Source organism: Schistocerca nitens, chromosome 8, assembly GCF_023898315.1.
Source record: "Schistocerca nitens isolate TAMUIC-IGC-003100 chromosome 8, iqSchNite1.1, whole genome shotgun sequence".
NCBI classification, from domain to species: Eukaryota; Metazoa; Arthropoda; class Insecta; order Orthoptera; family Acrididae; genus Schistocerca; species Schistocerca nitens.
Window position 1 is genome coordinate 458,051,976 of NC_064621.1, and position 72,089 is coordinate 458,124,064.

The following is a 72,089-nucleotide window of genomic DNA, read 5'->3' on the forward strand; positions in this document are numbered from 1 at the left end:
ACGTTCACGTAACGAATTCACCCAAATTACGGGCTCATGAAGCTGATGACCTCCACCGATTTGTTGTAGGGGATATGAGTTTGCTATTAAGATCCTCGAAATCACTGTAGCACGATTCTGCTCTTGTGACACAGGGAGTTATTCTGCTGGAAGATGCCATAGCCTTCGGAGAAGAAATTAAGCATGAAGAGATACATGCGGAGCGGAGTAATGTTAATGTACTCCACAGCTGAAATTGTGCCTACCATACTGCCACAGGCCCCAAGGAAGTCCCACATAGCATAACAGTGATCCCACATACCTGCACTCCTAGTGCAGTGCATGTTTCGAGCGGCCGTTCGTGTGAAAGATGGCGTATCCGGTCAAGAACATCGAAGTTGTTTACCAAGAAACGTGAGTCATCCGACCAGATGACACTTGTACCGGCAACAGAATTGTACTCTGTCGTCATATCTTCCACAGGTCGCGTCTTCCTGATTCAACCCTTAGAGCCCCAACAATATGAAGAAGTATGTTACTTTAAAACTTTTCACAAAATTAATCTACAGTATCGTAGTAAGCAACGAATGCAAGTAGAAATTGGCAAAAAGCAAATAGTCAATTGTTTCAAGAAGGCGGTTTCATTTTGAAACATAATTTTAAAATTTTTCACAAAAATTAATCTTTACTTTATTAGTAAGCAAGCAATTCAAGAAGAAATCGGCACAAAGTTAACCATCAAATGTTATAAGGAGGTGATTTTACTTTGGAAACAATGGGACATACAGTTTACAGCAACCCATCATTTCATGTGATATATTTGACAGTAAAAACGCATTTTTCTGTGATATAGTTTCACATCTCGAAACTATTGTGAGCTCATAATTCGTAAAACAAATTATAATCCTAAATAACAAGTAAAAATTGGCCTAAAATTTAATTAATTTACATCAAAAGTTCGTATTACCTCAGTGGTTTCATTTCGAAGTAACTCATAAAACCAAAAGTACAAACTCAAAATGGTTCAAATGGCTCTGAGCACTATGGGACTCAACTGCTGTGGTCATAAGTCCCCTAGAACTTAGAACTACTTAAACCTAACTAACCTAAGGACAGCACACAACACCCAGCCATCACGAGGCAGAGAAAATCCCTGACCCCGCCGGGAATCGAACCCGGGAACCCGGGCGTACAAACTCAAATTTACTTAACAATAACATTAGATAGACTTACATTCACTGTCAGTGATCTCCAAAATATCATCGCCCCAAAAATATACACATTTCACAATCTCCTTCAATCGCGTACCGCACTCTCAGCGTCGATTCTAGCTTTGAACGCTGTACATTCGTAGAAGTACGTCAGTGTACAGTTAGATGTCTTTGTCTTGAAAGAGCATCATCAGTTTGATGGGAAAGGCAATGGTACTTAAAAAAAGAGGAGGATTGAGGCAGAAACCACTGGTATTAGAAGGGTTAAAGACCAGACAAGGCTGTCTCGCCAACGTGCTGCACTGACGCGTCCCCACCTTGCGGTTTCACCGTTCATCAACCACATCTCACAGATGCTCAAGAAAAAACCTCGAAAAGAGCCTACCGGCTCCGCCGGCTTCGTGAAGCTCGTTGCTAGGCGGTGGACCATAACAGTACGCCGTTTGTCAAAATCATGTAAGTCAGCGGAACTCCCAGTGACTCATGATTAGTCTCTATTCTACTTACACACCTTCTCTACCGCATCACTTTGTCAGCTACGCCGCCAGGGAAGCTTTCCAATTTGCGGTGGAAAGTGGTAGCAGTGTTGTGGCTTATCGGTGTAGTTCCTAGACTGATAATATTTTATAAAGAATAAGACTATAAATGGGACGGTGGGAAAAATAGCAGAAGGTCTGTATATTAACGCCTTAAACGATAGCCCTTGCAAAAAATGTAGGTCAGCGGTGGTAACCGTGATTCAAACTGTGCAACGACCTGAGGACATAAATGATAATGAACATAGATTTGGAAGACAATGGAATAGTAAATTTCCTGGAATGAAGTGATTAGTTTGTGAAATAGCCAACCTTGCAGTAGTATAGTGGCCACTGTCAAGTTACACCCAAAGGCCGGAATTATATGTCACTGTGGCAACAGTTCATTGTATCGAAAACTCCTATCCAAAAAGGAAAAGGAAGCATTCCGTCGACGACAAGGTCAGGGAAGGAGTACAAACTCTGATTCCGGAGGGCTGGGAAAGAAATGGGCCACTTCGAAGAAATCATCCTGCAATTTGCCTTCTGTGATTTAGGCAAACCACAGGAAACCTATGTCTTAATGGTTTCACGTCCTCTAAAATACGAATACAGTGTATTTTTATCCCGCCACCTCTCTCGCTAGCTTCTCACGAGAGTTCGTCAGTGCTAACGTCTCTCCTGGTGATACGGGCATAATAATGGAATTAAAGAAAAAACTCGTTGAATTCACCTATCAAATGATTCACACTATTTTTTGGAGGACTGCGTGACTGTTTCATGTGAAACGCTAGAAGATATTGAAGCATTCAAAATACACAGGGGTTGGATCAAAATATGGAAACACGGCGAGAAATGCATACTTGTTCATAAATGCCGATGCTAGCCACGCCTGCAGCATGCGCTGTTGTAATCGAGCACGGAAGGAACCTGTGCAATGTCGTCAATACGGTACAAGTTTCAGTCGTGTTCAAAACAGTGTCTGAGTAGCTGTGGGTGCATTGTGTCTGAGATCGGTTAAATCGAACGCGGGCTAATAGTTCGTTCTCTTACGGTGGATGCTTCCACAGCCAGTTTTCGGTACTTCAAGAGGCACTGTATCTAATATTTACACCCCATACAGGGAACGAGGAAAAGCATCATCCGCTAAGTCACAACACGAAGAAAAGTCTGTGTTGAGCGATGGTGACAGGCGACATTCAAGACGACTGGATGAAGAATACTAGGACATGTGTAGAAGTCACTTCACAAGTGAACGTTGCACTCGCCAGCTTATTCAACACCAAAACATTACTAAAGCATCTCTTTAAGCTGGGAATCGCATGGCGAGCTGAAATTCCAAAACAACGTATCAGTAATACGAATGCCTGTAACAGGAAAACGAGAAGCCGCAGCCATAAAACCTAGACTATGGGACAATGGAAGAACGTCATTTAGTTGAACTTTTTAGCTGAGGTTACATCCCAAAAGTGAAACAGGGACGGGGTTCGGTAATATTTTGGGTAGGCATATCGTGGTATTCGATGGACCACGTGGTTAGTCTGAAGGTCACATTACTACGAAGGATTATTTGGGTATTTAGGCTGATCAGGTCAAACCCATGGTACAATGTTGGTTCCCCAATGGTGTCGCAGCATTTGAAGATGACAGCGGCCTTCTTTACACACCCCACATCATCAACGACTAGATTCTTGAGCATTGTGATGAATTTTCGCATCTACCTTGGTCACCACAGTGACTAGATCTCAAAGTTATTGAGCCTTTGTCGTCTACTTTTGAAAGAAGTCTGCTTGATTCCTATCGATCTCAATTATCGTTACCTGAACTTGCCACTACTTGGAGAAAGAATGGTGTAAAATTTCCCTGAAAACCATACAGGACGTGTACTTACCCAATCCGCTGCGACAACACTAGTGTTAACCTTGAACTGTTAGCGTTCTCCTCGCGGTCGTTCAGCAGTTGAACGTTTCTTCTGGTTAGGAGTACGTCGTGTTTAAAATGGCTGCGCCGATTCAGATTCCCGCCCAATGCGAAGTGCGCTCCGTCATACGTTTTCTTCACGCAAAAGATCATCGACCAGCAGATATTCACAAAGAAATTGTTTCTGTTAATGGGAACATCATGAATCTACAAAATGTAACGAAATAGTGTCGTCATTTCTCTGAAGGTAGGACCGATGTTCATGACGAACAAAGAACAGGTCGGCCATCTGTGATCTCTGATGCTATTCTTCGGAGAACGAAGGAAGCAATTCGTGCGAATAGACCGAATTGCATCAGATCATATCGGACGTGTCGATGATTACTCCTTATGACGTTGTGACTGTCATGTTAGGGTACAGGAAATCGTGTGCGCGCTGGGTTCCAAAACTGTTAACGGGAGAACACAAAAAGAAAAGGATGGGCTTTGCACTCAACATCCTCACACGATATGCTGAAGCAGGTGATGGGTTCCTTGATCACATTGTGACAGGTGATGAGACGTGGGTTTATCACCAAACACCTGAATCCAAGAACAATCAATGCAATGGCGCCATTAGAATTCACCAAAAGTCAAGAAATTCAAAACGCCGACTTCAGCGAACAAAATCATGACTTCAGTTTTTTGGGACAGACAAGGCATTCTTCTGTTGGAATGTATGCCTCCAGGAACGATAATTAATGCTGCTGCATATTGCCAGACTTTGAAATGTCTTCGAAGGGCAATTAAAAACAAACGCAGGGGAATGCTGACAAGTGGAGTCCGCTTGCTTCATGACAACGCTCGGCCTCACACAGAGCTCGTAACCAAAGCACAATTCAAATGGGAGGTACTGGACCATCCACCATAGAGCCCGGAACTTGCGCCCACCGACTTCCATGTCTTCCGTTACCTGGAAAAGCATTCCACGACGGTGAAGAGATCAAAGATCAAGCTGAAATGTGGTTCCCACAACAGGCGGCAACCTTCTATGACTGTGGGATACAAAAGCTTGTGCACCGACTTAACAAATGTTTGGATAACGGTGGTGATCATTTCGAAAAATAACAAATAATCCAATTAATAAGATGTAACTAAAGTTTTCTAAATAAATGTTCTATTTAAGGACTACGAGCCATTGTATCTTTACTTTTCGAAATGCCCTCGTATATATAGGGTGTTACAAAAAGGTGCGGCCGAACTTTCAGGAAATATTCCTCACACACAAAGAAAGAAAATATGTTATGTAGACATGTGTCCCGAAACGCTTACTTTCCATGTTAGAGCTCATTTTATTACTTCTCTTCAACTCACATTAATCATGGAATGGAAACACACAGCAACAGAACGTACCAGCGTGACTTTAAACACTGCGTTACAGGAAATGTTCAAAATATCGTCCGTTAGCGAGGATACATGCATCCACCCTCCGTCGCATGGAATCCCTGATGCGCTGATGCAGCCCGGGAGAATGGCATATTGTATCACAGCCGTCCACAATACGAGCACGGAGAGTCTCTATATTTGGTACTGGGGTTGCGTAGACAAGAGCTTTCAAATGCCCCCATAAATGAAAGTCAAGAGGGTTCAGGTTAGGAGAGCGTGGAGGCCATGGAATTGGTCCGCCTCTACCAATCCATCGGTCACCGAATCTGTTGTTGAGAAGCGTACGAACACTTTGACTGAAATGTGCAGGAGCTCCATCGCGCATGAGCCACATGTTGTGTCGTACTTGTAGAGGCACATGTTCTAGCAGCACAGGTAGAGTATCCCGTATGAAATCATGATAACGTGCTCCATTGAGCGTAGGTGGACGAAACTAAAATGAGCTCTAACATGGAAATTAAGCGTTTCCGGACACATGTCCACGTAACATCTTTTCTTTATTTGTGTGTGAGGAATGTTTCCTGAAAGTTTGGCCGTACCCTTTGGTAACACCCTGTATATATAAGCATGTGGCAAACACATATTTGAATCTGGTAGCGTTCGTAGCGGTATTGGTCAACTACAGCTGCTGAAGTTTTACTACAAACTAATCATACAGTTTAACGGCGATGCAGGGAGTGAAGCAGGTACTTGGCAGTAAATTGAAGATATAGAATAAAATCATACTAAGTGGTCTGTCTGAAGAACAGCTGGAGAAATGTCCACATTTCATGAAGTATGTTCAGAGTTTCGCTTCTTGTATTACAGTGTGATATGACGATAATAAATTTCTTGTATTTCCATTTGTCATACAAAAAGTACTATATACAAGCGAAATAGCAACATTACTTTGTATTACAGCCATTTTTTATTTCCAGAATATTCAAAGTTAATATGTATGTTCTAGAAGACAAGTTCCACGTTACACATTTTCTATTCCGAGCACAGACATGCATTTTCCAAGTAGAAATATAACGATGATTCTGGTTTATCATACGAAATATGTGCGTAATATTAGTACAAGAAACGTACCTCAGGTACAAATATCAATGCGCGTTAAACTTTGGCTACAGTCGAGAGTGGAAGTCTATACCGTCTGCAAAGAGTGCTAGAGCTGCGATTCGAGAGGTGACCGCTGGGGTTCCGCAGGGTTTCGATTTGGCTGCCAGTAGCGGTTGCCAAGCTCAGACATCGACATTAAAAGTTCATCAGGGCCGATGCAGCCACTGTGGAGTGAACCCACCAGCGACTGACACCGAAAGGCGGAGAATGCTACTTGGCTGATGCTTCGGGCATGTCGCAGTCACTGGAGCTAGCTGCCAGTCTCTCCGCGCCCCACTCTCCGCCGCTCGTTTCGAGAGCGCGCGCGTACACACACACACACACACACACACATATATAAACACGCCTCAGACTGTCTCTCACTTATCTCAACGGGTACAAATAACATCTTCTCCAGAATCATTATAAAATTATATCACGGTAAAGGCTGTTTAGCCACCAGTGGGACATAACCAGCATTATTGTCCTTGTTGCAGCTTCGTTCGTTATGCGAATATGAACAGCAGGATATAGTTTTTAAATAGTGCTCTACAGATTCTATTCGGTAATTGTCTTCTCCTCCTTTACATGTGTTCACTAATGTGGCGTAGAGCACCAGTCACATAATAATGGCTTTATTAGAAACTTACCACAAAACTTAAGAGACTCTACGAGGTGGTGCAGCGGTTAAAACACTAGACTCGCATTCGCAAGGATGACTCTTCAAACCCGCGTCCAACCATCCAGATATAGGTTTTTCGTGTTTTCCCTCAATCGCTTCAGGCAAATTAGACTAGATTAGATTTACTTTCATTCTAATTGATCAGTAGTGAGAAGGTCCTCCAGGATGTAGAACATGTCAGAAAAACAACAATACATGACAAATATTTACAACTAAATCAAATAAGCTAATGTACCATTCCACAGGTCCCAAGTGGAATGATCGTCATTTTTTAATGAACGCTATATGAAGGAGTCATTTTACGAATACTAATGCACTGAATTTAAAATAAAAAAAGTTTTTATATTTATTTATAAGGTAATAAACGTGTAATACAACTACTATAATACTTATTTACAATGAACAAATTACTGCACTGCAATGGTGCAGAAGTTAAATAGTACTTCTATATACACAAACCAGTGGTTCCTGTGAAAGGGCCCGGCCGATTTCCTTCCACGTCCTTGTTACAGTCTGAGCTTCTGCTCCGTCTCTAATGACCTTGAAGTCGACAGGAAATTAGAAACAATCTTCCTTCTTTCTTGTTGCTTCTATACAAGCATGTAGCGCAGGTACCCAGAGTAACGTAGCTCATCCACTAACTTGACTTGACAGCAAACAAATGCAAAGACATTAATAGTGGCCATTGAGTCCACCGTCTTCAGTTCATTTTTTGTGTGACTACAATATGTATAAGAGTGTATAACATTGTGATGACATGGTATTAGTGGTAGAAAGGGAGCGGACACTGACTAACATGCTGAAAGACGTGCTTGTATGAAATATGGCTTGCAAACAAACCCAAAAAAAAACAACGAGTATGGTCATCAATACAAGACGCAGACTGTCCAATATTAAAATAGGACAAGCTCAATTAGCCAAGTAATTGTATTTCAGTATCTTGGAAGCACAATAACTGAAGGCCTGAGATGTCACCATGACGTCAAAACTCGAATTGCCATAGCGAAGGAGACATTCAATGGTAAGAGGAGACTGTTACGTGGTCAATTAGATAGAGGTCTAAGCAAAAGGCTTCGCAAATGTTTTGTATGGAGTGTGGCACTATATGGGACGGAAACATTGACGATGAGACGAGAGGATGAAAAAAGGTTAGAAGCATTTGAGATGTGGATGTGGAGGAGAATGGAGAGAATATACTGGATGGGAAGAGTGAGTAATGAAAGAGTATTGGACATGGTTGGTGAGAGTAGATGTCTGCTGAAGGTTATAAGAGAAAGGAAAAAGAGCTAGTTTGGACATTAATTGAGAAGGGAGTTCTTACTCGCAGATGCTTTGGAAGGACTGGTTTGTCGGAGACGACTGAGAGGAAGAAGAAGATACACAATGGTAGACGACACAAAGGGGAGAGGAAATTACGCGGACCTGAAGAGGATGGCAGAAGACCGGACAGCCTGGAGAACTACCATGTAAAAACCTGACTCTTGGCAGAACACTAAAGATGATGAGTACAACACACACCAACGATGAGCACGTAGAAATGCTACTCATGTGTGGATAATGTACGTTAGCAGAACAGTAGTGGCTGGTAGGCGTTTCCTTTGCGTTTCCGTACATTTACTGCCATTTCTAGCAAGTGAACGAATTACGTTTCCTTATATACTTGCACAGTATGTCAGCACAGGAGAGACAGGTCAGGTACGTGTCACGTTTTTAATAGTCATATTTATGTAAATGGTGCAATATGATACGTTCCTGAATAGGTCTTGCGGAGAAGAAGTGGACTGCCGAATGAAAAATGTGGTGCGCTATTTACAAACGACGTCTTGCCACTCATAATTTCGTAACGAACAAAGTTAGAAAAAGTGCAGTCATTCTGGTTCACATTCCCAGGTAGATGAACGACATTTGATTAATACGTTCATTTATTTTGTTTATGGATAAAAAGCTATTTGTGGCGATAAAGACAAATGGGGCACCCGATATACTCTGAAGAGCCAAAGAAACTGGTACACCTGTCTAATATGGTGCAAAAGCCCCCGTGAGCACGCAGAAGTGCCGCAAGACGAAGGACATGGACTCGACTAATATCTGAAGTAGTGCTGGAGAGAACTGAGACCAAGAATACTGCAGGGCTGCCCATAAATCCGCAAGAGTACGAGGGATGGAGATCTCCTCTGAACTTCACGTTGCAAGGCATCTCAGATATACTCAATAATATTCATGACTGGGGAGTTTGGTGGCGTGCGGAAGTGTTTAAACTCAGAAGAGTTTTCCTGGAGCTACTCTGTAGCAATTCTGGATGTGTGGGGTATCGCATTATCCTGCTGGAATTGCCGAAGTCCGTCGGAATACACAAAGGACATGAATGGATGCAGGTGATCATACAGGATGCTTACGTACCTGTCACCTGTCAGAGTCGTATCTAGACGTATCAGAGGTCCCATATCTCTCCTACTGCGCACGCCCAAAACCATTACTGAGACTCATCCATTTTGAACAGTCCCCTGCTGACATGCAGAGTCCTTAGATTCATGAGCTTGTCTACATACCCGTACACGACCATCCTCTCGATACAATTTGAAACGAGACTCGTCCGACCAGTCAACATGTTTCCAGTCATCAGCAGTTCAATATCAGTGTTGACTGGCCTAGGCAAGACGTAAAGCCTTGTGTCGTGCAGTCCGCAAGTGTACACGAGTGGGCCTTCGGCTTCGAAAGCCCATGTCGGTGATGTATCGTTGAATGATTCGCACGCTGATGCTTCTTGATGGCCCTGCATTGAAATCTGCAGCAATTTGCGAGAAGGTTTTACTCCTTTCACGTTGAACGATTCTCCTCAGTCGTTGTTGGTCTCGTTCTTCCAGGATCTTTTTCCGGCTCCAGCGATGCCGAGAAAATCATTTCATCCCTACCTCGGAGATTCTGCGTTCCATCGCTCATGCGCCGACTATAACACCACGTTCAAACTCACTTAAATCTTGACAAATTGCAATTGTAGCAGCAGTAACCGACATAACATCTGCACCAGTCACTTGTTGTCTTATATAGGTGTTGCCGACCGCAGTTATGTCCCGAAATCGCCTATAGGCCAATGCCGGGACTGTTCTCTGTAAGGGCACAGCATATTTTCTTCTCCATCCTGCTGCAATCCCAACTTTTCTTCGTTTCCAATGACGACGATGTCGACACCACGTTAAAGTATAACCCTCTCACCCTTATTCAACAGTGAGTAGCAACCTTAATAGGAAAGTTACCACAGAACGAAAGCAAGGTATAACCCCCTTGTCAAGCAAAGCAGCTTAAATCACTTAATAAACGGAATGCCACCGTTCAGATTGTATACCAGTACGATTCATTTCAAAGTATGCTGATATAAAAGCTCCTTACTTAACAGTCATATTCATCCATTAACTCGACCTGAACAATGGAGAGCTGCACATATCACATCAATGCTCAAGAAAGGAAGTCGGAGCAATTCGATGATTTGTAGACCCATATTGCTGACGCTACAATAGGATTTTGGAACATATACTGCTTTCGAATATTACTCACTACTTCGAAGAAAACAGCATGTTGACACACAGTCACTCACTGAGAAAATATCGTCCTGGTAGCTCTTTGTTCTCTGGAAGTAATTGGTGCAGTTTACGGAGGAGGTCAAACTGATTCCGTATTTCTAGATTTCCAAAAGGCTTTTGATACAGCTCCTCACAAGCGACCTATAAGCAAGTATAGTCTCAGCTGTGCTATTGGATTAGAGATTTCCTGTAGGAAAGATCGCAGTTCTTAGTCACTGAGGAAAGTCATCGAGTAAAAATATGGTTCAAATGGCTCTGAGCACTATGGGGCTCAACTGCTGAGGTCATAAGTACCCTAGAACTCAGAACTACTTAAACCTAACTAACCTAAGGACATCACACACATCCATGCCCGAGGCAGGATTCGAAACTGCGACCGTAGCAGTCGCGCATCGAGTAAAACAGATGTGATGTCTGGCATTCTCCAAGGAAGCGTTACAGGCCCTCTGCTGCTCCTAATCTACATAAACAACTTTGGTGACAGTCTAAGCAGCGATCTTTGATTGTTTGCAGATGATGCTGACAGTTCAATGAAGTTCAGTGGCAGGAGAAACAAGAATTAAGGTCAGCTGAATACAGGGTTGTTATTAAAAAATTAAATATGGGTACTTCAGCAGTAGGTTTAATAATGAATAAAAAAATAGGAAAGAGGATAAGCAACTACGAACAGCATAGTGAACGCATTATAGTAGCTGAGGCAGATATCAAGCCCACGCCTACCATGGCAAAACAAGTTTTTACGCCAACAACCTCCGCAGATGATGAAGAGATTGAAGAAATGTGTGATGCGATAAAAGAAGTTATTCAGATAGTTAAGGGAGACGAAAATTCAATGCTCATAGGGACTGGAATTCGATAGTAGGCAAAGGAAGAGAAGGAAAAGTAGTAGGTGAATATAGACTGAAGGTATGGACTGAAAGAGGAAGCCGCCTGGTAGAATTTTGCGCAGAGCAAAACTTAATCATAGCTAACATTTGGTTTAAGAATCACGAAAGAAATCTGTACACGTGCAAGAGGCCTGAAGACACTAGAAGATTTCTGATAGCTTATATAATGGTAAGACAAATATTTAGGAACCAGGTTTTAAATTGTGAGAAATTTCCAGGGCAGACGTGGATTCTGACCACAATTTATCGGTTATGAAGTCTAGATTGAAACTGAAGAAACTGAAAAAAGGTAGGATTGTAAGGAAATGGTACCTGGATAAAGTGACAGAACCAGAGGTTGTAGGGAGTTTCAGAGAGAGCATTAAGGAATAGTTGGCAAATACTGGGGAAAGAAATACCCTAGAAGAAGAATGGGCAGCTCTGAGAGATGAAATAGGGAAGGCAGCAGAGGATCAAGGAAGTAAACAGATGAGGGGTAGTACAAACCTAGGGGAACACATGACATTTTGAATTTAATCGATGAAAGGAGAAAATATAAAACTACAGTAAATGAAGAAGGCGAAAAGGAATACAAACGTCTCAAAAATGGGATCACCAGGAAGTTCAAAATGGCTAAGCAAGGGTGGCTAGAGAACAAATTTAATGATGTAGCGGCATATATCACTAGGGGTAAGATGGATACTGCCTACAGGAAAATTAAAGAGACCTTTAGAGAAAATAGAACCGCCTGCGTGAATATCAGGAGCTCAGATAGCAAACCAGTCCTGAGCAAAGAATGGGAAGCAAAAAAGTGGAAAGAGAATACAGAGGCTCTAAGCAAGGGCGATGTACTTGAGGACAGTACTATGGAAATGAAAGAGGACATAGATGATGATGAAATGGGAGATATGATATTGCGTGAAGAATTTGACAGAGCACTGGAAGATCTAGGTCAAAATAGGCCCCGGCAGTAGACAACATTCCATTAGAACTTCTGATAGCCGAAGGAGAGCCAGCCATGACAAAACTCTACCATCTGGTGAGCAAGCTGTATGAGACACCCTCAGTCTTCAAGAAGAATATAGGTATTCCAACCCCAAACAAAGTAGTTGTCGACCGGTGCGAAAATTACCGACCTATCAGTTTAATAAGCCACGGCTGCAAAATACTAACACGAATTCCTTTCAGACGAATGGAAATGCTGGTAGAAGCCGAACCCGGGGAAGATCAGTTTTGATTACGTATAAATATTGGAACACATGAGGCAATACTGGCCCTGCGTCTTAAAGGAAATGCATACTTACGTTTCTAGCACTTGTAGACTTAGAGAAAGCTTTTGACAATGTTGACTGGAATATTCTCTTTCAGATTCTGAAGGTGGCAAGGGTAAAACACAGGGAGCGAAAGGCTATTTACAAATTGTACAGAAACCAGAAGGCAGCTGTAAGAGTCGAGAGGCATGAAACGGAAGCAATGGTTGAGAAGGGAGTAAGCCAGGGTTGTAGTCTGTCACCAATGTTATTCAATCTGTATATTCAGCAAACAGTAAAGCAAACAAAAGGAAAATTTGAGTAGGAAATAAATCTATGTAGAGTAAATAAAAACTTTGACGTTTTCCGATGGCATGGTAATTCTCTAAGAGACAGCAAATGACCTGAGAGAGCAGTTGAACGGAACGGACAGTGCCTTAAAAGCCTAATATAAGATGAACATCAACAATAGTAAAACGAGGATAATGGAATATAGTCGTGTTAAAAGAAATGATGCTGGGGGAGTTAGATTAGGAAATGAGAGACTTAAAATAGTAGATGGGTTTTGCTATCTGGGGAGCAAAATAAATGATGAGGGCCGAAGTAGAGAGGATATAAAATGTAGAATGGCCCTATACAGGAAAGCTTTTATGAAGAATAGAAATTTGTTAACATCGAGTATAGCTTTAAGTGTCAGGAAGCCTTTCCTGAAAGTATTTATGTGGATATTAGCCATGTATAGAAGTCGAACATGGACGATCAATAGTTTGGACAAGAAGAGAATAGAAGCTTTCGAAATATGGTGCTACAGAAGAATGCTGAAGATTAGATGGGTAGATCACGTAACTAATGAGGAGGTACAGAATACAATTGTGTAGCAGAGGAGTTCGTGGCACAACCTGACTAAAAGAAAGGATCGTATGGTAGGAGACGTTCTGAGGTATCAAGGGATCACCAGTTTAGTACTTGAGGGAAGCATGGAAGGTAAAAATCGTAGAGGGAGACCAACAGATGAATACTCTAAACACACTCAGAAGGATGTAGTTTGCAGTAGTTACTTGGAGATGAAGAAGATGGCACTGGATACAGTAGCATGGAGAGCTGCACCAAGCCAGTCTCTGGACTAAATACCACAGAAACAACAACAACCAGAAGAAAGACCGTTGTGTAATATCAATTTATGTAATTTTAGAATCCTTGTCAATGAAATAGTTGGAGAATAAAAAATTCGCTTCAGTTGTCATTATTTTCTTAATTTATTGCATAAAGATTCATCTTCAGGTGCCACCAAATAATTTTGGAAATATAAATGTGTGGCAGACAGGCCAGTTATTCTGGGGAGGGGGCGAGGGCGTGGAGTCATACCGATGTTAAACGAACACATGAGAATGTATTATCAGCAACCACAGCGTCCACATGGACAGCAGGCCTTGCAAGTGATTTCATTTATTGTATTATTACGTGTTATATATCTTGTTAATTATGTAAATGTACTAGATAACTGAATTCTTGACACAAAGAACCTGAATTGCGCATGCCGTCCTTTGTACCTTCCCTATGTGCCCATACATCATATGAATAGATCTTTACGTGATTTTTTGGTTTATTTAACTAAGCATTTAATTTGGACCTTGTTAAAGGCTCTCTTAACTTGAAAGAGGTGAGGAGAGTGTAATTTTTGATACCACCCATGAACATAGGTCAAAGTAACGGTTCTGCTGAACAGGCCAACTTCACTTTTACTATGTCTTAACAATAGTTTCTTAGTAATTTAAAATAAGTGTTTTAAAATGTGTTCTGTTCAACTGACCACAAATTATTAGACACAGGGTAATGTATACCATCTCAGGAACACAGGGACAGAGAGACCTCTGATTTGACTTTCTGTTTTATTTTTTAATTACGTATATAATAAATGGTTATCTATCTTCTTTATTATCGTTGTGACTTTTATGGAGGAAACTAAAGGCTTATAATGGCGCACAAATGGCCGGGTGGTCACACTGTGCTGGTCTATATTTGAGTTTACGTGTATGCTGGGGTACAGACTACGTGATTTATGAATTGTGAAGTGATATCTTTAGGCCATGAGGCCACTCGGATACTTGAACATTTGTTCATATTTGGAAAATTTTCCAGTCATATAGGCGAATCAGTATGCAAGCTGCAACATAAAGTGTTCACGAATTATAGGCCACCTGCAGAGATGAATGTTGATTATTATTGGCTAAAAATGTCGAAATATTGTTGAATAGACTGCGGGAACCTTTTTGTGGTAAATCGAGTATTAATATGTTAGTCTCCGTAGACAACGTTATTTATGAGCTACGTAATAATGATACTCCGAAGACAATAGTATAATTTCATGTGTTGCACGTATCTGATCGAAAGTATGGCCACCTTTTAGAGGACATTAATATGGGGTTTGTCCACGCTTCGCCTTCATGAAGACTTGAACTCTACTCGGGACACATTCCACAAGGTGTCCGAATGTCTCTGAAACAGTAAGAGCCAAATGTTTCTCAAGAGCCAAAACCAGGGAAGACAGCGATGTGGATGCTGGGGCCTAGAGTGAAGTTGACATTCTAACTCATCCCAAAAGTGTGCCATTGATTCCAGATGGGGACTCTGGGTAGGTCAGTCCTTTTCAGTAATGTTATCGTGCACCACTGTCTTGTGGCACGGTGCACAATTGTGCTGATATGTATAACAACAGTCTGCGAACTGTGCCTCTACTGAACGCCATACATCACTCCGTCTACAGGCCACAAGTGGCCCATCGGGACCATCCGACTGCCGTGTCATCCTCAGAGGAGGATGCGGATAGGAGGGGCGTGAGATCAGCACACCGCTCTCTCGGTTTTTACGATGGCATTCTTGACCGAAGCCGCTACTATTTTGTCGAGTAGCTCCTCAGTTGGCATCACGAGATTGAGCGCACCCCTAAGAACGCCATACACAATACTGTGAATTGTGTTAATGCAATTTCTTATTTGACGTTTTCCCACGACGCGAAACCACCTTCTCTGTACTTCATGTTTTACATTACACGTGATGGTAGCTAATGTCGTTCAGGCATTCGACAAACTGAGGTTTTTCACTCGTTTTATGACCAGAAATAGCATGAATCGTCACTCCAAATAAGACTTTTCCAGTCTTTCAGTCTCCAGCGGCGCCGCTGATTACATCACCTCAGTTGTCTCTTAGCAGTGGCTATAGAAATGTGTGACTTATGGGGAGCTGCTCGACCACTGTACTAAATTCTCGTTATGTTTATACGTCCAGTCATTGTGCTAGTTGGAATGCTTGCAGAACTTTGAACCTAACGAGAGACTGAGAGATTCCTTCCGCTGATGTCATACGATCTTGTACAACTTCGCTCCGTCCATCAGTTCATGCAGTCTGCCTAGTCCTGATTTGGCTACGGTTGTTCGTTTTTGCTCTTGACAATTACATCACCAATGGTCGACGGGGAACCTTCGCTGAAGGATCTGTTAGGTATGATCCAATGACTGGTCCTCGTTCGAAATTACTCAGCTATCCACACCGGCCCAATCTACTATTGTCACTGCTTCTCTACTACAACCTGCCCTCATTTACATTGGTGATTCCGCCTCTCGTGACATTTAATGGTCAATTCCGCTTTACAAAGGGGTTTCAGGGTATTTTTGATCAGATAGTGTAGATCATTGGCATAAGGGTAAGTAAGAGATATGCAGTAATGAGTGATCATTATCTTACGTCCTTAACATACCTCACAGTGATGAGTGTACTGAGAGGGTGTTCAGGTGAGAGCTCTTGTCTTGCACCGTTCTGAATGCTACGCACCGGGGCAGTGGAGTAGGCGCACGGCACATTCCAACAGTACACCGGAATGCAGATAGCAGCTTATCGCGTGCATACGCCGCTGGCCGTATCGCCCCGGTGCCTGGGGCACTGGCTGCCACTGTATTATGCCCACCACTGGAGCCTCCAGTCAATAATCGTACCCCAGGGACGCCGCACACAGCCCTACATTCCGGGACACGGCGCCCTCTGTCCGTCTGCACCCGAGCGTGCCATCTGGACCAGATTGTCCGTCGTCAGCTAATTATGAACAACGCTATCACAAACATTTGCTCCTTGTCTTTGTTCATCACGTGGATGTCAGTTACCTTTTACAAACTGGTAGAAAAAGAACGAAAATGGATTCAGATCGACAGGTAGTACTAGGATTAATTACAATGGTGCTTTAAACGGTGTGGGTGAAATTGGATTTCTATAAGCATTTGTTCCTTACCCCTATGAGATTCCATTGGATCTAGATCACAAGTTATCAGGTTGAAATATCTACGAATCAAAATAAGTGGGGGACAATGGGAAAGGTTTACGCATATGGCACGTTTACGCAGACCACTTCTCTCACAACGTGTTGTCGACAATGGCAGATTAGTACTGGCATCTACTGAGGATTCTCACAAACGCCCCGCCATCTGCTGAGAAAACGTCTTAGCGCAAAGAACAAAAAAAATGGTTCCAATGGCTCTGAGCACTATGGGACTCAACATCTTAGGTCATAAGTCCCCTAGAACTTAGAACTACTTAAACCTAACTAACCTAAGGACATCACACACACCCATGCCCGAGGCAGGATTCGAACCTGCGACCGTAGCAGTCCCGCGGTTCCGGAATGCAGCGCCAGAACCGCTAGACCACCGCGGCCGGCTGCAAAGAACAGATTTGTGTGTCGGGGTGAGTATATTTTGTTACTCAAATATCGAAGGTCCCAGAGAGCATCCATTTTAGAACTGAGGACAGATAAATATATCTTCGTTTACAGTTGACTATTCTGATTTACTAGACATACTTGTAAGATCTGAAAGCCTGAAAGCTACTACTGTAGTTTCGAAACTAATTCTAATGTGGTAACAGCACACGTTTACTATTTTATGTTGTGGTATGTTTACGCACTGCTTTGCATTTCTCATGCCAACCGATACTCCAGTCAAGGAAACTTAAGGACAACAGTTGTTGGAAAAGCAATCTAAAATAGTGGAAGGCACAGGAGAATAAAATGTAAATACATCTAAAAATTTGAGCCTAATCTATCTTAAGCAGAAAAAATTAATTCTGTGTGCGCTAGGACCGAGAAGGGCAAGAAATTGCTAAAAGCAAGGACAAGGATATATGTGGATATACCTACGTGTGAGAACATTAGTTTTCAGCCCCAAAGGCAATTTTTCACATGGTAGCTCTCCATGGCCTCCAGTCTTCTGCAATCCTCTTCAAGTCTGGTAATATCTCTGTTCGTTTATGATGTCTCTCTAACTCATCCCACAAACTAGCCCTTCCAAAGCGTCTGTTAACAATCATTCCCATTTAAACCACTGACCCATACATTTCTTCTTTCTTCCTCTAATGAACCGGATGAAAATTTCCTCTATTTTTACTTTGAAACGGTCACTCATAAAGAAATCAAGAATGTGACCACAGCCTTAGATGTAGAAGATGGGCTCATGACAATTGTGCACAGGAAAGACTTTATTTTTTGTGTCGATAAATTGAAACACGGACAATGAGGAAGAACAGCCCTTCAGTCAACATTCAAAATTCTAAATTGGCCATATTATGTTTATAGGTGGAAGTTCGTCAGCAAATTTGTTTACTAACACTAACATTTTTGTATTTTACGAAAAATGTATTTTGAAAAGTTTTGTAATGTGCTTTGTTTACTCATTGTTGTGTTTCACGATATGCGTAAACGTACCCCCATAGGTGTGTGAACCTTGCCCAATACCTGTAGCACATTTGCGAATTCGACCTGAGCAGACATAAATTTATTTTACACTTTTAAATGTAATGCTGAGTTAGAAGTACACATACCAAGCTATACTTTAATAATCATGTTATAAGACTAAACAATTTTAAACACCATAAATGTAACAAAGACAATTAAAACAAATCGAAAATGAACCGCATTAGGGTAGGTGATCACTAAAGATCTTATGTCCTGCCATGTGATTTAACCTGGACTCGCACAAGCTGAAACAACATTCAAAAGAAAGAAAAAATAAGATCGAACGATGTCAGTTTAAATACCAGGAAAAAGTAAGTAAAACGTTTTTCCTGAAGCACCCTCATCTATGAAATATAGGCAGGAACTACATAGGATCCAGGCCTTTGAGGCATAGACCTGTAGAAGAGTTGTAGAAATGTCGTTCACATGCGCCTACACCTGAGTTTGGCAGCAACCATACGGTGTGTGGTGGTGAGTACTTCCGGTACCCCTATTGTTTCCCCCTTTCTGTATTCCATTCACAAATGGTACATTGGTGCAACGACTGTTGGTAACCGTCTCCTAATGATAATTACGTGAGACTTGTGTGGGAGAAAGTGATATGTTGCTCGACTCTTTTTGTGATGTATGCTATCGGAATTCCAACAGCAAATTTCACACAAGGTATATTCACGAAGTATCTCATCGATACTGAAATAAAATTAATTACAATGGACAGGTCAGTTGTAACCAATACATATTGCATCAGTTTTAGCTGACCATAGGGGTAATTGTGTATGTAGGTTAGAGTCATAGTTAGTGGTGTAATAATGGATAGGATGAAAAACACAGGTATAATGTGATGAATATTATTATTTCTTTATTTGTGTATTCCTTTTAGCTGTATGTACTGTTTTGGTATCAGACGCCAAATGTAGCGTATTCACACCAAATGTAGTGGGTGGGATGCCAGGAGGTGCCGTATTAAAACTCGGCGAGAACTTTCCATATGATTTATTTGCTTCCACTGCAGTGCTCTGTTCACCTCAGTCTACGTCACAGGGCCCAGCAATGCTGAGGAATCAGCCCAGCAGCCTGTGCAATGCAACGCTGTGTCGTGCCGGCCTTGCACGCCAGCGGAGTGCGTCGTCGTCAGGTTGCCGCGGTTGACTCGGTGGTGTGCATCCCTGCTGACTCATTGCTGTTCAGTGTGAGCCATGGGTGGCCAACCGTGTCCTTCTCCTCGTCGGCGTGGCTGAGATCGCAGCGACTGACAAGCGACTGCTATCCGGCGTCCATATCTGCGGCCCTCGCCTCAGGAAGTCTCCGGCGTGTGTCGGGAGCCGAGACGACTGCCCGACGTAGCGAGCCGAAGAGAGGCCCGCCACTGGCTGGCTGCAGACCCCGCATCACCCTGAGAGGGTCGAAGCAGCGACCCGCCGTGGACTGGGACGCTATCGTCCCATCTGCTGCTGCGTGTAGCCCGGCAATGTGACACGCCTTACCATCCAGAAGAGCTGCCACACTTGAATGAATCTCGGTAAAAAACGGCACATATTTGTACTCGGCTGTGCGCCTCTGTTTCGCTAAAGCGCCACTTCGCATCGCGTATGCACCGCACCCCGGTCACGTCAGTGGGCCCCTTCTGCCTGTAGCTTGCGCTATGGAAACTGATGTGCACGCCCTCTCTAGCAGTTCTACGCCCCTGTAGCCTCTATTGGCCTTCGCAATTGCTGGTATGCGTAACTTACTGCAATCTGGCCTGCATCTGGCTGTAACTCGTGCTCCGAATATCGCACAAAACTAACTTTCCCTATCCTAAACGATGGTACCGCTACAGTACCTATAATTAAGCTTGTTTGTGGGTCTTGATGTAGATATCTGTTAAACACATATGCAAAAAACAGTATGGGCAATAGATATGGGATACAGTTGTGCAGTTGGATGTTAAGCAACTTGAATCTTCCGCATGGCATGTAAAATTGTCAGTAGCATGAAAAGCTTCACATTCAGCTGGAAATGTAGCTTTCTTCGCGGAATTCTTGATCATATGGTTGGATATGGGAGCACTCCACTAAATGTGGATATGTACATGTAGTTGATGATAGTGTTACGACTGTGCAGTTCAGTATAAGTGTTACTGAGTAAACATTTAGCAAACTTCTTCCCAGCCGAAAGAAACATGTATTCAAAGGTAGAACAAGGGCATTACGCCAGGTGGAAATGTTGTCACCTGTATGTGTTTATCAGGAATTACGAACAGGTCCTCTTGCTGGAGTGAAAATGAATCCAGACCTGGACAATATCTTGTTCCAACACTAGGAGAGAGACTTTTATCGCGCCATTGTTCAGGAATACGCATCTCCACTTCTCCTGATCTTGGATGGCGTTATGTATGTGCTCGGATTTAGGTTCATTTTCTTTTGCACAAGGGAGCAAATGTATCACTTGGTTCATTGAAGACAATGAATACTGAAGAAAGAAGTTAACCCTCCATAGAAGTAACTAGCTCGACTATATACAAATATGATATTCCAGACGCTGGTTGCACCCAGAGAGTCGTGTATCGTTCACCAGTGCTAGAAGCTGTGACGTCTCTGTGAATGTCGTAACTAAATCAAGATAGATCGGTATTTAGAATATCAGGTGCTGAATAATTAGGAGCAACAGTGTCCGTGAATTAAATACTAAATGCAATCGCTGAATTCTTTATCTCTTCCAGCGTTTGGGCGTGTTTGTATGTTACTAACTGTGAAACTTCGCGACTCACAAACTTGTGAACTGCCCTAAAATTCCACACCCAGTTAGAACCAGGATCCAGTTTTGAAATCCGTCAGTTGAAGTACTCCATCTTTTGTGCACGCCCACCGCCTTCAATCAATATGAACCACAGCCATGGAATTGCCTATTGCCTTTTGAAAAGGAGACCAAACGTACTCCTATATAGCCATGATCCGCTCCTGTTTTGTTCCTTGTTGTTCATAATATCTCTGATAACGAGATAAATGGTTCTTGACTTTGTACCTCCTGAAGTGATGCTAAACTTTTTTCGATGACCAGCCTTTATTTTTTGATTCAGCTAACTCCTTGACTTAATGGAAAGGAACACAGTCATTAGCAACACCATCAGTAAAACGCTCATAACTTGGTTCGACATCAGTAATGTTCTCAGACGGCATTTGCACCATTTCATCACTCTCCAGGAGTTCAGTTATAGTGGCACCTTCAAATTTCTTGAGCAAACCGAAGGTAGTGCTTGCAACCTCTCTTTCCTCTTCATGTATTTCACGTGATGAAGAAGTCAGTTAAATACAGTGCAAGTGTCTAACACTCTATTCGCGTCAGTCCTCATTATGCATAATACAAATATAAAATAGAATGTTCCACTGCAGTTCACTATATCTCTCACACACAAATACTACAGAATCAGATCATACTTTTCTTGTACGGTGAAGGCTCTATAATGCTGCGTGCATGGATTACCTGGGACTGACGTTCTGTTTTGAGCCATTTAGAATGAGTGCTAAAATGTGTGTTACTGACATCTAGTGAATCGGTTATGCCTAAACACAAAACATAAGTTCAATGTTCGCGAGACACTTCGCTAATGTGCTCAATGACTGTCTTGTAGCGTCTACCAATGGAGTATTGAACGATCCTGTGACGAAGTTGCATCTTCCGTATCTTTGCCATTAATCTAATTTTATAAGCGTCCCAGATAAATGAGCGATACAGATACGTCTAAGAAGTTTCCAGGATGAAATTTTCAATCTGCAGCGGAGTGTGCTCTGATATGAAAAGTCATGGCAGATTAAAACTGTGGGACGGACCGATACTAGAACTTAGAATCTTGGCCTTTTGCGGGCGATTGCTATACCGACTGAGTCACCCATCTACGACTGACGACACGCCAATGTCCTACCATCCAGATTTCACAGAAATTCTCGTGCGAATCTTGCAGGTCTCTCGTCGCTGAAAGAAAGGATGTCACGAAGACCTCGTTCAGTCAGAACCTGTGGAATGTTTCGAGAATGAAATTTTCTCCAAGTTCTAGTCCATGTCCGGCCCACAATTTTAACCTGCCAGGAAGTTTCACATCAGCTAACACTCCGATGCAGAGTGAAACTTTTGTTCTGGAAACACCCCAGGCTGCGGCTAAGTCGTAATTCCGCTATATCCTTTCTTGCAGGAGTGCTAGTCATGCAAGTTTCACAGGAGAACTTGTGCAAATGTTTCAACGTAGGTTCTGCTGGAAATAAGACTGTGAAGACAAGTCCTGCGTAATGCTTCTCTAGTTCAGTCAGTAGAGTATTTGACCACAAAAAGTAAAACTCGCGAGTTCGAGTCTCGTTGCAGTATAAAGTTTTAATCTGCCAAAACGTTTCGGGTCATGAACGAGTTTTGTAAGCCTTTTCTTTCATTTCCTTACGACTTTTACCATGAATGTAAGGGTGGTTTGTGTTTCGTCTCCAGTTGCTTTTATGTGCTCCTTGTTCTTTATGTCTTAGAACGACAACAGACAAGTCTTCAATAACGACTTCAAAAACGTAGGCTGGAGGACACCGTAAAAGTGCGGAAGGAATTACTGGAGGCATATATAGATAGTACATATCACATATGACATTATGTCAGGAAATAATTTCAAGGCTTCGGCACATCAAGTGTAACATTTGGCATGTCTTTACCTCAGATCTTTGTTTAGAAGCCCGCAAAGAATTAAAAAAAAACATTTTACATTATTCTGTGTTCCTGAACTAAACGGGAGACGGCAGCTACCTCATTTCGTTATACAAAATTAAAGTCGATAGTCGGGGACAGCTTTCCATTAATCAAAGGAACCACAGAAAGATGAGATTGTAAAATGTCTGTCGACAACGCTAAGGCCAGCCTTCGTCCTAACTGTTGTATATTGGCTTCTCCGAACTCACTTCGTTCCCTACATACCCCCCCCCCCTTTTTTGGACATGTATTCTCGCCCATTAATGACGCATTTCACAGGGTGTAAATTCAATGGAACTGTTGAACCCCTTTACAATGTTGAAAATTGTCGAATAAGATATATAGGCTTTCCCGCTGTCTGGTTACTTGTACATTTCGAAGTCAAATTCAAAACTGTTCATTGGGTCGTCATAGGTCTTGGACCGTCTTATTTTTTATGTGCCTACTAACGGCCTTGCCGCAGTGGTAACAGCGGTTCCCGATAGATCAACGAACGTAAGCGCTGTCGGGGAGGACTAGAACTCGGATGGGTGACCTTCCGGTCTACCGAGCGCTGTTTGCAAGCGAGGTGCACTCAGCCCTTGTGAAGCAAACTGAGGAGTTTCTTGAGTGAGAAGTAGCGGCTCCGGTCTCGTAAGCTAACTTACGGCCGGGATAGCGGTAAGCTGACCACATGCCTCTCCATATCCGCAACCAGTGACGCCTGCGGGATGAGGATGACACAGCGGCCGGTCGGTACCGTTAGGCTTTCACGGCCTGCTCGGACGGAGTTTAATCATCCTGAGAGCTACCTTCATATTTCAACAAACAATTCTCCTAAATGAGTTCTATTAATATATAGAATTCATCGTCTTCATTGGTGAGAAATTTTATCTATCTTCTCTAGTCATTGGTGTTATATCCTCTTGGATTTTTATTTGAGCAGAAACATAGACAAAAGTCCCGAATTACATGTTGTCATAATTAGCAACAAGTTTCGAGAACTTGATCCCTGATTGAACTTTTTGTTAAAGAGCTGGAAATAGCATTGAAAATTAATGTCATTACAATATTAATGTACTGTGATGATGTTAGTGTGCGAAATAAACTGAACCGTCTCTTGCAGTTGCTCTTGAATTCATTCATCAAATAATTCATAACACAGGACTACTCGAAAAGGAGGAAAAGATTTCAAACGTTTCTTGATTGCAAACTGCGAAAGACAGAAACACAATTCCAACGTTCCTGAAAAGAGAGATATTCAAACTTTTGTGCGTTCACTATGAGCAACTTGTGTTACCCAAAAAATATCAGATTGGTGGCCCATTTCCTGACACACATGAAGCAGCTAGTCTCTCGTTATCGAATTCACAGCTTCAATAGTGCGATGTTGCAGACTTCTAAGAGTGACTGTTATATGGTGGGTAAAAAGGAGATATTTAGGTAGCCCCCTCCTCAAAAAAAGTCATAATGTGTGTAGTCTGGAGAATGGGGGTGGGGGTGTGTGGTGGGGGGCATCGACGATGTTCATCTTCTGCTCCTCCTCTTCCAATTCAGTGTCCCGCGATGGTGTCGTTCACGTAACGTGGGACGTGCTTAGAGAAATTGTCATACCCCCCAAATGCCCCTCACACAAAGACATGAAAGGACTGGGACACAGCAGGAACCAATTCCTTGGGAGGGCACAACTTGTCTTTGCCATCGTAACGAGTTCGAAAGCATAGAACCCTTTTGTTAAGAGAGTATTCCGCGACCTCTCGACATCAACGCAACTGCTGCTTTATCGGAGCTACTATTCCGATGCTCCCCCAGGTCACCAAACAATCCAGGAATTTCAAAAATGGTTCAAATGGCTCTGAGCACTATGGGACTTAACATCTGTGGTCATCAGTCCCCAAGAACTTAGAACTACTTAAACCTAACTAACCTAAGGACATCACACACATCCATGCCCGAGGCAGGATTCGAACCTGCGACCGTAGCAGTCGCGCGGTTTCGGACTGAGCGCCTAGAACCGCTAGACCACCGCGGCCGGCCCAGGAATTTCGCCTAAAACGTTTCCCACGTAAACATTCTTTAGATTCTCCGTACTACTTTTCTTCAAGAAACATCTGACCTCAGACATCAGCCACTTGATTATGCGTCCCCTTAATGTGACGCAGCCGAAAACGAAACGCTGAATTTCATACCGTCCACCTGGCTACAGGCCCCGTCTTGCGAGGTCGGGAAAAACCCACGCAACGTGGTCGTCAGTCTCCAGACAGAACAACTTAAGCTCAAGATAAAACACGAAACACTTCTCCTCAGAGAAGGTGGGGGGGGGGGGGGGCTCGCGACAAAGCTCTAGCCAATTGGACCTCTTTCGCCTTCGTTTTCCTGGAGGAGAACCATGTCCATTTCACACTTGGAAGCGTCCGTTTGGAGAATGAAGCCTCTCTTAAAATTCGGTACCTCCAACACCGACGCATTAGCTAACACCACCTTAAGAGCGTCAAAGGATACTTGCTGAGTTTCGTTCCATACCAACTTCTCTCCCTTCTGCCTCAGTTGGCTGAGGGGAGGTGGGCGCCAGCTGTGCGGAATTCTATACGCATTTACGGAAAAAGTTGGTTATCCCGATGAATATAACTATACCCTTCTTATTTTTGGCCACTGGAAACTGATAGACGGTTTTCGTGTGCTGTGGGTCTATCTTTACACCATTAGCATATATTATGTAACTCAGTAGTGAGAGTTCCTTCTTTGTCAGCTTAACCTTTGAAGCTTTAACTGTTAATCCCGTCTCCCATAATCGCCGCGAGACCTGAATTAAGCTACGTAACTGGACTTCAAAGGTCTTAGTATAACTAACACTACAGAGATAATTCTACACGCTCTTAAACTTTAAGTCACCAAAAATAGAATCCAAAGTACGGGACTGTACCGCGGCACCTGTAGGCAAACCAAAAGCGTCAACGTTATATCCAAACAAATTCCATTCCATTCATAATGCCGTAAAGGGCTTTGACTCTTCAGCTAATGGTATTTAATTAAAAACCTGATTCAGATATAGCATTAAAAAAATAACTGACCATCCGAAGAACCACGAGCAAAACTCATGTAAATCAAAAAGGTAGCTGATTCTAAGACCACCTTCTGATCCAGCTGACGGCAGTAAACCACCGGACGTTACTCCTAATCACTGCCCCTAGCCAATAAAAACACAGGATTAGCATAGAGAGATACAGATGGTCAGATTACAGCGGAAACGAATTGCTGATCGATTATCTTGCGAAGTTCTTTCATTTTAGAAGGGGATAACCGCTAAGCCACGAATAAGAACCTCTCGGTAAACTGACTCGCAACACCGACTTATCTGTGGCATCCAGTCTACCAGTTAACACCTCCGGATATTGACCTAAAACTTGTAAAAAATCACTAGCCTGCCCTGGCTCCAAATGCGAGATTTCAAACAGAGCCCCCTTTTCTTCGACACGTCACATCCCTTAGTGACATATATGACCCCACAAAGAATACTTCTCCCAGGATAGGAGTTGAAAGTAATTTTGTTGTCAACATAATCCAATAAACACACAGGGCGCTTCAAAAATTATATCCTAACAATACATCGATACTCAAACGCTGTAAAACAATAAACTCAAACGGCCACTACCACTGTTGGATCTTTAAATATAGTACCACATGCCCTACCGTCGGAATGATGGTCCCATTATCCTTCCCGGACTTAACTTGAGATTTATGAAGTTTAGGAAATATGCCAATTCGATCAAACCTATGATACCAGAACTGATTGATCATCGGCACGCTGCTTCAATAATCTAACAGAGCCCGAATGGATTCATGGCCCACTGTGGCGAAGATGAAAGGTAAATTAACTTGAGTAACTGCTCTAATTTTCTAGTCATTTTAATTAATCCGTGGAGACCTCCACAATAATCTGCGTGCTTCTGACGTCAAACCTGCTTTTCTTACCCGCGTGCCAATGGACAATCACATACAAAATGACCCATCTTGTTACAACGAAAATATACTCCTCTCTTACGTGGTCTACATTCGGACAGTTTCTGGGTATCTGCAGTTCATTCAGTAACTAAGGTAGAGTTACTACCATCGAGCAAGGTGGCGCAGTTGTTAGCACATTGGACTTGCATTCGGGAGGACAATGGTTCAAACCCGCATGTGGCCATCCTGATTTAGGTTTCCCGTAATTTCCCTAAATCACTTCGGGTTCCTCTGAAAGTGCACGGCCGATTTCTTTCCCCATTCTTCTCTAATCCGATGGGACTGATGACCTCGCTGTTTGGTCCCCTCCCCAAATCCAACCAACCAACGAGTTACTACTGGCAGAATCACATCTGTCTTCGCTAAAGTAAAACTTCTGAGTTAATCCATCTAGCTCCTAAAAGCTCTGTAGTCTATAAACAAAGACCACTCGTGAACTGTCCTCTGGACGCATCTCCTCAATAATGTGGTTGACAATTCCCACTTGAGTCTCATTAAGATACAACGCTATAACTGTCCTTCTAATATTCTCAATGTATCGGGCCAAACTCTCCCCACGTCCCTGGACATGTTAGGCGCAACAGTTTACATGCTTATAGCGAAACCGACTCGACAAATTACTTTCTATCAGTCTTTGGCGGAAAGTTGTCAGTGACATTTCTTCCGCAAAAGCGTCCTCAGTTACTCTACCAAGTTTTCCCTCAGCCAAAGGCTATATAACTTGAAAAATTACGGTATCTCGAAGTTCAAAGACTGATGCTTGATTCTGCGAGCGGACTGTTAACCAAACCAAACCAAAAATTTGTTCATTCGTATTCTCAGCCACATTAGAAATCCACTGAAGTGCACTCAGAAGAGGATTGAGAAATTTAATAAACAAATCCCACATACGCAGCTAATTCCACTACCTTGAATCAACCACCTGGGATCATGAATTTCATGGGATCAGATCCCATTTCACGACGCACATTTACTTGCCAAACTTAATTACTGTATCTGTTAACATTTCAATAACCAGTCTCTGTTTATGATAGCAATTAATGTTTTTTCTCTCTGGTAGGGGAAAAATCATTCAGACTCTACCACCGTCAGTGATACTGCAAAGCAGAGGGATCTATCGATACTGAAATGCTCCATGATTTACCCGTTACACAGTTCTCACTTCGCCCCTTAAGTCTGAACACACAGGGTTATGATGAATGAAGAGGCAGACTGTGCCCCAGCGTCCTGGTTAAGCATGGTCCCCTTACGTTGATTTAAATGGCCCCTAATAGTTATTGTGAAGATGGATTCTGAATCAAGAAACAGACTGCGGACATGGCTCTAACGATCTTATTAAGCCCCTGCAAACCTTCGGAGAATTGTCGCATTATACACCATGCAACCCATGGGGAACAAGTGAGGACGCGTTTTCTGACCATAGCGACCGGCCTCCTTCCTATGTGCCAACCATATGTTCTGCTTGGCTTCCTCCCAATTTTTCCTTTTTACGTCAGGATTACCGTCTTCTGGGAGCAAGTTATTGATCCCCCATAAGTCAGAGAAAGACGAATTTACTGTATAAGTAAACATCAGCCTGGCAGCAGTCTTCCAGAAGGCCTTTTGAAAAGCTGTGTTCAATGCAAAATTTATCCATCCAGTTGAGTGATCCCACTTCGTGTGTAATTGCGAGTAAATGATGCTAAGAGACGACTTCAGGTTTAGAATCTCTCGTTCAGCAAAGGATGGGTGAGGGTAGTAGGGTAGGTGGTGACGTGCATATCCCACTATTAAAACAAAACCTCTTAAATTCTTTTGAATTTTTTAGAATTTGAATTGTGAATTCCTTAGAATACCGGCACAGTATCACTCACCACCATCTTGGTGGCGCAGACATACAGCTAGTCCCGACGGAGGTTCGAGTCCTCCCTCGGGCATCGCTGTGTGGTTTGTCATTAGGATAATTTACGTTAGGTAGTGTATAAGCTTAGGGACTGATGACCTTAGCAGTTAAGTCCCATAAGATTTCACACACATTTGAACATTTTTTGGCCCAGACATAGCAAATATCCTAGTATGAATTTCAATCGTAGATTTCTAGGTACCTGACGTGCTCGCCATTAGCCACGCAAACTTAGAAAAGACGTCAACCACCACGAAGAAATATCAATGCTCGCGCCAGGTGAGTAGTAAGGGGTCTATATAATGGATATTGATTTTATATGTAGGGTTTTCAACTCCAGTTGAAGCTAGTTTCTCTTTACTTGTGCTCTGATTGGGAATACCTTTAAAAATTCTTGACACTGAACTACAAACTTTCGAACATCTCCATTTAGCATAGAGCAAGTTAGACTTTGTTTTATCCTCATGATAGTCGTATACACCCCCAAATAAGCCTGCTCTGGCTAAAAATACGAGAGTTCAAACAGGAACCCGCTTTTCTTTAACCCTTTCGTGGGCAAAATTACTGAGCAGTTTTTTTTTTAATGAATGGAGAGCAGATAGCAGTTAACAGATAGGTATATTTATCATACAGAATATCAAATTTGCTCCAATTGTGAAAGTGAGGTCGTACAACAAGGTGGGAAGTATTTTTTCCACTGCCCTTCCTTGGAGTTGAATGACAAAAACAACGTTTTCAATATATGTCATATTTATTTGATAAATCTACTTCTCTTGATACAATGATTGTTCACAATTACTTGCCACGAAATTTTCTGAAACATGGGTCTATGCAAAGTGGTATTTGACAATATGTACAAACACAGCGAGCGCTCTTTTCCACAGCTTTGGTACTACAATGACGGCACGTCCAGTAGGTTTCTCCTAAAACTGGTTGATGCTCCCCTACCGCCACATGACGGAAATCTTCAGGTACTTTAACCCTTTTTGCCAGAAAGACAGGTTTTTGTCCACGCCTTTTTTGGGATGAGAAGCCAGCGAACAATTGTTTGGCTAGATTGATCCTGTATGTGAGCTGATCATGCTGTCCACTTTCTCTTTTACTTATTTTCCACAGGATAAAACTGTTCACTGCAGCAACGTCCACCAGGAAATAAAATATTCTGTGCCACCATTTTAATGAACGTCTGCCAATAGCATACCTTTCTTGTAATTGATCAAACTTTTCGAAACCACCCATTATTTTGTTGTATTCTGCCACAACTTCAGGACAAGAAATCTCTGTACTAGTACCATCCTTGTTTTTCCTTTTCACTTTGGCTGTTTTTCATGGGTCATGAATTGAGGACAGGAAAGTGACTGGACGGTTATCCATCCATTTTACTGCAGAAATGGCTCCTTTTGTTTCAAACTGGGATTCTCCTCGTTCCTGTTTTACGTTTACCTTCATAGGTTTGGGTAAATCAAAAGTATTTAACTTATACTATAGCTTTGAGGAATAAATCACAAAATCTCATGCAAACAGCACTGAAAGGCTCCTCTACAGAGCAACATTCAGCTATACAATGCCTCTGTGCGAAGGTACAGCAAAAACGTCGGGAACGTCCGATTGGAAGTAGTACCCTATACTGTTCACTAGGTAGTTGCATCGTACTGAGGTGGGAACTGTGAATCCCACGGGACTAGGAGCGAGTTCATTGTAGTGGGAAGCATGTTTCCCACGGCTCACCAAAGGATTAACAGATCACATGCCCAAGTAAAATTTATGACCACACTAAGGAAACTTCTTCCCAGGCTAAGACTTGAACATAATTTTCTTGTCAACATAATCCAGAAGACACACACGGTGCATAAGAAAATCACCCCCTAACAGTACGTCAGTGCTCACACCCTGAATCGCAGTAACTCAAACGGCCACTACCACCGCTGGATTTTGAAATTTAGCACCACTTGTCCTAGCATGGTGGCGTCTGTACTCTAATGGAGCGGCCTACCAAAGGCGTCTGTACCCCATGTCAGGGGCGGCCTGGAAATTATATCGCCAATCGGTTCTGGAGCAAGCGTGGCGATTATGCTTCTCACCTTCGAGTTATGTTGTGTGACATTAATGGTAAATTTTCCGGAGTAATAGCCCCACAGTCGGATCTCCGGGTGGGAGCAACTTTGATGTCCCAAACACCCAGAGGTGCCGAGAAGGAGATACAGACTCTTCAAGTCTGTACATATAACTGTCGCTCTCTAATAGGCAACGACAGACTAGAAGAGATCGAGAAAGAGCTTACAAAAATCAACTGGAGTATTGTTGGTTTAAGTGAAGTACGCCGAAAAGGGGAAGACTGTCTCCGTTTGCACTCTGGAAACTTGTTTTACTTTTGTGGCGACCCAGAAGGAAAACTCAATGGAGTTGGGTTCTTAATCAACAAGAATATTGCTGATAGAGTATCTGTCTTAGAAGGAACTTCCCGCAGGACAGCTCGAGTGGTCCTGAAGGAGTCGAATAGGTATAAAATACAGATTGTTCAGGCGTACGCTCCCACCTCAAGACACCCTGATGAAGAAATTGAATCCTTTTATGAAAGTCTGGATAGCACCTGTAAAAAAGGTAGCGATTGTCACTTCCAGATGGTCATTGGCGATTTCAATGCAAAAGTTGGCACCAAGAAACAAGGCGACACAGTGATGGGCAACTATGTGATTGACGACCGAAACGATAGAGGTGAGAGATTAGTCCAGTTCGCTGAGTACACCAACATGTCCATCATGAATACGTTCTTTAGGAAGCACTCTGATCTAAAATGGACTTGGAGGAGCCCAAATTTCAGTGACAAAAATGAGACAGACTTTGTTCTGTCAAACATTCCGCAGATTGTAAAAGACGTATCAGTGCTAAATCAATTCAACACTGGCAGTGATCACCGTCTTGTGAGAGCAAGGGTCGAACTCAATGTAAGAAATGAAAGGAATAAACTTATGAAAGGGAAGAGAAGGGGAATCAACCTCAAAAACCTGGAAGCACATTCCTCGAAATTCCAAGAAGTCCTCCAAAGCAAGTTCCACGTAACTAAAGATGGTGATTTAGCGGAAATTATTGTTTCAAGTGCACAAGAAGTCGGTGGCCTATGCCAAAAAAATAAACAACCAAAGAAATTCAGTTCCAAAACTGAAACCCTTTTACAACAGAGGAGAAAAATGAAAATCCAAACCGATCGTGACATGGTAGCGTATTCCGAACTATGTAAGGCAGTGCGAAGAGAAATGAAAACTGACATACAGAAATTCACTGAAGACGCCTTACGAGCAAGCTTGGAGAACAAGACAAGTTTAAAATCAGCCAAACGCAAACTCACAATCGGCAAAAAGCAGATTATCGCACTCGATGGAAATGACAGTCGAATCAGTGAAAAGGAGGAGGTTTTGAAGTTCATCAGAGGCTTTTATAGCAATTTGTGTAGCAATCTAAGGGAAAATTTGAGTGTATCTAAATTAAACGATGTACCTAGTGTTCCAGATATACTCCCACCGGAAGTCAAGTGTAATCTAGACAGCATGAAGAAAGGAACAGTACCGGGTGATGATGAGCTCAGTGTTGACATCCTCAAACAGGCAGGAGAGGTAACAATAAATCACTTAGCAAAAGTATTTACTTCCTGCCTGCACTATGCTTCAATCCTACTATCGTGGAACAAGGCTAAGATTATTTTGATACTCAAGAAGGAAGTATTCACAATATTAAAAACTACCGTCCTATCAGCTTGCTCTCAATTTTGTATAAATTTTCACAAAGATCTTGTTAAACCGAACTAGTTCCACCCTAGACTCAGCCCAACCTATAGAACAAGCAGGATTCCGAAGCAATTTTAACACTATTGACCACATTCTGACCGTTAGTGAAGTGATAAGCAGAGCGAATGAATACCAACTGCCTCTCTGCATTGCCTTTGCTAACTTTGAAAAGGCATTTGACTCCGTTAGCCATGTAGCTGTCCTCCAAGCTTTGAGTGAGCAAAGAGTGGGAGCAGCATACATTGCAGTGCTCAGGAAAATCTACGAGAATTCTTCAGCTTATCGGCGAATCAACTCAAGAATTCCGCATCATGAGGGGTGTCAAGCAAGGTGATCCCATCGCCCCAAAACTGTTCTCTCCTGTACTGGAAATGGCTATGTCAAAGCTGAACTGAGAAGGTAAGGGAATTAGAATTAATTGAAGAAGGCTTACCAACTTGCTGATGATATTGCCTTACTGGCCAAAGACTTCGCTGAGCTCCAAAACTTAGTTACAGATCTTGCGTCGGAATGTCAGCTGGTTGGCTTGAACATGAACCTTTCCAATACAAAAGTAATGTCCAACAAATGGGTTCCAGCTGGAGATGTGGAAGTCAAGGACAGTCTATTAGAAGAGATCAGTGAATATGTCTACCTTGGCCAGATTATAAATATGAAGGGAGACATAAGGCCAGAAATCTATCGATGCACCAAGCTTGGCTGGCAAGCATTTGGGAAGAATTCAACAGTATTCAGATCAAAATGCCAGTAAATCTGAAGAAAGCAGTATTTGATCAATGCATTCTTCCTGTGATGACGTATGACTGCGAGACATGGACACTGAACTCATTTACAAAAGGGAAACTTAGGACAGCACAGAGCGCCATGGAGAGATCAATGCTGGGCTATACAAGAAAGGATAGGAAAAGGGCAGATGACATCCGGTCTGTGACGAAGGTTAATGACATCTTAGAGACAGTAGATTCCATGAAATGGCAGTGGGCTGGCCACGTCGCAAGAAGAAAAGACAACATATGGACGAAGCTAATACTGGAGTGGAGTCCGAGAGAGCACCAGAGGCCTAGAGGAAGACCACCAGACAGATGGGACAAAGACATCAAGAAGATCGCTGGTAACAGCTGGCAGAGAACTGCCCAAGACCGTCCCACTTGGAGAGGACTGCTGAAAGCCTACCTGAATCCACAACTCGAAGAGGCCACATCATTTAATGATTTAATTGGCTGATGATGATGATGATGATGATGTCCTAGCATTAAGATTTCTGAAGTTTAGGAAATTTGCAAATTTGAGAAAACCTACGATACCAGGATTGGCTAACCAGTGTTAGGCTACTTCCAGAACCTAACAGTCCACAAATGGGTTCATGCGCAATTTGGGACACAAAAAAGGCAAAATAACTTGAGTGAATTATCTAAGTTTCGAGGCATTTTAATTAAACAGGGCACTGGACAATCACACACGAAATGTACCATCTTGTTACAACGAAACTGTGCCCCTCCCTTAATTGGTCTTCATTCTGACAGTTTCTTGCTACCTACAGTTCTTTCAGTCACTAAGCTACAGTTACTACTAGTAGCACTACGCGTGGCCCCGCTAAAACAAAACTTATGAATATTGGCGGCTAATCCATCTAGCTACTAAAAGCTTTTTGGTGTATAAACAAAGAGCACTCGTGAACGGTTCCCTGGACGCATCTCCTCAGTAATGTTGTTCACAATTTCCAGTTCATTACCATTAAGACACACGCGATAACTGTCGTTCTAATATTCTCAATGTATCAGGCCAAACTCTCCCCATGTCCCTGGATACGTTAGACGTAACAGTTGAGAAACTCATAACAAAAGCTGCTGGACTAATTGCTTCCAAACAGTCTTTCTCTAACAAAGTCCTCAGTGACATTTCTTCCGCAGAAGTGTCCGCAGTTTACTGAGGTAGCCCTGAGGTAGCTTGATTAATCATGGTATCTGTAAGTTCAAAGACGGCTGCCTCATTCTGCGAGCGGACTGTCAACCATAGCAGACCAACAGCTTGCTCACTCGTGTCCATAGCCAGATTAAAAAGTCACTGAAGTGCGTTGAGAAAAGTATTAGGATATTTAATAAATAAATATTACATATGCAACTTATTCCCCTCCCCTTAGTTAACTACCAGGAAATCATGACTTTCCCGGCATCAGAACCCTTTTGAAGACTCGCATTCACTTGCCAGTAGAAGAGACTCCCGACAAGCTGAAGCCTAAATACTGTATCCACTATCACATCATTTCAATAAACGGTTTGCGTTCAGGGTCGAAATTAATGACACTAAGATCTCTCATACGGTTAACCAGACGATTTAAACGTGCCTGATGTAGAAATACTTGAGATCTTATGGGAACTCTGCCCTGCAATAATTGATTCTTGGGTTTTATGCTACACACTAAGATCTCTCACACGGTTAACCAGACGATTTAAACGTGACTGATGTAGAAATACTTGAGCTCTTGTGGGAACTCTGCCCTGCAATAATTGAATGTTAGGTTTTATGCTACCCAGAAGGCCACCGGAAACAGAGAAAACACTGGGACCTCGCCTATGTCGTCTGCAACAAGCTCATGCCCCAGCTTGCTGCACAACCGCTGTGACAAGAACGCGGCTGTGCCTTCCACTTTTTCCTTGTTGGTGGCTAGCTCATACCTAAGTTGCTCCTCAGTTAAGTGAGGCATACCAGCTTTCTGTCTCGGATCCACGATTGACCTTCGATTAGCTAAAATTGTCTAACACAGCAGACTGCACCACACAATCTTAAAAGTTGTCTGTCGGTATCACTAAAGTGGATCGTAATACGCTACCATTAGAATGCAGTAGGGAGTTGGTGTTGAGTGGAAGGATACAGGGCCATAAATTTATTGACTGATTTAATAGAAAAGAAACCCCTTTATCGCCACGCCATAGGACCTAGAATTCTAACCAACTATAACCAGAATGTAATATACTGTGTCTGTTTCTTGTGGAAGCAAGGAAACTGGTGGTATAATTCTAAAAATCGCTAAAATAGTGTCTAATAACAAAATTTAATAAAAGAATATTAAGAAAATTTTTCTGAAATCTTGACATTCAACATAGGTGGGTAATAAGATCAACAATGTGGCGAATACATTCCAAATTTATGATTTAAAAACCAACAGTCGATTAACCTTCGACAACGACACCCCAGTAAGAGAGATCGTATCTGGTTAGGACAATCAAAGAATGAAAATAAATTGTCTGATGACAAGTTTACATAAAAACAATCTGTCGGTTGAGTAAACTTGGTGTCCGTTTAGACCCAAAATAATTTTTTCATTTTGGTTATGGACAACACGCAACCTGATTGGTTTGGTTAGTTAGTAGGGTATCGCTTTAGTACTGTTAAGAGCGACAGCAACCACTTTCGTACTATCCATTTCTCTTACTCAAGACCCTTTTAGCGGAACTCACAATATAAACCACACGTGTACTCAGGCTATCAAATATTATACAAATTACGGGTTAATGATTTTAAAAAAAAATTGCCACATCACAAGACACTGGACAAAATTTTGGGAAACAGAGTCGTGCGCAGAAAACATTTTATGTACTGCTTCATCTACATAACTGCAATTAGCGCGGCCAGACCCTAGCAAGAGACTTCCACAGCCCTAGTTTAATAGTTAAAACTACACGGCACAGACGTAATCACTTGAAATGTTCAACAAAACAGCTTTACAGACGACAATGGATAATCTGGATGCCTGGCTAGACAATGGACCTTTAAATCGTAAGCTATAACGGATACGAATGTAATCGAATGCTTACCATAATTTCTAAGAAGTAGGAACATAAATCAACAACCTCCCGATCACTGGTTGCAATTGGTGGAGCATGTCCACCAGTCGCTCTCGTGTTCGTTCCTCTGGAACCGGCTGACAGGGAACCAACCCAGCGCCAGAGTGGATACTGGCTGCTTCCGAATGATGCAAGTCCAAGGACAAGTACGTGCACAGGCAACGAACCAGAACTGCTACGTAGGTCAATCTCCACTGATCCGGCCGACAGTTGATACCAGGTAACCCGCTCTGACTAGAAATCCAAATGCGTCTGCGAGCCTAGGTTCTTATCGGCCACGTCGTCGGGCGCTTATTACCCGCCATCGCCACATAAACAAGTTGCCACCCGATCACCGAGGGAGCAACCGTCCTCTTAGTCGCGCTTAAATCGACCTAATGATCACTGCGCCCTTCTCTGAAGGCAGGAAGTCGCTCTGACTCCACTGCCAGAGGGATCTATCGATACTGAATCGCCAAACATCGTACTCCTACGGTATTAACACTTTTGAATAACAACGAAAATACTAGATATCACTATTAAACGAAGGAGGTCTCCGCAACAAGCGGACAATTCATGCCGGATCTACAGGATGTTCACGACTAAGGTGAGCAGTCACCTCGGACTGCCGCATCACTGCAGCCAAGACTCGTCCCGAGGAGTTCAGTAGATGTTTCCGTCCGCTCTGCACCAGGCTATAGAACCTTCTCGTTGTGACGTGCTTCAGTACACCACGGTTACACAGGCGTCCTCCATCCGTTCGCCACTCAAGTACGTAGGAAGTGCAGAACTACATCTAGGAGCGCAACAAGGCTCACGCCGTCATAACGAACACAATTATACATTGTTTTTTTCTCCCTCGCTCACCATGCGAGCACTACTAAGCATTCGCTCCCCTCCATCATACCCTCCGGTTGACCACTATCGATACACAAGGCAAAGAGGATGTTCGCGCAGAAGTAAAACGATATGTGCGCCACTGCTCAATCGTAAGCCTCGTGCACATTGTACACAAGAATTCCCCAGACTGCTTGCAGTAGCCTACTATTCTGGGAGTAGCGCGTCGCCTGCCTGCAGAGATTGTGCGACAGGACAGTAAGTGACACAACAAGTTAGTGACATGGAATGCTGATGTATATGAAACTACTGTAAGTAATACGCCATTTGCCTTTTTATGGTGACAGTCCACATTTTCGTAAATTTTAGGGCCGCTGCATACAGTAACTACAAATGTTAAGTCTACAAGAGAATTTTTTGTGTTATAATAGGTAAACATCGTCTTAAAGGTCATTAAAGAATATTTTCGAGTTACTGAGAAAATGTAATAACTGTATTACACAACGTAAAGAACCTAAATAAATATGGTAAATTAAATTTTTAGTTTTTCCATCGTTCCTTTGTAACTTCTAGAAGATGTGGTCGGTCTGTTACTACTCGCAATAATTAGGCCCAGTCTTGTAGAAAGTTGGCATTGTGAGAAACTTGAGTGCAGTACAATTATAAGGTTTAAAATTTGAAACAGCAAACAGCCACGTACTGTTTAAAACGTCACTTAAAACGTACCGTTACTGGATGCCAATTCATTTGCAAACCCATGTTACAGATGTCACTTTCAGATGATATTGCTTTATTGTTGGGGGTTCGTTTGGTAGTCTTCACTTGTTTTGCGCAGTGGCCTTTGTTTCTGTGTGACGGATTCGTCGTGTATTTGTTTTATACATTTCAAGGTTAACACATTGCGACACGTGCGCTCTGTGAGTGTTGTTAAATTCTCTGGAAACAGCTTCGAGACACTAAATTCTATGTTTTGAGGCAGCACATTAGCTCATCATTTACTAAATATGGCCCTGCTTCACCTAATTACCGAAAATTGTTCCTGTATATTACTTTGGCCATAGGTCAAGAACAATCGCAATAGTCATCTCCTAAAAACGTGGAGAAATTTTCACATACAAAGAGAGGCCGGCCGCGGTGGTCTAGCGGTTCTAGGCGCTCAGTCCGGAACCGCGCGACTGCTGCGGCCGCTGGTTCGAATCCTGCCTCGGGCATGGATGTGTGTGATGTCCTTAGGTTAGTTAGGTTTAAGTAGTTCTAAGTTCTAGGGGACTGATGACCACAGATATTAAGTCCCATAGTGCTCAGAGCCATTTTTGAACATACAAAGAGCCCTTGCAGTGAACATGAAAGTAAAAATAACCAAAATTAATGTAACAACTCACTGATCGCATTAAAAACCAAACAATAATGTAGGCTAAAAAAATACTTATTCCGTCTCTCCAGCACTGATACTTACATAACAAACATACATAACAAATAAGCGAATATCAAAGATTCATATAGATACCACAATACAGCCAAAAAACGACTGAAAAACGTGCAATAGCTGCTGACAACACTATATACAGTAAACACACACACACACACAAACAAACAAAGTTTAAAAGGAACTGGTTGAAAGTGATGTTTTTAAGACGAATTTGGTCTCAGAGAGCAATAATTGGACATCCTGGCATACGCCACACTACTAGGTACTGTTACAGGGCGGTCTACTTTAAAACGAAGCGTCAGCCGTGAACAGCACACCTCCACTAAAGTGAGGATTGACATACCGTTCAACGAAACATGCGCAGATGGGTACACGTGCAGGAAAATCAGATGGTGATGGACTCTGTACACGCTCCGCACGGTACGAATACAGCAGGTTCTCATGTAGTACTCTTCAGCCAGGCATGTGTTCAACGTTACTGGTTGCACCTGTTTGTCTTACGCTGCCACTAGAGTTATCGTCAGCTGCACGAAGTAGTACCTCCTGCAGTTTGAGGTGTCCTCGGATTTCTACGCTTCCTCCAGTCGTGAGTAGTAGGCTTAAAAGTCCCGTGCTCCTTAAGAGAAGGATCAATTGCTTCAGACGTCTTTCTGTCGGGGAATTGTTGTTCTGGAACTCTCTCTTGATGAAAACATTGAGGGCCACGGCATTTACCGTCTTCTAACGCCTATTTAGGCATCGGCCAACTCCGTATTTGAATATACTTCCACTGCACCGTACCAGAAACCAAGTCCTTGACGAACACTGAACAGCTGATGCTACGTGCTTGGTGCTAGTAGAGCAACACAGGCAATGAAATGAGTCACATCACAACATTCCCTTCGTTTAATTGGAACAAGAAACACTGGCGATGAACTTAAGCATTACAACCTACTGCACATACTAAGAATGTCGAACATTTGAAGTTGCTGGTAGATTCTGTTTCTGTGCGTTCCCTGAGATTAATGTTATTATAAAGAGAAGTAGGAAATCAGTTTTAAAATGGAAATGAATCGTTTCTGGAATAATGCCCATATAACAAATTTAATATCTATATGTATGTTGAATGTTCCCTACACGTTTGCCATACGTCTTAGTTACACCCTGCATTATATAGTAAGCTCTAAAGAATCGTAAGTGTCGTCAAACAATAATTAATCCTTATGAAGTTTGCGCTCCAGAAAGTTTCTTACCTGACAATGAGAATGTAACGAGAAAATTGTAATAGCGTAACAAATGTGGAAACATTATGTAACACGTTTCTCGTATAAGTACGAAAAAGTGAATTACATATCACTCAGGATGCTTATTAAAAAAGAAAGCGAAACGCTTATAGCATAAAAACAAACAGTCTTTGATTTAGTTGCATAGACGTACAAACTCACCATGAAGATAGCAATAATAATTATTATTTAGAAATGTCAGCATCATTTTACAGTGAGAAGATAATAAAACTATAAAAAAAAATTAAAATTGTAACTACGATCTTTTAGATACAACAAATATTACTTTTACTTGGCTTCAATTAACTGAGCAGCATTTTTGTTGTCTGTGAGCAATATTTAGTGAATCATAAATACAGAATCTTCCATATTCACTGGGAAATACGACTCTATCTCAAATAAATTGACGTTCTTGCACAGGACCGAAAGGGAAAGCCATAGGCCATTAAATGAAGAACTAAATGTATGAAGAACTAAATGTATTTCATAACAATGAGTCAGGATCTCTCCAAGCTACAGAGATGCGTAGTCTACAGTCAGCCTTTGGCAGCGGCGCAGCTCCGACCTGTTTATGACGTGGCTGGGAAGCACTCGAGGAGGAGGCAGTGTTTACACCACCCGTACTCTCGTATGTTACTTGCTGAAACAATAACATTCACAATGGCACATACATTTGGAAAAACCATGATACAGATTACGTTCACTTATGAGATCGAAAACATTTGAAATTGAACGTATCTTGAGGGGTGAGGTGTATATTAATTATGTAGAGCTTATCGGAATTCTGTTTTTGTGAAGATGGTCGATAATGCAGCATGTGATACGATTGTAATAGCCACCAAACGAGGATTCTAATTCCGCCACTCTGGTGGACGTGTTAGTGGCTCATGCGGGCCTCTAAATGCGCACGATTCGAATCTTCGAGCTGCCCTTCGAAGCACCTGACTTACTAATAATTGAATCATTCCGGCCATACGGCACAGTAATAAATCATTCATCTGAACGTTGGGCAAGTTTTAGCACGTATTCAGTGCGAATTGGCCTTGGGAGGCATGTGCTGTCCTATTTAAATGTAGGCGGTTGTACAGCCATTGTCATCTATGATGGCCTATCCCGGACGTGCTCTGAAGGTGATGGTGAAGGACATCTTCGATGAGAGTGCATGAAGAGACTCATGTAACTGTCCAGAGGAAAGACGCAGTCCACCTCCATGTCACTACCGCTGATATATGCGTCAGCGCTCCACAAGGGCCGCGCGGGATTAGCCGAGCGGTCTCAGGCGCTGCAGTCATGGACTGTGCGGCTGGTCCCGGCGGAGGTTCGAGTCCTTCCTCGGGCGTGGTTGTGTGTGTTTATCCTTACGATAATTTAGGTTGTGTGTAAGCGTAGGGACTGATGACCTTAGCAGTTAAGTCCCATAAGATGTCACATCCATTTGAACATTTTTGCTCCACAAGGTGATGTCGCCTTGGACGGAAAGTATATTCGAACCAAAACCACAGATGATGGAGGGGCCATTGGGCCACAATAATGACGAAGTTGCTCCGCTCCAGCCCCAGACGTTGCAGGTGATATTTCACGATCACATAACAGAAGGCATGGAAACTGATTGGAGCGGTCCGGAGACCCCGTGGCATCGTTGGTGCGACACGAGATACAATATTCAACAGCACCTGAGGTCGACATCAGAGCTTGTAAACAATGCTTCCCGAAGCATCGCAAGAGGCACCGCCTCAACTCGGGAGAATCGCCCCCTCCTCATCCTGAGGCAAGTGATGACTCTGGCAGTATGGTCCTGTCTGACAAGAAACAACAGCCACTGAGTGTCGCTGAGCAAAGGCATTCGGATAGTGAAAAGATGTCGTGTCGTTCCGATGATCCACCAAATCTTATGTCCATCGACCCTTCAGCAGCAGAGGACGACGCTGTGGAAGATTCACGAACACTACATACCAGTACAGCTCCCAGCGTAGTAGAGAACCTCGCTGGCACCAACTGTGCTCAGCAGGACGAAAATATCAGCATTATGACTCCTCCCTTTGGTGGAGACTCGCATCCCTCTTTCACAACTCAGGACAACTAATTCCACTGGACGACACCGGACAGGCAACCTTGTTAGGACGTATGATGAGACCACTGACATTGTTGATTTTCACCATTTCACCATTGTGCGGAAATGACGGATATTGGAACTCATGCATTCAAAATAGGGACATCTAACGTTAATACTGTAAGATCGCCTGTGAAACAAAAGCTATTAAGGACATGCTGTATACCTCAGATGTGGATATATTGATGGTGCAGGAAATCTGTATTACTGCGTCCCAGGAAGTACACGACTACATCTCCCACACCGTGCTGAACTCTGACAACGACAGTGGAACGGCAATATTGATCCGGTAGGGGGATCCTAATTCACGACATGGCTTATAAACTTTCGGCACAGGGACTGCTGATAACAGGTAATGAGATCCGTATTGTCAACATTTACGCCCCATTTGGCTTGGAAAACAGACGAGCACGTGCTAAATATTATTCGAAAGAGATCTTGCCCTTATTCACCGGCGGATTCCATCATTTACTGAAGAGTGGAGACTTCAGTTGTGTATTAACCCCAACAGATCAAACTCCACATTATATGCCATGAACTGCAAGCGATATGCCGCGAAATGGTTTTATTCGACCCATGGGACAGAAGCCATGGGAATCTCAAGAGATAAGCGTTTTTGACTAATCACTTGGCGAGCCGGCGTGATCGGATATGTGTTTCCTTTGGCCTTCGAGAAAAGGTGGTCGATGGTGAACGATGGCTCATTGCCTATACCTGTGTACCATACCGCTCTCTCAACAAATGCATGGAGATGTCGCAGGACAAGGAAGTCGTGAGCGAGTTGTGGATTTATTACCGACGTGTCAACGCCGCATTCCAGCTTACACCTCGAGGCTTCACTTGTGGTTAGTGTGTGCTAAACCGATTACATGAAGAGCCCTTACACAATACGGTCGGGATAAAGCGAGATGGATAAGGGACATTCTTGATTACTATTACAATACCCGTGGTCTAGCGGTAGCGTCTTTGATTCACAATCAAAACGTCTTCGATCCCCGCCACTGCCTAAATTTTGATAATTAATCAGCATTGGCGGCCGAAGACTTCCGGCATAAGAAGTCAGCCTCATTCTGCCAACGGCCTTGTCAAAGAGGGCGGAGGAGCGGATAGAGGTTCAGGGCACTCTCTTGTCCTAGGGGTGGGAAATTGCCCCTAAAGGCGGAAGAATCAGCAATGATCAACGACATGAGGATGCAGAAGGCAATGGAAACCACTGCATTAAAAACACATAATGTGTATCCACAGGAAAAGTGGCCTGTAATTGAAGAAGTGTCATGATGATCTCTCCATTCGCAAAAGATTCCAGAGTAGTCCCCGATTCGGATCTCCGGGAGGGGAGTGCCAAGGGGGAGGTTACCATGAGAAAAAGATTGAATAATCAACGAAAGGATAGCGTTCTACGAGTCGGGGCGTGGAATGTCAGAAGCTTGAACGTGGTAGGGAAACTAGAAAATCTGAAAAGGGAAATGCAAAGGCTAAATCTAGATATAGTAGGGGTCAGTGAAGTGAAGTGGAAGGAAGACAAGGATTTCTGGTCAGATGAGTATCGGGTAATATCAACAGCAGCAGAAAATGGTATAACAGGTGTAGGATTCGTTATGAATAGGAAGGTAGGGCAGAGGGTGTGCTACTGTGAACAGTTCAATGACCGGGTTGTTCTAATCAGAATCGACAGCAGACCAACACCGACAACGATAGTTCAGGTATACATGCTGACGTCGCAAGCTGAAGATGAACAGATAGAGAAAGTGTATGAGGATATTGAAAGGGTAATGCAGTATGTAAAGGGGGACGAAAATCTAATAGTCATGGGCGATTGGAATGCAGTTGTAGGGGAAGGAGTAGAAGAAAAGGTTACAGGAGAATATGGGCTTCGGAGAAGGAATGAAAGCCGAGAAAGACTAATTGAGTTCTGTAACAAGTTTCAGCTAGTAATAGCGAATACCCTGTTCAAGAATCACAAGAGGAGGAGGTATACTTGGAAAAGGCCGGGAGATACGGGAAGATTTCAATTAGATTACATCATGGTCAGACAGATTCCGAAATCAGATACTGGATTGTAAGGCGTACCCAGGAGCAGATATAGACTCAGATCACAATATAGTAGTGATGAAGAATAGGCTGAAGTTCAAGACATTAGTCAGGAAGAATCAATGCGCAAAGAAGTGGGATACGGAAGTACTAAGGAATGACGAGATACGTTTGAAGTTCTCTAACGCTATAGATACAGCAATAAGGAATAGCGCAGTAGGCAGTACAGTTGAAGAGGAATGGACATCTCTAAAAAGGGCCATCACAGAAGTTGGGAACGAAAACATAGGTACAAAGAAGGTAGCTGTGAAGAAACCATGGGTAACAGAAGAAATACTTCAGATGATTGATGAAAGGAGGAAGTACAAACATGTTCCGGGAAAATCAGGAATACAGGAATGAAATAAATAGGAAGTGCAGGGAAGCTAAGACGAAATGGCTGCAGGAAAAATGTGAAGACATCGAAAAAGATATGATTGTCGGATAGACAGACTCAGCATACAGGAAAGTCAAAACAACCTTTGGTGACATTAAAAGCAACGGTGGTAACATTAAGAGTGCAACGGGAATTCCACTGTTAAATGCAGAGGAGAGAGCAGATAGGTGGAAAGAATACGTTGAAAGCCTCTATGAGGGTGAAGATTTGTCTGATGTGATAGAAGAAGAAACAGGAGTCGATTTAGAAGAGATTGGGGATCCAGTATTAGAATCGGGTTTTGAAAGAGCTTTGGAGGACTTACGGTCAAATAAAGCAGAAGGGATAGATAACTTCCCTCAGGATTTCTAAAATCATTGGGGGAAGTGGCAACAAAACGACTATTCACGTTGGTGTGTACAGGGTGTTTCAAAAATGACCGGTATATTTGAAACGGCAATAAAAACTAAACGAGCAGCGATAGAAATACACCGTTTGTTGCAATATGCTTGGGACAACAGTACATTTTCAGGCAGACAAACCTTCGAAATTACAGTAGTTACAATTTTCAACAACAGATGGCGCTGCGGTCTGGGAAACTCTATAGTACGATATTTTCCACATATCCACCATGCGTAGCAATAATATGGCGTAGTCTCTGAATGAAATTACCCGCAACCTTTGACAACGTGTCTGGCGGAATGGCTTCACATGCAGATGAGATGTTCGGCTTCAGCTGTTCAATTGTTTCTGGAGTCTGGCGGTACACCTGGTCTTTCAAGTGTCCCCACAGAAAGAAGTCACAGGGGTTCATGTCTGGCGAATAGGGAGGCCAATCCACGCCGCCTCCTGTATGTTTCGGATAGCCCAAAGCAATCACACGATCATCGAAATATTCATTCAGGAAATTAAAGACGTCGGCCGTGCGATGTGGCCGGGCACCATCTTGCATAAACCACGAGGTGTTCGCAGTGTCGTCTAAGGCAGTTTGTACCGCCACAAATTCACGAAGAATGTCCAGATAGCGTGATGCAGTAATCGTTTCAGATCTGAAAAATGGGCCAATGATTCCTTTGGAAGAAATGGCGGCCCAGACCAGTACCTTTTGAGGATGCAGGGACAATGGGACTGCAACATGGGGCTTTTAGGTTCCCCATATGCGCCAGTTCTGTTTATTGACGAAGCCGTCCAGGTAAAAATAAGCTTCGTCAGTAAACCAAATGCTGCCCACATGCATATCGCCGTCATCATCGTTAGCGAATGTCTCTCGTGCAGCAATGGTAGCGGCGCTGAGGGGTTGCCGCGTTTGAATTTTGTATGGATAGAGGTGTAAACTCTGGCGCATGAGACGATGCGTGGACGTTGGCGTCATTTGGACCGCAGCTGCAACACGGCGAACGGAAACCCGAGGCCGCTGTTGAATCACCTGCTGCACTAGCTGCGCGTTGCCCTCTGTGGTTGCCGTACGCGGTCGCCCTACCTTTCCAGCACGTTCATCCGTCACGTTCCCAGTCCGTTGAAATTTTTCAAACAGATCCTTTATTGTATCGCTTTTCGGTCCTTTGGTTACATTAAACCTCCGTGGAAAACTTCGTCTTGTTGCAACAACACTGTGTTCTAGCCGGTGGAATTCCAACACGAGAAAAATCCTCTGTTCTAAGGAATAAACCATGTTGTCTACAGCACACTTGCACGTTGTGAACAGCACACGCTTACAGCAGAAAGATGACGTACAGAATGGCGCACCCACAGACTGCGTTGTCTTCTATATCTTTCACATCACTTGCAGCGCCATCTGTTGTTGAAAATTGTAACTACTGTAATTTCGAAAGTTTGTCCGCCTGAAAATGTACTGTTGTCCCAAGCATATTGCAACAAACGGTGTATTTCTATCGCTGCTCGTTTAGTTTTTATTGCCGTTTCAAATATACCGGTCATTTTTGAAACACCCTGTAGAATATATGTCTGGCGACATACTTTAATGAAATTAAATTAAAAAAAAAATGAAATGGAATGTGAATTGATTTTGTAAAATGTACGGGGGGGGGGTATAAATGTTACTTTTTAAATTGTTTTTTGTTATTTTCTCTTTCTTTTGTTTTAGTACGTACGAACTTCGTTGCAGAACCTCTTATTTACGTGTGGTAATAAAAATTCATTTTGACAGAATTAAGTACATTTAAAATTACGTGTACTTAGTCAACCCTCTCATGCTCATAAATTCACATCAACTGATTAACAATATTTAGTTGAGAATTAAATTTTTTAGATATTTCGGTCTTGGCACACATTTTCTAAATGCAGTGTTTTTTTTTATTATTTACTGAATTCTTTCCCGGCGTTAGCTATGGAACTCAAGACTGTCTGTTAGCAGAAAATGGTTAAATATTGCCAAGCAGACGTTTAATTATCACTGATAAAACACACGTCACTATACATTTAAGTTATTTGAAAGAACCAACATATTGTTAAATTTCAACGTTAACTATCCGCCTATGAATGCACAAATGTGAAACTAGTAATAAATTCCGTTAGTCTCAGGATCGCTGTAAAGGAAAAACATTTTCTTAATTCACTGCTAATTTTTATCTGCTCCCGATTTACGGGTTTGGTTAAATTTTTCTTAGCGGAACAATTTTTTAAATGCGCCGCCGCTGCAAATCGTTCGGTCGCGGCACAGCCCAGCAACACCAGCGATACTTGCTAAAAATGCTGAAAATTCTTTAAAGAAATATTATAGATGACATGGGCACGCTAATTTACATTAGTAATACACACTTTTGACAAATTATAATGTATTTAGACCACAACAATAATTCAACTTACATTAGTTTGTAATTTCTCCTCTAATGGCGGCTAAATCTAGATACAGACAAATGAAGTCTACCCATTCATAAAATGCTACGTCACAGGTTCCTCCCTCTCTCAGCTCTCGAGGAAGAAGACAAAGAATGCACACTATGTATTTCTATTTATACGACTCTCAACCGTTATTGTCTCTTTGCAATCTGCGGCTGTATTTTACATTTTTCTTATCGCAGATATTGACACATTTCGTAATTATGAGTATAGAAATATTACAATCATAATTACATCGAGAATATAATTACAGAAAATATTACAGTAACAACGAATGTCCTTTATATAAAATTAAATAATATTTTTTGTTAAATAATTACAGTATATACTAATTGCTTCATAGCGGCGTAGTGTGTGTGCTGCCAGGGAACATTACATTGCCCCCTGGCAGGCATTTGGCAAAGAGTTTCTATACTTTGATACAATGGTGCCAGTAACGTTCTTTACAATTCTGTATTTCTATTATGGAATGGCCCTTTTAATTAGTCCCAGGGTTATATATGTTCATGGCTCCCCCATTTGGGCGAAGGCAGACAGAAAACCTGGGCAAAACTGTGCCGGAGCCCAGCCATCCCAGTTGGTTCATGATTAATCTTGTCTCTTTAACAGTCGTTCTTTTGAATTGATATAGCAGTTTGTCATCTACAGTTCAACGAAAGTTTGTTGTGTGTGATTAACAACTCGTAATTATCATTTTTGCGATATACTGCAAGGTCACTTGTCCTAGGATATATCACTTAGTTTTTTGAAATCATTTAGCACAACGTCACTTTTCATAATGTTCCCACTACCTACGTGTTACAAATCTTGTTAGCGTTCAATTTCTCTTGTCAATTTATAGGTATACATAGTAAATGTTCACTGTTTATCAAAAATCGAGTTCATTGACATGTTATGAATTTGTGTAAATATTTTGGAATATGTCAATAATGCTGTAGTTGGTGAGCGGTGCGTAGTGATTGTTGAGCGGCGCTCGGCGCGGCGCGTCGGCTCCGTGTAGGTCACCGCCCCCGGTGTTGACAGCTACGTCGCGGAGAGGCGTGTGGCTGTCTGGTCTGCTACGGGCCGCTGCGGCCGCTGCATGGCTGAAGTAGCCGGATGCGCGTTGTATATCAGCTCGCCCGTGAGACATCTTCTTGCAGTGCTCCAGCAAACATGCAACAAGTTCACAAAGAGTGTACTATCCTTATGGGCATTTTTCCTTCTGTGGGAAAGAACGCACACAGTTATTGGCAGTTATTATTCAGTAGGCCTTCACTAGTCTGGTTTGCACAATGTTTCGTTGTCACAGTAACACGTTTTATGGGCACACAATATTTTTCACCATGTAATGACTTGTCAGTAGTCACACGCAAGTTTTCACCTTAGGACAAAATGTATCTCTCTAGTCAATGCGCTTTTCTGGCGTCCCTTGACACACAAAGAGTTATAGTTTGACACTAACTTGGTCCACCGTCTGTTATCGGCTCACTAATCGTGTCGTGCTAGTTCCTTGTCCACTTGCACACACGGCGATGATACAGTTCTTATTGCTTGTTCAAAACAACCTCGTGACGTATTGCTGCAGGTTTAACTGTCACTGTCTGTCTCTGCCACACAATACTGCACTTTTGTTTAAGTTTTTTCAGTTACAATCTCCGTTGTGCAATTTTTTTGTAACAGCACATTCGTAACTTCTTTGTTCGCTCTTTACCAAGGTGTGTGATAATTGCGTACATGGTAACAAATATTAAAATTTCGTATTAGTTTGCCCAAAAATCATCTATATTTATGTTCGAGTAGATTTTATTTGTGCATTCCAGCCGGATTCAGGCATATTGTTCAATAACTCCTTTGAAATCATGTCTCACTTTACTTGCAAGGTCCTACGTAACTACAGTGTAGTCTCTGTAGGCTAAAATTGACTTGGACTGTATCAGGCTAGCTCTTTTTTACTGATTGGATCTGCACATGCTTCAATTGAAGCTTCTATGTGGGTAACTTTGCGCTACTTAAATTTGCAATAAGTTTGCCTCCCATGGTGCCCTCGGGTCACTACTGGGTGCATTATTCTCTTTGATAACACTGGTTTGAAAATAAAGTTCTCAGGGTTTCATATTATTGATATTATTCTCGGTTCGAATCTGTCAATCTGACAGCTACACACACACACACACACACACACACACATATATATATATATATATATATATATATATATATATATATATATATATATATAATAGAAAAGATTGTACCAAGAAATATTTCAAGTTTGACACACATATAGAATATTATGCAGTACACAAACTAATCACTACTAAAATGTTCCTCCTGACTGATCTCTGTCACAATTTAACACTATAAATAATTGCACTAATCAGGTTATCTGTGCAGACATTTAGAGCATGTTTAAGCTGTTGTTGTTGTTGTGGTCTTCAGTCCTGAGACTGGTTTGATGCAGCTCTCCATGCTACTCTATCCTGTGCAAGCTTCTTCATCTCCCAGTACCTACTGCAACCTACATCCTTCTGAATCTGCTTAGTGTACTGATCTCTTGGTCTCCCTCTACGATTTTTACCCTCCACGCTGCCCTCCAATGCTAAATTTGTGATCCCTTGATGCCTCAAAACATGTCCTACCAACCGATCCCTTCTTCTAGTCAAGTTGTGCCACAAACTTCTCTTCTCCCCAATCCTATTCAATACCTCCTCATTAGTTACGTGATCTACCCACCCTATCTTCAGCATTCTTCTGTAGCACCACATTTCGAAAGCTTCTATTCTCTTCTTGTCCAAACTAGTTATCGTCCATGTCTCACTTCCATACATGGCTACACTCCATACAAATACTTTCAGAAACGACTTCCTGACACCTACATCTATACTCGATGTTAACAAATTTCTCTTCTTGAGAAACGCTTTCCTTGCCATTGCCAGTCTACATTTTATATCCTCTCTACTTCGACCATCATCGGTTATTTTACTCCCTAAATAGCAAAACTCCTTTACTACTTTAAGTGTCTCATTTTCTAATCTAATTCCCTCAGCATCACCCGACTTAATTTGACTACATTCCATTATCCTCGTTTTGCTTTTGTTGATGTTCATCTTATATCCTCCTTTCAAGATACTATCCATTCCGTTCAACTGCTCTTCCAAGTCCTTTGCTGTCTCTGACAGAATTACAATGTCATCGGCGAACCTCAAAGTTTTTACTTCTTCTCCATGAATTTTAATACCTACTCCGAATTTTTCTTTTGTTTCCTTTACTGCTTGCTCAATATACAGATTGAATAACATCGGGGAGAGGCTACAACCCTGTCTCACTCCTTTCCCAACCACTGCTTCCCTTTCATGACCCTCGACTCTTATGACTGCCATCTGGTTTCTGTACAAATTGTAAATAGCCTTTCGCTCCCTGTATTTTACCCCTGCCACCTTCAGAATTTGAAAGAGAGTATTCCAGTCAACATTGTCAAAAGCTTTCTCTAAGTCTACAAATGCTAGAAACGTAGGTTTGCCTTTTCTTAATCTTTCTTCCAAGATAAGTCGTAAGGTCAGTATTGCCTCACGTGTTCCAACATTTCTACGGAATCCAAACTGATCTTCCCCGAGGTCGGCTTCTACCAGTTTTTCCATTCGTCTGTAAAGAATTCGCGTTAGTATTTTGCAGCTGTGACTTATTAAACTGATAGTTCGGTAATTTTCACATCTGTCAACACCTGCTTTCTTTGGGATTGGAATTATTATATTCTTCTTGAAGTCTGAGGGTATTTCACCTGTCTCATACATCGTGCTCACCAGATGGTAGAGTTTTGTCATGACTGGCTCTCCCGAGGCCATCAGTAGTTCTAGTGGAATGTTGTCTACTCCCGGCACTAATTAAAAGAATACATAACACAAATATTCATAAACAAAAGAGAAAGTCAATCATATTCTTATAACTAAATACTTCTACACTAGTACATTATCTCTACAGATCACACATCATTAATGTTCATTCATTTTCAAAAGAATGGCGTCCTTTTTTTTCACACATAACACATAGGACTATTAGTCATTTATTGTAGGAAAAATTTTCATATCCTTACGCGGATACAGTCCCCGTACTCTCCCTGATTGGGGATCTGCTAAGAGATAGCTACTATTTCCTTCTTGGACTAAGGAGTGGAGTATGAGGCACGACAGTAGGTTTTGTGAGGCTTCACCTCGATACTGTATTGATATCCCTTAACAATTCCTGGTCGTTCTGAAAATACATCTGCATAGTTAGATAATAACTGTACCAAATCCTGCTGTTGCATTGAGTTCAAATTTTTGGACTGTGATACTTTGTCCACAAGTGCGTCCACATTTGCTTTTAATTGGTCACTTTGTACGTCTGGATAATAGAGATTTTGTCCTAGAGAATGATTGTCTAAATGTAGTATCCACTGATTCCTACATTTTATGTTAATAGCATTACATTTAGGCACAGGTACTTCTTCAGACCTGAGCATGGACAATTCTATCCTCCTACCCGCGTTCATCAAACTCAATTTTCCCCGAGAAAGGTCGATTACTGCGTCCCTTTCTCTCAAAAAATCTACCCCCAAAATGCAGGCTACCTTTATCTCCTTTACTACCAGGAACGAGCACGCTATGGCTTCTCCCCCTATATACATCTCTACCCGCACTTGGAGTTTAATTATTTGTCGCTGTGCACTGATGGCTCCAGTGACTTTGCAATTGTTCACAGGAAAAGTCAACATACGCTTTTCTTTCCTCAGTACTCTGAATAAGTCCATACTCATGACACTGACAGTAGCACCTGTATCTACGATTGCTTGCACATCAATATTGTTAATTTTGATCTCTATTATCGCTTGTACTTTGTCTTTGTGCTCCTTTATGCACGTGGGTGGTTCAGTTATTAATTCATGTCCCATCTGTACCCCGTTATTATACCTGAGGATACAGATTCCCGATGTTTTGTTCTGTGTCGGGCTGCTCTCACTCCAAACCACAGCCGACGATGGAGAGCGTATCTCGGCTGAATCTAGTTTGTTGGATTATTACAGGTGGATGGATGTGGCTGCTCTGTGTCGCTGACCTCCACTATTTGTAAGTTGTGTTGCGTCGGCCGCCACGGTTGCGCAATTGGCGCATTTTGTGGTGCCGGTCGGTTATTGTCATATCTTTCACTGTTTTGCCGGTCCGGACTGGGCCTCTGGTTCTGTGGTCAAGTTCGGTTTGCATCGTTATAGGTATTAGTGTTCCACGGCCCCCTGGCATTTTTCCACCTACTATTGCTTGGTGGGCCTGTTTCATATCGGTCCTCTGACCTTTTCCGGTCATTATTCACCGGCGGACTATTGCCGTTCCGGTCTCTACCTCTATTCCCGTTTTGTACATAATCTTGTCTCGTATTGTTACCTCCGCCGTTTCCATTATTTGGTGGAGGCGTGTTATTTCGACCATTTCTGTAACCGTTTCCGTTACTTCTAGCCTGTTCAGAGGCTGCTTTAACATCCTCCTGAATCAGGTCAATTGAGTCCAGGACAGACAAGAAATGTTCCATGTCGTTCTCTGGTACGTGTATAAGTTTTTCCCTTACGTGTATCGGCAAGTGTGATTTCAAAAGCCTGATCAAATCCCGGGATGAAATCTGCTCGTCCCAGTAACGGGTCTTATTAATGTATTTCTCAAAATATTTTCGCAAATTACCTAATCGTGGAGAATACGGCTCTGGATTATATACCTCTTTCCGTAATCTCTCCTGAATACATGTTGACCAATATTTGGCCAAGAATGCCTTTTGAAATTGCTCATATGTGTCGCAACTGTCAGCTGCTTCGGTTGCCCATAATGCAGCTTCTCCTTGTATGTAAGACATAACGAACTGTATTTTCTGTGTATGACTCCAAACGCTAGGCAACATGTTTCTAAATCCCTTGATAAATACTACAGGGTGAACAGATTTCTTCTCTGTTGTAAGATCTGAAACTGTTTTTAATCAGGCTTTCTTCAATCACTATTTTGGAGTGACATTTGTTTGTTTCGGTAACATTGGTTGCCTGTTCTGTCTCGCAGTCGCAATTTTTCACTGCTGTTCTTATATGCCTACCATTGTTGGACCTGGCTGGCATGACACACGCCTGTGCGTCGCCGTGTAGCAAGCTGTTTTCCATCTCCGCAAGACGACGGTTGACATTCCGCTGCCACAGCCGAATGTCAATGTGCACCGCCTTTCTTAGGTCCTGCACTTCCGCATTGGAGCCCAAGTCTTTGGCCTCAATCGCGGCGTGCACCTTCTCGTCTATTTTTTTATAAATTGGTTTTCAATTTTGTGCACTTGTTCGGACATTTTCTGCTCAATTACTTGACTTGTGTCAATTTCTAATTGTTCCATCCTGTTAGCCAGTACACTGATTTCACCCACGATACTGGCGTTAGCCACTTGGATATTATCTACTCTTTCGCTAAGTTTTTGCACCGCTTTTGGTATGGTTTCATAGTTTTGTCTCAGACTAACACTCTCACTTAGCATAGCTTCCAAAGATTGCATTAACTGCAAGTCTCTCTCATGCTGGCGTCGATCACGCTCTACTTGTTTAGCATCGCGTTCTGCTTGCATACGTGCAAATTCAGCTTGGAAATTGAGCATGCGCTCGAACATAACCCTTAATGACTGCACTTCTGACACCTCACCACTCTCTGGTCCGTGTCTAGTGCTTGTGGGTGGTACGGTATTTCTACTCTCAACTGAATCACTGGCTGGCAGTGGCAACATTTCTTGCCCTCCTGTCCCCAGATTCTCACATTGTACTTCCTGAACTACGCCACTAACATTACTTTGTGCCCCACTTTCTAACTCGGTATCACTGCTTGCTAACTGTTGTTCATTATCCATGTTTATATCTTTCTGACTACGCAATCTAACCATAGTCAACAAAAGAAACAAAATCTGAACTAAATATCTTAACACTCAGGTTTCACTGACATAATCACACAAGATGGCTTGGTTCAAATGGCTCTGAGCACTATGGGACTCAACTGCTGAGGTTATTAGTCCCCTAGAACTTAGAACTAGTTAAACCTAACTAACCTAAGGACGTCACAAACATCCATGCCCGAGGCAGGATTCGAACCTGCGACCGTAGCGGTCTTGCGGTTCCAGACTGCAGCGCCTTTAACCGCACGGCCACTTCGGCCGGCTGAATCACACAAGAAATGATCGTTTATTGAAACACACTTATTATATACTACGATGACTAACTACTCAAATGTCCTGTTATTTTTTTTAAAAAAAGAACACTAACAACAAGCACACCACTAATGATCCGAGAACACTGCACTGAGGCTACTTTACTACCCACAGGACAACTACACTGCAGCTTTATCTTGGTTGCAGCTGCCCCCTGGTATTGTCGTAGGTAATAAATTTTTTGATATAATGAGCTCTGTTCTTCAACTTGCCTCTGGGTATATACTGTTCTCATGCAAAAAATCATATACTGGTATTGCCACACAATTTTGGTTAGGCAATACATTCAATACATGAAAAAATTATTAATTGTTCTCCAACAAAGTTCGACTACAATAATTCCCTAGTTATCTCATGGGTATTTTGTGGCCACTGCATATTCGTGCCCCACGTTGGGCGCCAATTTAATGAAATTAAAAAAAAAAAAAAAAGAAATGGAATGTGAATTGATTTTGCAAAATGTACAGGCGGGGGGGGGGGGAGGGGGTTTACATGTTACTTTTTAAATTGTTTTTTGTTATTTTCTCTTTCTTTTGTTTTAGTACGTACGAACTTTGTTGTAGAACCTCTTATTTACGTGTGGTAATAAAAATTCATTTTGACAGAATTAAGTGCATTTAAAATTACGTGAACTTAGTCAACCCTCTCATGCTCATAAATTCACATTAACTGATTAAGAATATTTAGTTGAGAATTAAATCTTTTACATATTTCGGTCTTGGCACACATTTTCTAAATGCAGTGTTTTTTTTTTAAATATTTACTGAATTCTTTCCCGGCGTTAGCTATGGAACACAAGACTGTCTCTGTTAGCAGAAAATGGTTAAATATTGCCAAGCCGACGTTTAATTATCATTGATAAAACACACTTCACTATACATTTAAGTTATTTGAAAGAACCAACATATTGTTAAATTTCAACGTTAACTATCCGCCTATGAATGCACAAATGTGAAACTAGTAATAAATTCCGTCAGTCTCAGGATCGCTGTAAAAGAAAAACATTTTCTTAATTCACTGCTAATTTTTATCTGCTCCCGATTTACGAGTTTGGTTAAATTTTTCTTAGCGGAACAATTTTTTAAATGTGCCGCCGCTGCAAATCGTTCGGTCGCGGCACAGCCCAGCAACACCAGCGATACTTGCTAAAAATGCTGAAAATTCTTTAAAGAAATATTATAGATGACATGGGCAAGCTAATTTACATTAGTAATACACACTTTTGACAAATTATAATGTATTTAGACCACAACAATAATTCAACTTACATTAGTTTGTAATTTCTCCTCTAATGGCGGCTAAATCTAGATACAGACAAATGAAGTCTACCCATTCATAAAATGCTACGTCACAGGTTCCTCTCTCTCTCAGCTCTCGAGGAAGAAGACAAAGAATGCACACTATGTATTCCTATTTATACGACTCTCAACCGTTATTGTCTCTTTGCAATCTGCGGCTGTATTTTACATTTTTCTTATCGCAGATATTGACACATTTCGTAATTATGAGTATAGAAATATTACAATCATAATTACATCGAGAATATAATTACAGAAAATATTACAATAACAACGAATGTCCTTTATACAAAATTAAATAATATTTTTTGTTAAATAATTACAGTATATACAAATTGCTTCATAGCGGCGTAGTGTTTGTGCTGCCAGGGAACGTTACAATACCATCTGACTTTCGGAAAAGCACCATCCACACAATTCTGAAGACGGCAAGAGCTGACAAGTGCGAGAATTATCGCACAATCAGCTTAACAGCTCATGCATCGAAGCTGCTTACAAGAATAATGTACAGAAGAATGGAAAAGAAAATTGAGAATGCGCTAGTTGACGATCAGTTTGGTTTTAGGAAAAATAAAGGGACGAGAGAGGCAATTCTGACGTTACGGCTAATAATGGAAGCAAGGCTAAAGAAAAATCAGGACACTTTCATAGGAATTATCGACCTGGAAAAAGTGTTCGTCAATGTAAAATGGTGCAAGCTGTTCGAGATTCTGAAAAAAAGTAGGGGTAAGCTACAGGGAGAAACGGGTCATATACAATATGTACAACAACCAAGAGGAAATAATAAGAGTGGACGATCAAGGACGAAGTGCTCGTATTAAGAAGGGTGTAAGACAAGGCTGTAGCCTTTCGCCCCTACTCTTCAATCTTTACATTGAGGATGCAATGATGGAAATAAAAGAAAGGTTCAGGAGTGGAATTAAAATACAAGGTGAAAGGATATCAATGATACGATTTGCTGATGACATTGCTATCCTGAGTGAAAGTGAAGAAGCATTAAATGATCTGCTGAACGGAATGAACAGTCTAATGAGTACACAGTATGGTTTGAGAGTAAATCGGAGAAAGCCGAAGGTAATGAGATGTAGTAGAAATGAGAACAACGAGAAACTTAACATCAGGATTGATGGTCACGAAGTCAATGAAGTTAAGGAATTCTGCTACCTAGGCAGTAAAATAACCAATGACGGACGGAGCAAGGAGGACATCAAAAGCAGACTCGCTATGGCAAATAAGGCATTTCTGGCCAAGAGAAGTCTACTAATATCAAATACCGGCCTTAATTTGAGGAAGAAATTTCTGAGGATGTACGTCTGGAGTACAGCATTGTATGGTAGTGAAACATGGACTGTGGGGAAACCGGAACAGAAGAGAATCGAAGCATTTGAGATTTGGTGCTACAGACGAATGTTGAAAATTAGGTGGACTGATAAGGTAAGGAATGAGGAGGTTCTACGCAGAATCGGAGAGGAAAGGAATATGTGGAAAACACTGATAAGGAAAAGGGACAGGATGATAGGACATCTGCTAAGACATGAGGGAATGACTTCCATGGTACTAGAGGGAGCTGTAGATGGCAAAAATTGTAGAGGAAGACAGAGATTGGAATACGTCAAGCAAATAATTGAGGAAGTAGGTTGCAAGTGCTACTCTGAGATGAAAAGGTTAGCACAGGAAAGGAATTCGTGGCGGGCCGCATCATACCAGTCAGTAGACTGATGACCAAAAAAAAAAAAAAATTACACAATTACTCGTGAGTTGTCATTTCGGAATACGTCTCCAGAACACATGTAAAAGTTCATCGTGTCAAGTCACGCGCCCTATAGACCAACTGACGACTGGGAGTCAACCCGATCCGAGCAAAGTGTGTAGACATCACTGGGGAACGCACCTCGATACGACACGTGTCGCGAGAACACGAAGGTTACCACCGATCATTAGTCACAGTGTTCCATGGCTTAGAGGGTCGTCAACTGATGACACAAAAGGGGATTGTGGCTTGATTTTTGGAGCATTTCTGTCACCTCTTCGCCGGCGCACCGACTGGCCACCGAGTGTGGTGAGGACATACTGCAACAGTTACCAGCGAGACTGAGATGGATAGGTTGCTCTTATGGAGCCACTCACAGAAAATGAGATAATGGAGCCATATTAGAAAGGAGCGTGCCATGAATCCCTAGCGGTGGATGGGATAACGTTAGAATATTATCCTGAATTCACGGAAATGATAATGCCACAATGGGTGTCGATGTGCAGTGAGCTGACGCGGTTTGAGATGTGCGCGCCGCCGTATTTACATATACATCTACATCGATACTCTGCAAATCACGCTTCATTGGCTGGCAGAGGGTTCATCGAACCAGCTTCACAATAATAATTCCCTATTATTCTACTCTCGAACAGTGCGCGGAGGAAACGAACACCGGCATCTTTCCGTGCGAGCTCTCATTTCCCTTATTTTATTAATATCATAATTTCTTCCTGTATAGGTCGTCGGCAAAAAAATATTTTCGTTCTCTGAGGAGGAAGTTGGTGACTGAAGTTCCGTGAGATGATTCCGCCGCAACGAAAAACGAATCTTTGAACTATCTCGATGTACTCCGTTAATCCTATCTCGTAAGGATCCCAGACCGCGCAGGACTACACCAAAAGAGGACGGACAAGCGTAGTGTAGGCGCCGCGTGGTATTAGCCGAGCGGTCAGGGGCGCTGCAGTCATGGACTGTGCGGCTGGTCGAGTCGTTCCCTCGGGCATGGGTGTGTGTGTCCTTAGGATAATTTAGGTTAAGTAGTGTGTAAGCTTAGGGACTGATGACAATAGCAGTTAAGTCCCATAAGATTTCACACACGTTTGAATATTTTTTTCGTAGTGTAGGCAGTCTCTTCAGTAGATCTGTTCCATTTTCTAAGTGTTCCGCCCATAAAACGCAGTCTACGTGTTCTCTCCGATTTATAATCTTCTTAATTGTAATTCCTAGCTATTTAGTTGAATTTACGGCATTTAGATTACACTGATTTATCTGGTAACCGAAGTTTAACGAACTCCATTAGCACTCACGTGGATTACGTCACACGTTCCATTATTTAGGGTTCAAAAAAATGGCTCCACGCGCTATGGCACTTAACAGTTGAGGTTATAAGTCCCCTATACTTAGAGAATTGCTTAATCGTTACTAACCTAAGGACACACACACATGCCCGAGGCAGGATTCAAACCTGCGACCGTAGCTGCAGCACGGTTCCGGACGGAAGGGCCTAGAACGGCTCGGCCACTGCGGCCGGCTTATTCGGGTTTGATTACCAATTTTTGCACCATTCAGATATCTTTTCTAAATCGTTTTCCAATTTGTTTTGCTCATTTGATGAATTTACTAGACAAGAAACTATAAAACCATCTGAAGAAACCTAAGATGGGTGCTCAGAGTGACCGACCGGCTCTAGGCGCTTCACCTGGAACCGCGCGACCGCTACGGTCGCAGGTTCGAATCCTGCCTCGGGAATTTATGTGTGTGATGTCCTTAGTTTAGTTAGGTTTAAGTAGTTTTAAGTTATAGGAGACTGATGACCTCAGATGTTAAGTCCCATAGTGCTCAGAGCCATTTTTTGATTGCTCAGATTGTCTCCTAAATCATTTATGTAGGTAAGGAACGGCAGTGGGTCTATAATACTGCCTTGGGAAACGCCAGAAATCATTTCTGTTTTACTAGATGCCTTCCCCTCAGTTACTACAAACTGTGCCCTCTCTAACAGGAAATCACGAATCCTTTTACATAAATGATATGATATTCCATAAGCACACAATTTCCCTATAAGCCGCCTGTGTGGTGCGGAGTCAAAAGCCTTTTGGAAATTTAGAAATACGAAATCAATTTGAGATCCCTTGTCAATGGCACTCAACGCTACGTGAGTCTAATAGATATTGTGATGTATTTTATTCTTCCGATTCCAAGGTCGGAGGGGAGTCGCAGTGCTAAATAACGACTAAAAATCTCTGCACGACAGCTAGAGTCCCATGTTAAATTGGCGATATCAAGGACTATCTCCCTGATCAAGCATGAACAGTCGGCCGGCCGGGGTGACCGAGCGGTTCTAGACGCTACAGGCTGGAACCGCGCAACCGCTACGGTCGCAGGTTCGAATCCTGCCTCGGGCATGGATGTGTGTGATGTGCTTAAGTTAGTTAGGTTTAAGTAGTTCTAAGTTCTAGGGGACTGATGACCTCTGAAAAGCCCATAGTGCTCAGAGCCATTCGAACCATGAACAGTCGGCTTTAAGCGAATAGCATGACGGTGTAGCCCTTTGTAAACGTGTCCAATTAGAGCAACTCTAATAACGGCGGACTTCTATCGCGCGTGCAACAGTGTAAACCGTGATCTTGTATCATCAGTTACGAGTGGAATGGCCGTTCCTTTACTAATTATCTCGGTAATTTGGATGATCCGTGGGGCTACGTCAAAGGCAATGGTAAGCGGTCGTGAGGCCGGTGCCAGTCACGTTAACAGTGAACGGTGCCCGCTGTCCGTGGTGTTTTCTTGCGATAGCACTCGAACCGCTGATTCATGTTGTACGACGCTCTTTCACTGCAATAACGCTACATGAAACGTTATTCATTTGTCGTACCTATCCATACGATCTCATATTTCTCGTCCGTTCAGGACATGATGTGCGTCAGGCTGTCGAGGATCTCAGTACTGGCGGGATGGCGGCAGGTAGTGTCGTTAACAAGGCGAAATCTGAAAAGTTACTTATTGGATGAGGTCGGGAAGACATGCCAGGACTGTTTCAGACGGTGTAAACGCTGTGGTGTCTGGTAATTACATCTGCTCTTCCTTTGAGGTGGTCTGGGGCGGCGAGTTATCGGCGTACGCTTCAGGATGTTCGACTGATGACACGCAACAATTCGTAGAGCACTCTCGACAGGGTCCAACGTGTAGTGCACAACAACGTTCACCTCAGGTCACGACCGCCACAGTTAGGGCAAGTCCTACCGGTACCGAAGGGTATCGCGGACGGCGTCCTGGCTGCCTTTTGCTGCTATGTCAGTAGTGGGATGTTCTTTAAGATAAAGTGTTTGCCTACCGTTCCAGAAAGGCGGGCTCAACCTCACGAACGTACACATCAAAGCTTTGGCACTTTAACTGCGAACGACGGTTGGCACTGAGAACAGCGGATACGTAGCACCATAACAAGAGCTCTGATAGGTGAACTTTTCCTGCCGTCGTTGGAAACTTTAATAGTGGTGGGCAACATCTCGCCTTAACTTGCACACATAGCCTCATTGCTTGCGGGCTATAGTTATTTTCGTCCGCAAGTATCTTCCATGATAAGCCCGAAGATTCAGGATATCTATCGTCGCTTGAGGCTTCATGACTGCCGAAGCGTCATGGAAATTGTCCAACGAGAGTCTGACAGTATATCTCGCGTGCAGTGTATACGCCACAGCCGTAGTTCACTTTCCTCTTTGTATAACCCGTGACTTGTAGGACACAGATGGATATGGTTTAGTGTGCGGCGAGGGAAGGGAGGTTTGGATGTTGACACGTATATTGGCCATCCTGCGGTGAACTACCGATACAGAAATCACCTAAGTAGCAGTTTTTTAACGGATGCGACATTCTTTTCTAAACATAATACGTATGCGGTCAACTACATTGCTAGGCACGAGACGCAATACATGTTTTCAGGAGATGTATTTATTTTGTGATGGATTAATGGAAATACCTACGAGAACAACATGAGCTCATCAGTTGACATACGAAATACATAACTTACTTTTCCAGGGATTGTGGAAGCGTATTTTCAATCTGCCCGCCAGCTTCGGATGTCCTAGTAATGAGACGACTCATGGGACCGAAAGTTTTAAGACGTTAATATTGGGATATTCCACATGGCCATATGCTAATGGATTAGATTAGAGTAGATTTAGTTTTCGTTCCATAGACTCAACAAATGAGACGATTCTCGTGGGTGTGGAAAATGTCAGAAAGTATAACATAAAAAAAATAAAACTTTAGAATGTAGTACTTACTACCCCGATCATTTGTCAGGAGATAGTCGAAATAGGTTAATACATTGCAGTAAACTGGAACAGCTAATGTTTACAGAATTAACACGCTGTCAGAATGATACACTATTGTGCACTATTAATAAAATTATCATACGAAGTGTTGTCATAACTCAAATCTAACAGGTATTTTTACTTAAGCTGGCTTAACAGTCTCTGTTAAGATATTCATCTATAGAGTAGAAGGAGTTGCCTATCAAAAAGTCTTTCAAACTCTGTTTAAACCGTGCTTTATCTGAAACTAAGTTTGTAATGGTTGTTGGCAATTTATTGAAAATGTGTGTTCCTGAATATTGGACCCTTTTTTGGACCAAGGAAAATGATTTTAGGTATTTATGTAGATTGTTCTTATTCCTAGTATTGATAATATGTATTGAGCTATTGCCGCCCGGTGTGGCCGTGCGGTTCTAGGCGCTTCAGTCTGGAACCGCGCAACCGCTACTGTCGCAGGTTCGAATCCTGCCTCAGATATGGATGTGTGTGATGTCCTTAGGTTAGTTGGGTTTAAGTAGTTCTAAGTTCTAGGGGACTGATGACCACAGATGTTAAGTCCCATAGTGCTCAGAGCCATTTGAACCATTTTTATTGAGCTATTGGTTGGAAATAGAGATGTATTACTTGCAACAATTTCATTAAGAAATAAATATGCTGAGAAGCAGTGGTTAGAATACATATTTCCTTGAACAAGTTTCTACAAGATGTTCTTGAATTTAGATCATAAATGATTCTTATCACAATCTGTCGCACCATAAAAACTATTGCTCGGTTTGATGAGTTTCCCCAGAATATGATCCCATATGACATAAAAGAATGAAAGTAATCAAAGTATGCAAGTTTTATTATATTTATATCTCCTGCATCGGACATTTATCACTGCAAATACAGACATATTTAGGCGCTTAAACAATTCTGTGGCATGCCCTTTCCTACTGAATTTAGTATCGAGTTGTAATCCCAGAAATTTAACACTGTCAACCCCTTTACTCTGCATGTCTTCATATGTTATACTCATGCTGGAAGGAAATCTCTTACAGGTTCTGAACTGCATATAGGGCGTCTTCTCAAAGATTAATGACAGTGAATTAGCTTTAAACCACTTATTAATGTCAGAGAAAATTTTATTAGCAGCTATTTCTAAATTTATACTTGACTTACTACTTATTGCAATGTTTGTAGCATCTGCAGAAAAAAACAAACTTAGCATCCGGCAATGTAACAGATGAGAGGCCATTAACGTGCACAAGAAAAAGAAATGGGTCCAAGATGGAAGGTTAAGGAATACCACATGTAATTAATTCCCATTCAGATGAAGACTGGCTGCTTACTGCACTGCTATTTCGCAACGTCACCCTTTGCTTCCTGTTAGATAAATAAGACTCAAACCATTTCACAGCATTGCTGGTGACACCATAATATTCTAATTAAATTAGGAGAATGCTGTGGTTCACACCGTCAAAGGCTTGTGACAAGACACAGAAAATGCTAGTAGCCTCTAATTTATTATCTAATGAATTAAGTACATTCTCACTATAAGTGTAAATAGCTTTCACTATACCGGAATTCTTACGAGATCCAAATTGTGACTTGAACAATACATTATTTGCCGTCAGATTGTTAAGGAGACGCTTTAACGCAACCTTTTCAAATATTTTTTATGTTTACGAGTCCTACAAGCGATGGTAAAGGTTTACAACGACTCGCAATTATGTTCCGAGAAATGGTCGTCACCCAAAATTGGGATTAAATTTATCCGGCTGGGCGCAAGACTTGTGACGCATCACTGCAAGCTGGTGGGAATGTGGTGCAGGCTATTGCTTCCTTTGGACTCCCGTCCGTCACGAGAATTGTCATTTATCTTTCGTTTTTCGTCGTATTAAAATAAATAATTAAAAATAAAGCAACTCATTCTTCTCTCCCTTATTACTATTAAAATATTTACTTCTTTTCTTTTTTTCATGACCTCGTGATTTAAGAAAAGGCAGTTAAGGCAACCGCTAGCGTAAAGAAGGAAATAAAAAAACTGATTAAGACTGTAGACCGCGAAAAAAATTCGTAAAGGAAAAATTTTAAAATTCAGGTAGTGTCTTCGACTAGTAATTCGAGGGTCCTAGGTCCATGGTTCGAATTTCGCCACTGCATAAATTTTTAATAAAAATGATCAGCAATGACATCCGATGACTTCCAGCACAAGAAGTGGCCTGTAATTAAAAAAAAACTGTCATGATGTTCCCTCCACTGGAAATGTATTACGAACTAGTCATCCATTCTTGTCCCCAGAAGGGCATGCAAAAAATAAATAAATAAATAAATAATAAAATAAAATAAAAAAATGGAACAGACCATGAGAAAAAGACCAAATAACCAATAAATGAAAGAACAACGTCCTACGAGTCGGGGCATGGAATGTCACAAGTCTGAACATTGCAGGAAACCTCGAAAACCTAAAAAAGGAAATGCTTAGCCTCGACCTAGATTGAATTGGGTAAATGACGTGAAAAAAAGAAGACGAGGATATGTAGTCAGATTAGTGCAAGCTGATATCAACAGCAGCAGAAAATGGTATAGCGGAAGTAGGATTCTTTACAAACACGAAAGTTGGACAGAGAGTAAGTTACTGTGAACAGTTCAGTGACGTGGTTGTTTCCCTCATAATCGACAGTGAACCAACGCCAACAAGGGTGGTTCAATCATATATGCCGACGTCTCAAGCTGAAGATGACGAGATAAATTATATGAGGATACTGAACGGGAAATTCAGTGTGTAAAGGGAACTGTCAATCTAATAGTCATGAAGGTTTGAAATGCATTTGTAGGAGAATGAGTAGAAGAAAGAGTGTTGAAGAATATTGGATTGGTACTAGCAGTGAGAGAGGAGAAAAACAAAATTTGTTCTGCAATTAAATTCATCTACTAATAGCGAATAGTCTGTCCAGGAAGCACAGGTGAAGGAGGTATGCCTGGAAAAAGCCAGGAGATATGGGAAGATTTCACTTTGATTACATCGTGGTCAGACAGAGATTCCGAAAATCGACATTGGATTGTAAGGAGGATCCAGGAGAAAGCACATATTCAGTTCACAATTTAGTAATGATGATGAGTAGGCTAAACTTTAAGAAATTAGTCGGGAAGAATCAATTCACGAAGAGATGTGATGCAGAAACTACTAACGAATAAAGAGGTACGCTTGAAATTCTCTGATGCTATAGATACAGCGATAATAAATAGCTTAGTTGGCTGTTCGGTTACAGAGGAATCGACTTCTCTTAAAAGGGCAATCCCAAAAGTTGGAAAAGAAAAAGAAAAGAAAACAAAAAAGACATACACACAACGAAGATAACTGCGAGGAAACCGTAACAGAAGAAGTACCTCAGTTTATCGACAAAAGGAGGGATCTCAAACATGTTCAGAGAACTCAGGAATATAGAGCTACAAGTAACTTAGGAATCGGGTGAATTGGAAGTGCAGCGAAGCTAAGGCGAAATAGCTGCATGAAAAATCTGAGGAATTTGTTGGACGGAAAACAACCTTCGGTGAAATTTTAAGCAGTATTGGTTACACTGCGAGTGCAACTTGAATTTGTTAAATATGGGGAAGATGGCGGATTAGTGGAAAGAGTACACTGAATGCCTCTACGTGTTGGAGGACCTGTCTGATGACGAGATATAAGAAGAAACAGGCGTCTATAGGGAAGAGACATGGGATTCAGTTTTAGAGACAGATTGTAAAAGAGCTTTGGTGGACTCAATATCAAACAAGGGAGAAAGGATAGATATCACTCTTTCGGACTTTCTAAAATCATTGGGGAAGTTCCAACGAAACGACTATTCACATGATTTGTAGATTGTATGAGATTGGCGATATACCATGTATCAAGCATTCCGAAGATAACATGAGCCGACAAGTGCGAGAATTATCACACCATCAGCTTATCGGCTCTTTCAACCCAATTTCTGACGAGAATAACATACAGAAGAACGGATAAGAAAATTTAGGACTTATTAGATGACGACCAGTTTGGCCTTAAGAGAGGTAAAGGCCCCAGAGAGGCACCTCTAACGTTGAGGTTGATGATGAAGCAAGACTAAAGAACAATCTAGACAAGTTCAAAGGATTCGTTGACCTGCAGAAAGTGTTCGACGGTGTAAAATGGTGCGAGGTATTTAAAATTCGCAGAAATGTTTGAGTAAGCTTTAGGGATAAACCTGTAATATGTAACATGTACATGAACCAAGAGGAATCAATAAGAATGAGATATCAAGAAGAGTGTGATCGCATTAGAAAGGGTTTAAGACAGGAAGGTAGTCTTTCGCCCCTAGTGTTCAATGTACACATCCAAGAACGAATAACTGAAATGCAATAAAGTAAATGCAGGATTTAAATTCAGAGTGAACGGATGTCAGTGATAAGATTCGTTGATGACATTGCTATCCTCAGTGAAACTGAAGAAGAATTACAGGAATGGACAGTCCTGTGGATACAGAATACTGATAGAGAGTAAATCGAAGAAATACAAAAACAAAGAGAAGCAGCAGAAATAAGAATAGCGAGAACCTTGACATGAAATGGGGATCACGAAGTAAACGAAGTCAAAGAACTCAGCTATCAAGGCAGCAAAATAACACATGACGGAATGAACAAGGAGGACATAAAAATCAGATTAGCACTGGAGGAAAGGGCATTCCTGACTGAGAGGAACGTACTAGTAACGAAGGATAGGCCTTATTTTGAGGAAGACATTTCGGAGAATGTACGTTTGGAGCACAGCGTTGTGTTGTAGTGGAACACGGTCTGTGTAAAATCGGAACAAAAGAGTATCAAAGCATTTGAAGAATGTTGAAAATTAGGTAGACTGATAAGGTAAGGAATGAGGAGGTTCTCAGAAGAATCGTCTAGAAAGAGAATGTATGGAATGCATGACTAGAAGATGGAACAGTATGATAGGACACCTGTTAAAACATCATGGAACAAGATGAAGCTGTAGAGGATAAAAACGGTAAGGGAAGACAGAGATTGTATTATATCCAGCAAATAATTGAGGACACAGGTTGGAAGTACTGCTGTCAGGTGACAATGTTACCACAGGAGAGTAATTCTTTGTGGGTCGTGTCATATCACTCAGAAGATGGAAGACAAAAAAAAATAACGTTTAATAAATGAGGTAATACTAAAGCGAACAGAAGAGGAATGTCTGTAAAACCCTTACTAAAATTTGTTGGATGTCAGAAGATAAATGAACAGGTGCCAGATTAATAATGTAGGATTATATAAGATGAATGTGCATTTGAAAGATTCAGATTACAAAATAATATTCACAGGAAAAGAGAAAGACAAGCAGATAGTTATGAATGTAAGAGAAAAATTTCAGTAGGAAAATTAATACAGTAATTAATAAAGTAATTTACAACATCCAATATGGAGGAAGGAAGAAACAGTTTAAGTGTGTGAACAAATAACGGTCATTTGTATTAATGGGTGATTGGAACAACAAGCTATTGAAATATCAATATAAGAATGATGCTGGAGGATTCAGGCTTGCAAAAGAAATGGAAAAGTTTGAAAGCCAACAGCCACAATCAAGTGCTTCGAACAGCAAATACTAGGTTTAAAATCCTACATTTATGACTGAAAACATGGGAAAGCTTGTTGAAAGTACTGGATATCAAGCATAATTTACTGCAATCTATCAAATATTCAATAACAGCATTAATATGGTGAAAACTTTCTTAGGTGATACGAATCTTAAGTTACTGTTGGCAGTCACGTGAACAAGACGAACCTGAAACTGGCAGAAGTGAACCTGTGAGGACAGGGCGTGAGTCGTGCTTGGGTAGCTCAGTTGGTAGAGCACTTGCCCGCGAAAGGCCAAGGCCCCGAGTTCGAGTCTAGGTCCGGTACACAGTTTTAATCTGCCAGGAAGTTTCATATTAGCGCACACTCCGCTGCAGAGTGAAAATCTCATTCTGAAGACGAACGTTATTAAAGTCAGACAACTGTTAAAAAATGATCTAGGGTGAAAATTGCAACACAGGCATCTAAGGCTTACTTTGACAAATTTTATGTAAAAGAGGAAAATTCAGCAAAGGTTACCAGTTTTCCAATAGAAAATGAATTGAATAAAATAATTTAGCGAAGTGAATAAGAAAAATAATAGAAAGTAATTGACTACATGAAGCTTGTCAAGAAAATTGATGAACGTAGGACTTGGCAGAATTAACGTCGCACAGAAGGAAAAAAGACCTTACAGAGAGCTGAATGATTAAATAGGACGACAGACAGGTCGATTTAGAGAGGAGTGATTGGAACGTCGGTTTGAGGCGATTAAAGAACTGGAAAACAAATAAAATTGTAGTAAATATATATTGTAGTTCGGTACTTTACTACAATACGCAAAGATCGAAGGAGTGTCAGCTAACATGGCATACTTAGTAAAAATGGAAAGATTACTGATTGCGTGGAAGATAAGACAATGGTGTTGCAAGAGTGATTTGAAGAACTACATTAATCATTCAAGGTATTATATTCAACTACGACTGGATTCGTTTTCTAGGGTTACTGTCATCGTTTCGTTATCCCAACGTCTTCGGTCCCCTATTCAAATTTCGCCACTGCTTAAATTTTAAATGAAAGTAATCACCAATGGCGGCCTAAGATTTCCGGAGATATCACCTTCGTTTCGTGTAAAGGGCTTGTCAATGAGAGCGGAGGAGCGGACGGAGGTACAGGGATTTCTCTTACCCTTGGGGTGGAGAACTGCAGCAAAAACGTTGACGAATTAGCAATGATCAACGGCATGCGGATGGGAAGACACTGAAAACCACTGCGCTAAAAATAAATAATGTGTATCCGAAGCACATGTGACCTTTGATTGAAAACGTATCATGATGATATCTCCATTGGCAAAAGATTCCGTAATAGTCCCTCATTCGGATCTCCAGGAAGGGACTGCCAAGGGGGAGGTGACCATTAGAATAAGATTGAACAACCAACGAAGTTGGGGCGTGGTATTTCGGAAGTTTCAAGTGGTAGGGAAGCTGCAAAATCCGAAAATATCAGTCTAGACATAGTGGGGTTCAGTGAAGTGAAATGAAAAGAAGGATTTCTGGTCAGATGGGTATAGCAGAAAAAATGGTATTACGGGAGTAGGATTGGTTATCCATAGAAAGGTGGGGCAGAAAGTGAGCTACTGTGAACAGTTCAGTGATCGGGCTGCTCTCATCAGAACAGACAGCAAACCAACACCGACAACGGTAGTTCACGTACACATGTAGACGTCGCAACTTGAAGATCATGATATAGAAAAAGTATATGGGGATATTGAACGAGTAATTCAGTACTCATAGAGAGATGAAAATCCAATGGTCATGAGGGAATAGAATGCAGTTTTAAGAGAAGGAACAGAAGAAACGGTTACGGGAGGATATGGGCTTGGTTCTGGAAATGAGAGAGGATAAAAGATTAATTGAGTTCTGAATAAATTTCATCTAGTAATAGCGAATACTCGGTTTAAAAATCACAAAAGGAGGAGATATACTTGGAGAAGACCGGGTAATACGGGAGGATTTCACTTAGATTACTTCATGGTCATGCAGATATTCGGAAATCAGGGACCTGATTGTAAGGTCTACCAAATACCAGATACAGACTCCGATCACAATGTAGTAGCTATGAAGAGTAGGCTGAAGTTTAAGAAAGTAGTCAGGAGGAATCAATGTGAAAATAAGTGGGATGTAGATGTACTAAGAAATGAAAATATAACGTTGAAGTTCTCTGAGGCTATACATCTACATCTACATCCATACTCCTCAAGCCATCTGACGGTGTGTGGCGGAGGGTACTTTGAGTACCTCTACCGGTTTTCCCTTCTATTCCACTCTCGTACTGTTCGTGGAAAGAAAGATTGTCGGTGTGCCTATGCGTGGGCTCTAATCTCTCTGATTTTATGCTCATGGTCTCTTCGCCAGATGTACGTAGGAGGAAGCATTATACCGCTCGTTTCTTCAGTGGGGGTACGTTCTCAAAAGTTCAACAAAAGCCCGAACCGAGCTACTGAGCGTCTCTCTTGCAGTCTTCCACTGGAGTTTATTTATCATCTCCGTAACGCTTTCGCGATTACTAAATGATCCTGTAACGAAGCGCGCTTCTCTCCGTTGGATCTTCTCTATCTCTTCTATGAACCCTATCTGGTACGGATCCCACACCGGTCCGGTGAGCAGTATTCAAGCAATGGGCGAACATGTGTACTGTATCCTACTTCCTTTGTTTTCGGATTGCATTTTCTTAGGATTCTTCCAATGAATCTCAGTCTGGCATCTGCTTTACCGACGATTAATTTTATATGGTCGTTCCATTTTAAATCACTCCTAATGCCTACTCCAAGATAATTACGGAACTGACTGCTTTCAATTGCTGACCTGCTATATTGTAGCTAAATGGTAAAAGATCTTTATTTCTATGTATTCCCAGCACATTACACTTGTCTACATTGAGATTCAATTGCCATTCCGTGCACCATGCGTCAATTCGTAGCAGATCCTCCTGCATTTCAGTACAATTTTCCATTGTTACAACCTCTATATATACTACAGCATCATCCGCAAAATTCCTCAGTTAACTTCCGATGATATCCACAAGGTCATTTATGTATGTTGTGAATAGCAACGGTCCTACGACACTCCTCTGCGGCACACCTGAAATCACTCTTACTTCTGAAGACTTCTATCCATTCAGAATGACCACAATAAGGAAAAGCTCAGAAGCCTGTTCAGTTGAAGAGGAATGGGCGTCTCTAAAAGGGGAAATCACAGCAGTTGGAAAGGGAAACGTAAGTACAAAGAGTGTAATTGTGAGGAAACTATGGTAACAGAAGAAATACTGAAGTTGATCGATGACAGAAGGAAGTACAAGTATGTTCAGGCGAATTCAGGAATACAGAAATACAATCGCGGAGGAATAAAATAACTAGGAAGTACAGTGAAGCTAAGATGAAATGGCTATATGAAAAATGTGAAGAAATCTAAAAACAAAAGTTTGTCTGAAGGAGTGACTCAGCATAATAAAAAGTCGAGACAAGCTTCGGTGACATTAAAAGCAAAGGTGGTAACATTAAGAGTGCAACGGAATTTCCGTAGCTAAATGCTGAGGAGAGAGCTTATAGTTGGAAAGAGTACACTGAAGTCCTCTGTGAGGGGAAAGATTTGTTTGGTGTGACAGAAGAAAAAAACGTAATCTATTTAGAACAGACACGGCGTCCCGTATTAGAATCTGAATTTAAAAGATCTTTGGAAGACTGAAGATCAAATAAAGCCAGAACGGATAGATAACGTTCCACCAGAATTTCTAAAATCATTGTGGGAAGTGGCAACGAAACGACTATTGACCTTGACATGTAGAATGTATGAGTCTGGTGATATACTATTTAGCTTTCTGAAGACTATCATCCACATAATTCTGAAAACTGCTAGAGCCGACAAATGCCAGAATTGTCTTACAATCAGCTTAACAGCTCGTGTAAGATAGGAATGTAGTCTTACGGCCGTGATGATCAAAGTACACATCGAAAAGACAATGATGGAAATAAAAGTAAGGTATCAGAGTGAGACTAAAATTCAAGTCAAATGATATCAGTGATAACATTCGTTGATGTTATTGCTATTATCAGTGAAAGTGAAGAGGAATTAAAGGATGTGGCTCAAATGGCCCTGAGCACTATGGGACTTAACTTCTGAGGTCATCAGTCCCCTAGAACTTAGAACTACTTAAACCTGACTAACCTAAGGACATCACACACATCCATGCCCGAGGCAGGAGTCGAACCTGCGACCGTAGCGGTGGCTTGGTTCCAGACTGTAGCGCCTAGAACCGCTCGGCCACTCCGGCCGGCGAATTAAAGGATTTGCTGTGTGGAATGAACACTCTAATAAGTGCAGAATATGTACTGAGAGTAGATCGAAGAAAGAGGAACATAATGAGAAGTAGCGGAAACGAGAACAGCGAGAAGCTTAACATCAGGACTGATGGATACGAAGTAGGTGAAGCTAAGGAATACTGTTACCCACGCTGGAAAATAAACAGCGAAGGACGGAACACTGTGGACAGTGAAAGCAGACTAG